Raw genomic sequence first — 72,089 nt, 5'->3', positions numbered from 1 at the left:
AGAAAAATCTGATAATCCTTTGTGTATTGCCTGATAAAATGATGCTTTTTTCTCAAAGCCATGTGATTAGAGAAACTCAGTAGTATATATTTCACATAGTGATTAGATGAACATGTTCAGAATTAAATTTACTTCCTCGAATGTTTAGGGGACTTCTCAGTGGAAGTCATGAGTTGACATGATTATACTAAGTAGAAGAAAATACTTAGGTCTGCCTCGGTCCCTCAGGAAATTAATACAAAATTTACCTCTTTGCTATCTGTTGGCTAATTTAATATACTCAGAATGGGAAATCAGAAAAACATGTAAATTTAAAATAAATTTTGTGTCTTATTTCATGATTACTCAGTGTATATTATAGGAGACCATCAGAATCATCATCTTCAGAAATATTCTTAGAAATTCAACTTCATTAGCTCTCATCAGATATATCAAATCAGGATGTCATAGGTGCACTAGGAATCCAATTTTCACACTGTCTCCAGGTTATTCTTTTTGTACTATGAAGTTGAAGAACCCAGGTAAGTACACTGATAAAGACATTGTTCATCGATTGAAGTGACCCTATTAGTAGGTCATAGTTTTGGTGTTTGTAGGAAAAATTTGTGCTATAGGTGAAGAATATCATTATAAATTATTTTTATTCTCTGGACAGTGCTTTGACATTATGCATGATGTATTAAGGCAACTAAAGAATTAAAGTCAAATTCAAGTTCCATATTTTTTACTCTTTTCTATGATTTTTTTGTCTTGCAGATACATGGCTGCTTCTCAAATGCAAAATAAATTTAATTTTGTAGGTATATTTTGAAGGGAGAAAAGATGTATAGGGTTCAGAAACCCTGGAAGTTAGCCTTATTTTTAAGAATAAGTCTTGCTTCATCAATTTTGGATATTAAAGTGATTTTCTTCCTTCCATTCTCTATTCTTTCTCATTCTTTCTCACTTGAGTTTCTTCCCTCCACATTTTTTCTTCATTGATTCATTTAAGCAATGGTCCTAGACACAATTCTAGTAGATCTAAGATATTCACAGTGTAAAAGAATTAATGTTCCAGAGACCCTCCAAAAAATCAACAAGAAGAAACACAAACTGCCTGGTAATAATAATTGATATATGCTCATATTCATATTTAAAATTTACAATTAAACTTAACACACCCATATTTTAGTTTGGGGCACCAAGATGCAAACATTATTGCACTCATGATTATCTCCTTCAACATGATAGAAAATGTGGGGATTAGATTACAAGTAGGAACTTAGAATTGTGGACTCTAAACAAGGAGTAGATCTGTGTTATTATGGTTTCATCCTCTAGGAACAGTGGGTCATTATGGAAAATTGATGGATCAGAGGATGCCTTGATATTTCAAATTAAGAGCACAGATACTTTGTCTACACTAACCAAGCAACATACTGTTTGAAAATGTCAAGGTCATTCATTTTCAAAGGAAAAATCAACAAAGAGCTACTGCTATATCACTGGTGTGACATTAAATTAATGACATTAGAAAGCAACCTGTGAGTGAGTATTTGTAATGATATTATTGCTGGAATGTCCTTATCCGTCTTCTTCCTCTCTTCTAGTTTTTCTTCCTCCATTACCTCCTGCTCATCCTCCTTCATTTGTCCTTCATTGAAACCACGGTCTTCAGTATATGACAAAATCTGTGACTTTATTAACTAAAAGGATACGTTTATTATATTCCTGTGCAAATTACTTAAAAGAAACAATATTGCAAAGGACAATGAAGAACAACATGTAACTGACTCAGTTCAGTTCAGTTCAGTCGCTCAGTCGTGTCGGACTCTTTGTGATCCCATGAATTGTAGCACGCCAGGCCTCCTGTCCATCACGAACTCCTGGAGTTTACTCAAACTCATGTCCATCGAGTCTGTGATGCCATCCAGCCATCTCATCCTCTGTTGTCCCCTTCTCCTCCTGCCCCCAATACCTCCCAGCATCAGAGTCTTTTCCAATGAGTCAACTCTTCACATGAGGTGACCAATGTATTGGAGTTTCAGCTTTAGCATCAGTCCTTCCAATGAACACCCAGGACTGGTCTCCTTTAGAATGGACTGGTTGGATATCCTTGCAGTCCAAGGGACTCTCAAGAGTCTTCTCCAACACCACAGTTCAAAAGCATCAATTCTTCGGCTCAGCTTTCTTCATAGTCCAACTCTCACATCCATACATGACCACAGGAAAAACCATAGCCTTGACTAGACAGACCTTTGTTGGCAAAGTAATGTCTCTGCTTTTGAATATGCTATCCAGGTTGGTCATAACTTTATTTCCAAGGAGCAAGTGTCTTTTAATTTTATGGCTGCAATCACCATCTGCAGTGATTTTTGAGCCCCCCAAAATAAAGTCTGACATTGTTTCCCCATCTTTTTCCCATTAAGTAATGGGACCAGATGCCATGATCTTAGTTTTCTAAATGTTGAGCTTTAAGCCAGGTTTTCACTCTCCTCTTTCACTTTCATCAAGAGGCTTTTGAGTTCCTCTTCACTTTTTGCCATAAGAGTGGTGTCATCTGCATATCTGAGGTTACTGATATTTCTCCTGACAATCTTGATTCCAGCTTGTACTTCTTTCAGCCCAGCATTTCTCAGGATGTACTCTGCATAGAAGTTAAATAAGCAGGGTGACAATATACAGCCTTGACGTACTCCTTTTCCTATTTGGAACCAGTCTGTTGTTCCATGTCCAGTTCTAACTGTTGCTTCCTGACCTGCATACAGGTTTCTCAAGGGGCAAGTCAGGTGGTCTGGTATTCCTATCTCTTTCAGAATTTCCCACGGTTTACTGTGATCCACACAGTGAAAGGCTTTTGCACAGTCAATAAAGCAGAAATTGATGTCTTTCTGGAACTCTCTTGCTTTTTCCATGATCCAGCGGATGTTGGCAATTTGATCTCTGGTTCCTCTGCCTTTTCTAAAACTGGCTTGAACATCAGGAAGTTCACGGTTCACATATTGCTGAAGCCTGGCTTGGAGAATTTTGAGCATTACTTTACTAGCGTGTGAGATGAGTGCGATTGTCTGGTAGTTTGAGCATTCTTTGGCATTGCCTTTCTTTGGGATTGGAATGACCTTTTCCAGTCCTGTGGCCACTGCCTGGTTTTTCAAATTTGCTGACATATTGAGTGCAGCACTTTCACAGCATCATCTTTCAGGATTTGGAATAGTTCAACTGGAATTCCATCACCTCCACCAACTTTGTTCATAGTGATGCTTCCTAAGGCCCACCTGACTTCACATTCCAGGATGTCTGGCTCTAGGTGAGTGATCACACCATCGTGATTATCTGGGTCATGAAGATCTTTTTTGTACAGTTCTTCTGTGTATTCTTGCCACCTCTTCCTAACATCTTCTGCTTCTGTTAGGTCCCTACCATTTCTGTCCTTTATTGAGGCCATCTTTGCATGAAATATTCCCTTAGTATCTCTAATTTTCTTGAAGAGATCTCTAATCTTTCCCACTCTATTGTTTTCCTCTATTTCTTTGCATTGATCACTGAGGAAAGCTTTCTTATCTCTCCTTGCTATTCTTTGGAAGTCTGCATTCAAATGGGTATATCTTTCCTTTCCCCTTTGCTTTTCTCTTATCTATTCTTAAAAACTCTTAGAAATGTAAATATTTCAAAAATGAAGGTAATAATAAGTACATAGTGTGAGTTTTAATAACGTAGAATTATGCCTCACCACAAACCACTGGAGGAGGAAAACTGAAGGCTAATATTATAAGATTCCCTACTAGTTTGACTGTTGAAAAGAAAATAAATGTGGTTGAAACATGAGAGAAGAGAGCTCTGAGATATTATAGATATATAAATTGTTGCAACCTCTAAGGAAGATATTATGAAGTTACCTAAAAAATTAAAAAAGAAAGCTACCATCCAGTTAAATTATCCCATTTCTGAATAATTATCAAAAGGAATTTAAATCAAAGTGTCCAGGTTAGATGTGCGTTCTCATGTTCTTCACATCATTGTTTACAATAGCCAAGACTTAGAAACAGTTTGAATGTGGATTGACACGTAAATAGAGTAAATGTGTTATGCACACAAAATATATATTATTATTTTTAGAGCTAAAAAAGAGACAATTTGCACTTGAGACATTATGGATAGACCTAAAGGATATTTTGCTAACTGAAATAAGCCAGACACAGAAAGACTGATATTGCACAATCTCATTTATTCATAAAATTTAAAATTATCAAGCACATAGAAGCATGAGGAGAAGTGTTTGTGATTGCCAGGGACAGCAGGTAAAAATTTTGGTCATGGTCTATATGTAAGTTCTGAAGACCTACTATACAATTAGTGCTTATAGAAAGCATTATTGTATCCTCGAAATTCATATATAGGCATCCCAGCTGACTCGGTGGTAAAGAATCCTCTTGCCAGTGCAGGAGATACAGGAGACGCAGGAGACCCGGGTTTGATTCTGGGGTGGGGAAGAAATCCTGAAAGAGGGCATGGCAACTCAATCCAATATTCTTGCCTGGAAAATCCCATGGACAGAGGAGCCTGGAGGGTTACAGTCCATGGGGTTGCAAAGAGTAGAACACAACTGAGCAACTGAGCAAGCATACAGATTTATATTATATATGTAATTTAAATATGTATTAATTTTAGAAGTAGGACCTACCAGATAAACATTGGTCATACATAGAAAGTGAAGGTCAGTGGAAAGAAAAAACTCAAGGATTATTCTTATGTTTTGAATCTGAGGAACTACACGGTGAAATAAACTGAAATGGGGGAGGGGCACAACAAAAAGTTCCATATTGGAGTTGTTCATTTTCAGGCATCTTTCATACAGTGGAGTGTGTTAAGTGGAGAGTGAAAAGGCAGTTAAGGAGAGAGCACGCACACAAATAACTCAGCATCTGCTTCCTTCCCTCACTCTCTGATTCTTTCATCAGCATCTGAGCCTGAGGACTCTCCTTTGTGTTCTGCGACTGTCCTTGATTCAACACTTGGCCTCTCTGCTGTGTGCAAACCTCTGGAGATTGAAGATTGTCCCTTAGTTTGGCTGATCTCAGGAAGTGAAACCCTGTTTCCATGAATTTTGGTGAATAAAATTTTCTATTTCCTAAAATTATGACAGCTTAATTTGTAGAGTTTTAGCTGTCAACAATTACAAGCAATACATAGTTGACATTTTCTTTCAAGCTACATGCTAAAATGAGTATTTCAGAAATAGATGCATAGATAGAACTCAAATTTATGGTGAAAAAAGGGAGAAGGAATGGGGGTGGAAAACAGGAGTTAGGGATTAACATAGATACCCTGCTATATGTAATAGATAACTAACAAGGACTTATTCTATAGCAAGGGAACTCTAGTCAATATTTTATAACAAGTTCTTAGGAAAAGGAAACTAAAAAAGAATGAATAAAGAACAAATATATGATTATACATATACTCATTCTACATATATATAATATATACATCGCTGAATTACTGTGCTATACACCTGAAACTAACTGACACTGTAAATCAACTATACTTCAATAAAGGAAGGAATCAGTTTCTTCTATAAGTACAATTAAAATTAAAGGTGAGATATTGATTATGATTTTGATGATTTCGTGCCAACTGCATGGATTGAAATGTTTTTAGTACTGACTATTTCAAAATTAAAATGACACTGCCTAGATGATTTTCAGCTTTTAGAATTGCTGCCCCGATTTGTCATCCTTGATTTCTTTCATAATAAATGTCCCAGAAGATTATAAGATGGCATTGTGTGTCTTCCTTTAGAAATGTTGACCTATCAAAAAACTTTATGAATCTAGGCATCATAGATATAGAAAAATTGTACTGAGAATCCAAATAGATATGGATGCTATCTGTTCAATTTTGTCCTACCACGAAAGATGTGCTGTTGCCTTCACCTCCAATAATACAGAATATCATTTATTTCAAAATATGGGTCACTGCAGAATAATATGATAAAAGGAGGGCCTATTAGAATAGGATAGGCACTTAACCATATATGAATGTTGTATTTATGAGAACAGGGAAACGCAGAAGTACAAGCTGGGTTTGTGACAATAGATATAGAGACTGAAGATATATTTACTAACCAAGTAATGCCAAGGGTGGACAATGGATGCCAAACTTAAAAAAACCTAAAAGACAATTATACTCTACATCCATCAGAACTCTGCCAAATTTACTGTGTGGACATAAATCATTGTTAATTTTAGCAACCAATTTTCTTACTTTGGTATTGCAGCCCAAAGAAATGAACACGATGGGATATCCAGTATGTGCTTAAGGATTAATTTATTATGTATGGCAAGTTTTAAAAAAATTTTTAAAATACTTTAACATGGAGAATAAGGGAGAACACAATCAATTAGTTCAGAGAATATGACTACTACTGTTTAGAAATAATAACACTTGATCTCAGGAGTGCATTGTGCATGTAACACTACTTGACTGAATCTTTTTTTTTTTTTTCTTTCTTTCTTTGAAAGCCAGAATATGGACACTGCAGGAGGGCAGGAAGAACCTTCCTGAGTACAAAGCATATACATTTTTTCTCCAAGCCTGTAGATAAAGAGAAAGCATTCTTTCTATTTACTTTGAACTACAGATGAAATCATGGCTAATAACATCATGCTTACTTGTTTTCAAGTTGTATGCATATATATTCCTTTGTGTCTGACTAAGTTTCACAAAAGCCTATTTGTTATCACTGCTTTATTGTCTCCATATGTTAGTCTGTCTTCTCTCCTTCCCTGGTGCCCTGATCTCTGCTTGCCCCGAGGACTGGAGAAGCATTAAAAAGTGGAACATGCTCCCTTAACAGCTTATTCTGAGATTTGGTTGACCATAGTAGACACTTTTTCTGTCAGAATCTGCTAGACACAAGAAACAACTTTACACATGCACATCACCAGATGGTCAATACCTAAATCAGATTGATTATATTCTTTGCCACTAAAAATGGAAAAGCTGTATACAGTCAGCAAAAATAAGACCACGAGCTGACTGTGGCTCAGATCATCAGTTCTGTATGGCAAAATTCAGGCTCAAATTTAAGAAAGTAGGGAAAACCACGAGATCATTCAGGTATGACCTAAATCAAATCCTTTGTGATTGTACAGTGGAGGTGATGAATAGATTCGAGGGACTGGATCTGGTAGTCAGAGTACCTGAAGAACTGTGGATGGAGATTTAGTAATGTTGTACAGCATGTCATGATCAAAACCATCTGCAAGAAAATGAAATTAAAGAATGCAAAGTGTTTGTCTGAGGAGGCCTTACAAATAGCTAAGTAAAGAAGAGAAGCAGAAGGCAAAGGAGAAAAGGAAATATATACCCAACTGAATGCAGAATTCAAGAGAATAGCAAGAAGAGATAAGAAAGTCTTAAGTGAACAATGCAAAGAAATAGAGGAAAGCAATAGAATGATAAAGACAAGCCATTCAAAGAAAATTGGAGATACCAAGGGAATATTTCAGGCAAAGATAGGCACAATAAAGGACAAAAACTGTAAGGACCTAACAGAAACAGAAGAGATTAAGAAGCAGTGGCAAGAATACACAGAGAAACTACACAAAAAGGTGTTAATGACCTGGATAACCACAATGGTGTGATCACTCACCTAGAAGAGTCAGACACCTTGGAGTGTATAGTCAAATGGGTCTTAGGAAGCATCACTACAGACAAAGCTAGTGGAGGTTATGGAATTCCAGTTGAGCTGTTTCAAATCCTAAGATAATGCTGTGAAAGTGCTGCACTCAATATGCCAGCAAATTTGGAAAACTCAGCAGAGGCCACAGGACTGGAAAAGGTCAGTTTTCATTCCAATCCCAAAGAAACACGATGTGAAAGAACGTTCAAACTACCGCACAATTGCACTCATTTCACATGCTAGCAAGGTAATACTCAAAATTCTCCAAGCTAGACTTCAACATTACATGAACTGAGAACTTCTAGATGTACAACCTGGTAGAAAAGACAGAGAAACCAAAGATCAAATTGCCGACATTCGTTGGCTCATAGAAAAAGCAAGGGAATTCCAGAAAAAACATCTACTTCTGCTTCATTCACTGTGCTAAAACTTTTGACTGTGTGGATCACAACAAAATGTGGAAAATTCTTAAAGAGGTGGGAATACCAGACTATCTGACCTGCATCCTGAGAAACCTGTATGCAAGACAAGAAGCAACAGTTAGAACTGGAAATGGAACAAGGGATTGGTTCAAAATTGGGAAAGAAGTATGTCAAGGTTGTATATTGTAATCCTGCTTATTTAACTTCTATGTCGAATACATCATGTGAAATGCTGGGCTGGATGACTCACAAGCTGGAATCAAGATTGCTGGGAGAAATATAAACAACCACAGATATGCAGATCATGTGACTTTAATGGCAGAAAATGAAGAGGAACTAAGAACCTCTTGATGAAGGTGAATGTGAAGAGTGAAAAAGTTGGCTTAAAACTCAACATTCAAAAAACAAAGATCATGGCATCTGGTCCCCTCACTTCACAGCAAATAGATGGAGAGAAAGAGGAAACAGTCAGATTTCATTTTGGGGGCTCCAAATCACTGCGGATGGTGACTGCAGCCACAAAATTGAAAAAAGACACTTGCTCTTTGAAAGAAAAGCTATAACAAAGCTAGACAGTGTATTAAAAATCAGAGACATCACTTTGCTGACAAAGTTTCATATAATCAAAGCTTATAAAAAAGCTTCTGTTTTTTTTTCAGACGCCATGTACGTATGTGAGAGTTGCACCATAAAGAAGGCTGAGTGCTGAAGAATTGATGCTTTCAAATTGTGGTGCTGGAAAAGACTCTTGAGTCCCTTGGACTTCAAGAATATCAAACCAGTCAATCCTAAAGGAAATCAACACTGAATACTCATTGGAAGGACTGATGCTAAATCTCCAATACTTTGGTCACATAATTTGAAGAGCTGAATCACTGGAAAAGACCCTGATGCTGGGAAAGATTGAAAGCAAAAGAAGAAGGCGGTGGCAGAGAGTGATATGGTTGGATGGCATCAATGACTCAATGGACATTAGTTTGAGCAAACTCAAGGAGATAGTGAAGGACAGGGAAGTCTCAGTTCAGTTCAGTTCAGTTGCTCAGTCCTGTCTGACTCTTTGCGACCCCATGGACCACAGCACGCCAGGTCACCCTATCCGTCATCAACTCCCGGAGTTTACTGAAACTCATGTCCATTGAGTCAGTGATGACATCCAACTATCTCATCCTCTGTCATCCCCTTCTCCTCCTGCCCTCAATCTTTCCCGGCATCAGGGTCTTTTCCAATGAGTCAGCTCTTCGCATCAGGTGGCCAAAGTATTGGAGTTTCAGCTTCAACATCCATCCTTCCAATGAACACTCAGGACTGATCTCCTTTAGGATGGACTGGCTGGATCTCCTTGCAGTCCAAGGGACTCTCAAGAGTCTTCTCCAACACCACAGTTCAAAAGCATCAATTCTTCAGCACTCAGCTGTATTTATAGTACAACTTTCACATCTATACATGCCTACTGGAAAAATCATAGCCTTGATTAGATGGACCTTTGTTGGCAAAGTAATGTCTCTGCTTTTGAATATGCTATCTAGTTTGGTCATAACTTTCCTTCCAAGGAGCAAGCGTCTTTTAATTTCATGGCTGCAGTCACCATCTGCAGTGATTTTGCAGTCCAGAAAAATAAAGTCAGCCACTGTTTCCACTGTTTCCCCATCTATCTGCCATGAAGTGATGGGAGCGGATGCCATGATCTTAATTTCCTGAATGTTGAGCTTTAAGCCAACTTTTTCACTCTCCTCTTTCACTTTCATCAAGAGGCTCATTAGTTCTTCTTCACTTTCTGCCCTAAGGGTGGTGTCCTCTGCATCTCTGAGGTTATTGATATTTCTTCCAGCAATCTTTATTCCAGCTTGTGCTTCATCCAGCCCAGTGTTTTTCATGATGTACTCTGCATATAAGTTAAATAAGTAGGGTGACAATATCCAACCTTGACGTACTCCTTTCCCGATTTGGAACCGGTCTGTTGTCTCATGTCCAGTTCTAACTATTGGTTCCTGACCTGCATACAGATTTCTCAAGAGGCAGGTCAGGTGGTCTGGTATTCCCATCTCTTGAAGAATTTTCCACAGTTTATTGTGATCCACACCGTCAAAGGCTTTGGCATAGTCATGCTGCCATTCAAGGGCTTGCAAAGAGTAGGACAGGACCTTGTGACTGAACAACAATTACCAGACATTTCTTTCTGATAGATCAACTTCCTTAAACATCTCTACTTGTCTTTGCTTATTTTGGTTTACCTGGTCAAAAGAAGAGTTTTCTGCTTGCTTTTGAAATCCTTGCAGATTTCTGTGATTTGAGCATTCCCTATATTGAAATGCTTTATTCTGATTAAAGTCTCTCCTAATCTAAGTTTGGGCTTCCCTGGTAGTTCATGTGGTAAAGAATCTGTCTGCAATTCAGGAGACCCTGGTTTGATTTCTGGATTGGGACAATCCACTGGAGAAGTGATAGTCTACCCACTCCAGTATTCTTAGAGAAGGGAACAGCTACTGGCCTGGAGAATCCATGGACAGAGGAGCCTGGTGGGCTGTAGTTCATGGGGTCACACAGAGTTGGACACAACTGAGCAACTAATACTTTCACTTTATCCAAGTTTGGATTTGTCTTTATTTGACATGATAAATGATTTTTGACCAAAAAACCATGCCTATTTAACTTCCTCTCTGTATAAAATATTTAGTAAAATAATTCTAAAATAGTTATATAATGAGACTTTTGCTGCTGTCAATACCACTCTTTCCTAGTTCAAGCTCTTATTTCTCACAGTTATTTTAATAGTGTTCTATTAAATAGTGTTTATTAATAGTGTTTAATAGTTTAATAGTGTTATTTTAATAGTGTTTAATAGTTTAAATAGACTTTATTTTCTGTCTATACTCCCTCTCAGTTGACCTGGCCAAACTCTACCTTTTACAATATGCCTATATAAGCCATCCAATTTATCACTCCTTTATCACATGATAGTTTAATTGATGATTAACTGTTTTTACAGCCATATTTAAAGCCATACACTTAGTTGTTTGGGCTTCCCTGTGGCTCAGATGATAAAGAATCTGCCTGCAATGTGAGACCCAGGTTTGATTCCGAGTCAGAAAGATTCCCTGGAGAAGGAAATTTTATGGACAGAGAAACCTGATGGGCTACAGCCCATGGGTCACAAAGAGCTGCTCACAACTCAGCAACTAACGCCTTCACTTTCACTTTTCATTAAGCTGTGTAGTGCAGAGACTCTGGCTTAATATTTTTTTATATCCCCATTAGCTATCTAACGGCATGCATATGTTTGGTCAAGAAATATCTGTTGAATGAATGAATATAAGTTTCAGTTGGATCCTTCTTACCTAAAATAGTAACACTGTTCAACTGTTCTCTTCTAAAATTTAAGAGAACTATATTCTCATGGCTTCAGTCTCTGTAATTAGAGAAACCAATATGGTTGAAGCTGATATTATTTTTCCTGGTACTTCACAGATTTAAAAAATATTGAAAATCATTTGGAGAATGATTTTTATCATCTTTTTCTCCCCCTGCACTTCTCACATGAGAATCAAAGGTTCAGGGTTGTGGTTTAGCTCACGTGGACTTTCAGTGTGAATACTATTCTCTTTCAGACTGAACGCAGCCAACGTATCTCCTTTAGCATCTCCTACATAAACAGTGCCAAACAAAATCGTAAACCATTATTCCCTGGAAGAAACAACAACAATCAAGAAACAGATGTTAATGTTATATGTCTTTTCCAAAAGTCATAGGTCCTAGCACATTTAATCAAAGCCTGACAACTTTGCTCCATTTCTTTTTCCTCCTTCCGTGATTTGTTCATTCATTCCATCTATCACTAAACCTGATTGCCTTTTCTTAGGGCCTCTTTTTCAAATTTCTTTTAAGCTTTTCTCTTCCTGACAGATTTCCGTCCCCCTGACTCTCCACTTAAAAACAGGCTCCATATTTCAGCCATGTTTACCTCTGTCAAGTAATATTTGTAGTATATCTTCCCTTGATGAAAAACCTTCAGTGATTACCTCATACCTCAGAAATTAAGTTCAAATTCTCTGTCCTGTTAAAGGCACCAGGAAATTCAATTTGAATAAATATTCTCCATGCATATAAAATAATTGAAAATATTTTGCAATTCCAGTTTGCTTATTAGAATAAACCAAGTGTAGAAATGAAATGAACTGATTAAAATATTTCTGTAGAAAATCATCTACCTTATTTCAACAAATGCATACTTAGGATGGGTCAAGCCTATACAAAAAATGAAACCATCTTTCAAAATTTTATCATTGTCTAATATTGAGGATAACTGGCATAATAAAATTGGAGTTATTTATTTCAAATGTGTGATCTCTAAATAAATAAACTATACTTATACTATTGATTTTAAGATATTTTTTTTGACTTAGAATATTCAAAAGTTTGCAAAAATTTGATAATTTTTTGAATATTATTGATAAAGTAACTCTTATTTTTACAGTCAAATGACCATGGAGTTCACTACTCTATTTTTCATGTAAAAACTGGATGGATTTTTTGAAATTTAATTTATTAATGCTTACTTTGTATATTTAGGGTCTCATGTTCCTCAGTGGAAGACATGTGTTACCAAGATTTTACTAAACAGAAAAAAAATATGTATCACTAACTCTTTAGGCAGATTTGTTTAAAGATATAGCTCTTTGCTATGGGTTGGATAATCAAATATACTCAAAACTGGATTTCATAAAAACTTCTGTAATGTTTAAATTATACCGAGATGGTGCGGTGGTAAAGAATCTGCATGCTAATACAGGAGATAAAAGAGATGGGGGTTTGACCCCTGGGTTGTGAAGATCCCTTGGAGTGGATCTTTTCCCTAGGAAATGGCAACCTAGTCCAGTATTCTTGCCTGGAAAATTCCATGGACCGAGGAGCCTGGTGGGTTACAGTTCATGATATTGCAAAGAGTCTGACATGACAGAGCAATTGAGCACAGTCCTTTTTAACTCAAAGTGTGATATATAGGATCATCAGGATGAGCATCACCTAAGAGCTTACCAGAAATACAAATTCACAGGCTCTGTTTCCAAACATGCTGAATCAGAATCTTGGACAAATAGACGGAGTCTCACTTTAACAGTATTTCCAGGAGGTTCTTTGTGTACCATAAAGTCTAGGAAGCTACATAGTAGATTCAGAAATCTAGGTCTTTAGGTTTGACACATAAATAGGACTTAAGATTTTATTTTGTTTCAGGTGTTTTAAGGAAATATTTACAGGTGAGTCTTCTGTCCCTATCTTTGAACAGCCCCATTGGATGTTCCTGATGTTCTTGGGTAGTCTACAAAACAATATAAATGCTGCAATAGGCAAATAATAATGTAATTCAAATTAATTTATATCTTATTCTTTTTATTGATTTCAAGCATTAGAGATTTATAATTTTTCCACAAGTGTAAAGCAAAAGCAATCTTTATATATTCTCAAAAGAAAAGTACAGTGTTCACAAACTGTAAGAAGTCTTACTTTAAAAAAATCCTTGCTTTATTCCTTTTGAAAATATTGCCTGATTTTCTTGCTTCATTCTTTTTTTCTTTCCTTCTCCGTCCCTTACTCACTTAATTCCTTCCCTCCTCCATTGCCTCATTTATTGCTCACTGATTCATTGAATTTCCATTCATAGGCACTATTTTAACAGAACTATGGTCTTCATAATCTAGTGAGAAAAATGTTAATTAATGTTCCAAAGGCCCTACAGAACAGCAACAGCAATAAACACAAACCATTACAGTCAAAAAAGAGGCAGATGCTAATATATGCATTTAAACCTACAATTAAACTTAACTCACCTGAATTTCAGATTGGGATGCCAAAATGTAGCTATTATTCCACCCATAATTTTCTGCTTCAACACAATAGGAAGTTGAGGATTATGTATGACAGTAGGAAATAAAAATAGAAGACTAAACAAAGAGTAGCCCTCTTATGTGATGATAGTCACTCAGTCGTGTCTGACTCTTTGCCACTCCATGAACTGTAGCCCTACAGACGTCTCTGTTAATGGGATTTTTCAGGCAAGAATACTGGAGTGGGTTCCCTTTCCCTTCTCCAGGGGATCTTCCTGACCCAGGGATCGAAACTGGGTCTCCTGCATTGCAGGCAGATTCTTTACCATCTGAGCCACCAGGGAAGTGCTTAATCCTCCAGGAACTATAGGTAATTTTGGAAGACTGATGGACTGGATCATGTTCTGATATTTTACTATTAAGATAAATACGTATTATGTGCTCTATAACCAACCACCACACTGCTTGAAAATGGCAGGGTATTTCATTTGAAAGGGAACAAGTCTATAAAAGATGGCTGCTGTATCACAGGTGTGACATTAAACTGGTATCATAAGAAGGCCACTTGTGAATGGATATTTTATGGTGATATTATCATTAGATTTTCTTCTCCTTCTTTTGTTTTTCTTCTTCTTCATGTTTGAAATTGGATTTTCCAGCCACATCCATTCAGAAAAAGGCAGTAACAAATTGTATCTAAAATTTATAATTGTGTAAATGCTCATATATTCTGCTTTTCAGAGAAGGTATTTACAGATTAATTACTTATAGCTAATGTTTATAGCATATATATGTAAATACTCATTTACATATGTATGTTATATATATATATATATATATATATATATATCACATCTGACTATACTGTTAGTGTATGCTATCACCCAAATGGGGCTTTCTTGGTGACTCAAATGGTAAAGAATCTGCCTGCAATGCAGGAGACCTGGATTTGATCCCTGGGTTGGGAAGATTCCCTGGAGAAGGGAATGGCAACCCACTTCAGTACTCTTGCCTAGTGAATTCCAAGGACAGAGGAGCCTCATAGGCTACAGTCCAGCGGGTTGTAAAGAGTCTGACATGACCGAGCAACTAACACTTTTACCATATTTGTACCTGAGTAGAGTATCTAATATTTCTATTAAACTAGTAACTAAGCAATTAAAAATTATCTCACTTTTGCAATATATTACAAAAAAAGATTTACCATTACATATCTAATGAAAAATAGTTGCTATTTTTAACATATGTTGATGGGACATTATTATTTATTCTAATTTTTCCTAGTTTACTAAGCATCAGAAAATTCTACAATGTTTACAATGAGAATAACTGGATCTAATTGAAATCTTGACTCATTTAAAGAATTCTGCTAAAGACAATCTCTTTAACAAGTGGTGCTGGGAAATCTGGTCAACCACTTGTAAAAGAATGAAACTAGACCACTTTCTAACACCATACACAAAAATAAACTCAAAATGGATTAAAGATCTAAACGTAAGACCAGAAACTATAAAACTCCTAGAGGAGAACATAGGCAAAACACTCTCTGACATACATCACAGCAGGATCCTCTATGACCCACCTCCCAGAATATTGGAAATAAAAGCAAAAATAAACAAATGGGACCTAATTAACCTTAAAAGCTTCTGCACATCAAAGGAAACTATTAGCAAGGTGAAAAGACAGCCTTCAGAATGGGAGAAAATAATAGCAAATGAAGCAACTGACAAACAACTAATCTCAAAAATATACAAGCAACTCCTACAGCTCAACTCCAGAAAAATAAATGACCCAATCAAAATGGGCCAAAGAACTAAATAGACATTTCTCCAAAGAAGACATACAGATGGCTAACAAACACATGAAAAGATGCTCAACATCACTCATTATCAGAGAAATGCAAATCAAAACCACTATGAGGTACCATTTCACACCAGTAAGAATGGCTGCGATCCAAAAGTCTACAAATAATAAATGCTGGAGAGGGTGTGGAGAAAAGGGAACCCTCTTACACTGTTGGTGGGAATGCAAACTAGTACAGCCACTATGGAGAACAGTGTGGAGATTCCTTAAAAAACTGGAAATAGAACTGCCTTATGATCCAGCAATCCCACTGCTGGGCATACACACTGAGAAAACCAGAAGGGAAAGAGACACGTGTACCCCAATGTTCATCGTAGCACTGTTTATAATAGCCAGGACATGGAAGCAACCTAGATGTCCATCAGCAGATGAATGGATAAGAAAGCAGTGGTACATATACACAATGGAGTATTACTCAGCCATTAAAAAGAATACATTTGAATCAGTTCTAATGAGGTGGATGAAACTGGAGCCTATTATACAGAGTGAAGTAAACCAGAAAGAAAAACATCAATACAGTATACTAACGCATATATATGGAATTTAGAAAGATGGTAACAATAACCCGGTGAACGAGACAGCAAAAGAGACCCTGATGTATAGAACAGTCTTATGGACTCTGTGGGAGAGGGAGAGGGTGGGACGATTTGGGAGAATGACATTGAAACATGTAAAATATCATGTAAGAAACGAGTTGCCAGTCCAGGTTCAATGCACGATACTGGATGCTTGGGGCTAGTGCACTGGGACGACCCAGAGGGATGGTATGGGGAGGTAGGAGGGAGGAGGGTTCAGGATGGGGAACACATGTATACCTGTGGCGGATTCATTTTGATATTTGGCAAAACTAATACAATTATGTAAAGTAAAAAAAAAAAAAAAGAATTCTGCTAGCAAAATAGTTTTCAACAAACTACAAGTGACTTCAAACATAATTTTAAAAAGATATCACTCAAAAAAGAACAATGCTATTCTTTCCCTCCAGATTGCTTCTTCATAGCCTTATATGAAGAAGGAAATGGCAACCCACTCCAGTATTCTTGCCTGGAGAATCCCAGGGACGGGGGAGCCTGTTGGGCTGCCGTCTATGGGGTCGCACAGAGTCGGACACGACTGAAGTGACTTAGCAGCAGCAGCCTTATAAAGATTATAGGTTTCTGCTTGACAATGTCCTACTGAAATTTCTAATTATCCTACAAGAAACATGATGAAGATATGTTTCTAAGCAGAGAACAAAATGGCAAATCTGGAAATCTGAAGTTATAAAAGGAAAACTGTCATCAGTAAAGGCAAAACTACAGTGAAGTGAGGAAATCAACTGGTTAGAGATCTAGCTGGAAGTTTAAAAGACAAAGGGAGTCAAATCATCTATATCCACAGTAGTAGATAAGTAGATTTGGAATTGGAATGAAAACTGCCCTTTTCCAGTCCTGTGGCCACTGCTGAGCTTTCCAGATTTGCTGACATATTGATTGCAGCACTTTAGCAGAATCATTTTTTAGGATATGAAATAGCTCAGCAGGAATGTCATCATCACCACTAGCTTTGTTCATAGTAATCCTTTCTAAGGCCCACTTGACTTCAGATTCCAGGATATATGGCTCTAGATGAGCAATCATACCATCGTTGTTATCCAGATTAAGACCCATTTTAATAGTTCTGTGCATTCTTGCCATCTCTTCTTAGTTTCTTCTGCTTCTGTTAGGTCTTTACTCTTTCTGTCCTTTATCGTGTCCTTCCTTGTGTGAAATGTTCCCTTGTATCTCCAATTTCTTGAGAGATCTCTAGTCTTTCCGATTCTATTGTTCTCCCTATTTCCTTGCATTGCTCATTTAAAAAGGCCTTCTCACCTCTCCTTGCTATTCTCTGGAACTCTGCATTCAGTTGGGTGTATCTTTCTCTCTTTTTCCTTGTCTTTTGCTTCTCTTCTTTTCTCAGCTAGCTGTAAAGTCTCAGACAACTCCTTTTCCTTCTTGAATTTCTTTTTCTTTGGGATGCTTTTGGTCATTGCCTCCTGTATGATGTTATTAACTTCTATCCATAGTTTTTCTCACACTCTGTATACTAGATCTAATCCCTTGAATCTATTCATCATCTGTACTGTATAATTATAGGGCATTTGATTTAGGTCATACCTAAATGGCTTGGTGATTTTCCCTACTTTCTTCAATTTAAGACTGAATTTTGCAATACAGAGCTCATGATCTGAGCCACAGTCAACTCCAAGCTTTGCTTTTGCTAACTGTAGAAAGCTTCTCCATCTTTGACTGCAAAGAACATGATCAATATGATTTCAGTTATTGACCATCTGGTGATGTCCATGTTTGGAGTTGTCTCTTGGGTTGTTGGAAAAGGATGTTTGTTATGACCAGATGCTCTTTTGGCAAAACTCTGTTAACCTTTGCTCTGCCTCTTTTTGTACTTCAAGGCCAAATTTGCCTGTAAGTTCGGATATCTGTTGACTTCCTACTTTTGCATTTTAAACCGCAATGATGAAAAAAACATCATTTTGGTGTTTGTTCTAGAAGGTGTTGTAGGTCTTCATAGAACCAGTCAGCTTCAGCTTCTTTGGAATCTGTGGTTGGATTACTGTGGCATGGGGTTGGATTACTGTGATGTTGAATGGTTTGCCTTGCGTTCTGCCATCTTTGAGACTGCACACAAGTACTGCATTTTGGACTATCTGTTGACTATTTGAGCTACTCTGTTTCTTCTAAGGGATTCTTGCCCACAGTAGTAGATATATGGTTATCTGAATTAAATTCGCCCATTGTCTATTTTAGTTCACTCATTCCTAAGATGTTGATGTCCACTCTTGCCATCTTCTGCTTAACCATCTCTAATTTACCTTGATTCATTGACCTAACATTCCAGGTTCCTATGCAATATTGTTCTTAAAAAATAAAACTTTACTTTCACTACCAAACACTTCACAGCTGAGTGTCCTTTCTGCTTTGGCCCAGCTGCTTCATTCTTTCTGGAGCTATTAGTAATTGCCCTCTGCTTTTCTCAAGTAGCATATTGGACACCTTACATTCTGGGGGGCTCATCTTTCAGCTTCATACCTTTTTGCCTTTTCATACTGTTCATGGGGTTCTCGTGGCAAAGAATACTGGAATTGTTTGCCATTCCCTCTTCTAGTAGGCCACCTTTTGTCAGAACTCTCCACTATGACCCATCTGTCTTGGGTTGTCCTGCATAGCATGGCTCATAACTTCATTGAGTTAAACTAGCCCTTTTGCACAATAAGGCTGTGACCCATAAAGGGGATCTAGTAGGAAGTTTAAATGACAAATGGAGTCAAATTATCAAAATCCACAATAAGTTAAGGGATACAGAAAACAGAACAAGAGAAAAAATGTAAAATACAGTGTCAAAGACAAGAATGTGGAACAAGGTTGAAAACACAATGTGGTTAAAAATGCATTTGAACATAAGAGATCATCAACTTAAAAATCATGCATATATATACATATATATATATATGCAAGTTGCTATATATAAGTATCATGATAACAACAAGCCAAAAATCTATAATATACATACCATAAAAGGAAAAAGAATACAATAATAACACTGAAAATAGACATTACATCATAAGGGAAGAAAGCAAAAGAAGATAAAAGGAATTTTAAAATGCTACAATTATAACTCAAAAATGTTTATCAAATGGAAATAAGTACATAACTATTAATACTTCAAATACAAATAGAATAAATGCTCCCATCGAAAGACATGGAGTTGGTGAATCAATACAAAAACAAGATACACATAGAGCTACCTGCATGAGTTCCACTTCAGACTTGAATACACATTCAGACCAAAAGGAGGTGATGTAAAAGGTATCCCATGTAAATGAAATGATCAGAAACCTGGGGTCATAATATTTATATCAGACAAAATAGACTTTATAAGAAATACTCTTAACAAGAGACAAAGGAGGCCATTGAACAATGATAAAGGGATCAATCCAATAAGAATATGCTATTATGTTGTATTTTTTTTATGGCAACAGCTATTAATTAGACATATCAAGTCAGTGTTTTTGTAATGTATAGAAATATATATCACTATTCTGTGCAACTGAAACTAAACAGTGATATAGTTAAACATCAGTAGGAAAAAAAAAAAAAGGTAGACCCTGAAGGGAAATGCATCTGAAAATGTTTATTTTTGGGTGTTGGGACATATATGTGATGGGTCATTTTACTTTACAATTTTATGTACTTCAAGTTGTCTGCAATGAGTTAATATTGATAGTAAAATTAGGGAAAATACAATACGTATAATAAAAAATAGAACTAAAAATGGAAACACCAAAAATAGCAGGCATGAACAAAAGAAGAAAAGTATAACACACAATGAAGAGAAAAATCAAGACATATAAATAGACTCAGAAGTGAGGCAAAGGATTGAATTAGAAAACAAATTTGTTAAAATATTTACCCTAATTGTATTCCATATGATAAGTAGAAGAGGCATGAGTATGCTTGAAAAATACAAGGTCCAAAATGAAAAGTACACTGAATGCAATTACTGAATGCATGATTAGGAAAGAAGATGAGGGAATAGACAGACTTATGGAAACAGGGACAACAAAGATGAAAAAAAGGACAGTGCAAAAAAGCAGTGCATCAAGGAGGAGGGGACAGCAAATAAACAGTTTTAATTGTGGTGAAAGAGTGAAAATTGCCTAAATATTAGGAAAACTATAAACCATAGATCAATAAGCTCAACAAATGATGATAAGAGCATGAAAAAAAATTGGTTCATTATAACCAAATTGTTTGCAATCAGCCTTAAAGAAAACATTAAAAAGAAACCATGGAAAAGACATTATGTACAGAGCAGCAAAGATATGAATGACAACTGACTTGATTTTGCCAAATATACTAACTAGAAGGGATTGGCAACACTTTCTTTTACTCAAAAGAAAGTATCTGTCAAAAAATTCTATAACCAATGAATATATATTAGTACCTTTAAAATGAAGATAAAATAACTTTTTTCAGATTCACAAAACTGAATGACTTAATGACTAACTGACCTGCCTTACTGGAAATTCAACGAAGTCCTTTGGGCAGAAGTAAACTGGTATTAGGCAGAAATCTGTATCTATTCAAGGGAAGCACATTGAAGATGGTAAATAGAGAGGTAAAAATGAAACGTCTCAACCACTCATGTTTTAAAACTCTCCAAAAGTAAAATATTTTTAAAACAAACCTAATATTAATACAATGTATGTTGGGGATTTCAATGTGCACCCAATTAAAATACAAGATAAGAACAACACTAAGGGAAGGGGGGCCAAAATTTCCTGTTGTAAGATTCCCTATCATGGTGGTTATTGCTTAAAAAAAAAAAAACAGAAGAAAGCAAGTGCTCTTGAGGCTGTGGAGAAAAGGAAGCCCTGGTGCACTCTGGAAATGTAATTTGTGTAACCCCTGGGGAAAATACAGGGGTATCTCAAAAAATTAAAATTAGAGCTACTGTCTAATTCCCTCATCCTATATCTGGGTTTTTATCTGGAGGACAGGAATAAGGATCTCAAAGTGACACCTGCACCCTCATATTCTCTGGCATGTTTATATTAGCCAAGATGTGGAAACAATTAAAATCTGATTTCACAGAAGAATGGATAGAAAATATGAGGTGTATAGACACAGTGGAATACATTACTCAGCTTTAAAAAGAAAGAAATCTGTCATTTGGAACAACGTGGATGGACCTGAAATTTTTATGCAAAGAGAAATAAGCCAGACACAGAAAGGCAAACATTTTATGGTACCCCTCATGTGTAGAATCTAAACTCGTCAAACTCACAGAAATATAGAATAAAGCTATGGTGCCCTGGACTCCGGAGGAGGGGAGTATAACAACGTAATGGTCAGAAGATATAAAGTTTCAGTCACACAAGATAAGTAAGTCCTGAATACCTACTGAATAATGTAATACCTAGAAGACAATGCTGTATTTTATCTTTAAGATTTGCTAAGAGGGATCTATTGTGTGTTCTTATACCCACAACGACATAAAATAATAATAAAGGATGTGGGTGGAAATATTTCCTGATGATGGATATGTTTATGGAGTTGATGGAGGTGATGCCTTCATGGATATATACTTATCCCCAAACTCTTACTCAATTAAGTGATTTTTGTACTTTTCTATCACAGTGCTTGGACAAAATACAACAGGATACCTAGTATATGCTTGATAGATCAATTTATTAAGCATGCATGGTAAGTGACAGAGAAAAGAAAGTAGAAACCAATTACATAGTTCAGAGACTATCATTATTATGTTTTAAAATATTGATATTTGATTCCAAGTATGTGTTGTGCAACTACTTGACTGATTTTTTTTTCTTTGTTTTATTCATTTGAAAGATGGTTTTCAACACAACAGAAAGAGTAGGAAAAATCATTGTGAAAAATCTGTGGATAAAGAGAAAACACTATATTAAATTTGAACTACAGATAAAGTCATTAATAATACCATTATGCTTTTTTATTTTTGAGTTATATTAATGTATACTCATTTGTACCTGACCAAGTGTTCAGAATTGCCCATTTGTTATCCCCTCCCTTCCTGCCTTCCAAGGTGCCCTGATGTCTGCTTGCCCCCAACTGTGGAAAGGCACTAAATGGTAGAATGTGTCCTCTTATCAAATTATCACGAGTATCGGCTGACCAGAGTGGACACTTTTTCCGTCAGACCTGGCTGATCACTTCCTTCCGGCTACCCAATTTCCCCTAAAAGTTTCTGCCAACCTTTACATTTCTCACTTTACCCTAGAAAGAAAAGTCTTTTTCTGTTTGTTTTCTATCACCAACCTAATTCAACCCCTCGCCCTTCTGCTTAAACATGGCTTATACACCTCATCCAAAGATATCTTTCCCAAATGATATTTTTAATGCATCCTTCCTTTTTCAAATGTCTTTAGCTATCATCTATACCTAGGAAGTCAAGTAAATGTTTTTGTCCTGTCATTAACGGCAAGAAGGAATTCAATTTGAGTGAAAGTCAGTGGCATAGCAGCCAATGAAATGAAGCTAAGCCATAAAAAGGAATAAGTTACATCATTTTCAGAGATACGGATGGACATATAGACTGTTGTACAGAGTAAAGTAAGTCAAAAAGAGAAAAACAAATATCATTTATGAATGCATATATGTGGAATCTGGAAAAATGATACAGATTATTTTATTTGCAAAGCATAAATAGAGACACAGACATAAAGCACATATGCATGGATAACAAGGGAGAAAGTGGGGGAAGGATGAATTGGAAGATTGGAGTTGATGGGTATACTACTATGTGTAGAGCTTCCCCGATGGCTAAGTAAGTAAAGAATCTGCCTGCAACGCAGGAGACACAGGAGACATGGGTCCAATCCCTGGGTCAAGAAGATCCCCTGGAGAAGGAAATGGCAACTACTCCAGTATTCTTGACTGAAAAATCCCACGGACAGAGAAACTTCCGGCTACCGTCCAATGAGTCACAAAGAGTTGGACATGATCGAATGATCAAGCACAATTAGTATACTATGTGTAAAATAAATAACCAATAAGAATCTACTGTATAACACAGGGAAGTCTACTCCGTGCTCTGTGATGTTCTAACTGGGAGAGAAGTCCAAAAAAGAGTATATGTGGATTATTCACTTTGTTGTAAAGCAGAAACTGACACAGCAGTGTAAAAAAGCTATACTGCCCCACCCCCTAGAAAAAAGAATTATTGTAATACCTATTTTGTCCATGGGAAAATTAAAGTTTAGAAAAGATTAGGAAAAGTTCAAGGTTGTGAAACCGTCAGGAATAGCCTACAACCACAAGGCGTTCTGGTCACCATAGCCCACCTCTTTACCATCCTAGATAGATGTTTACTTTTTGAAATATTTAGATAAATACATACAATTTAGGACCTACACTAGGCTGCATTTCTCAAATGTGCTTCTTTTGGTTTGATGTCTTATGTTTTTCTTTGTTTTTAACTGTCATCATTGATACTTTTGGAGAAAATTAAATGTTATTAGACCTGGCTTACCTCTCTAATCATGTCCTGTAGTTACTAAGCAGCATTTTAAGGAAATGGATACACAGGAGGATAATTTAGTGGATATCATTGATATGGCTGGTATTGTTGAAAATATCCTCTCTGTATACAAACAAAAGGAAGGAGGAAATTATAGAGAATGAGACAATGACAGTGCAAATAATTTACAATAATTTCCATGAAAAATAGGTTATTAATGTTGGTAAGACCTTATATATTACCTATACGATTGTTTTTTCAAACTTTTAGATAGGTTTCACTTCTTTAAAAAAAGAATAATGGTTTTAAAGTACTAAAAGAACAACAATTCGTTTATATTTTTACTATTTATCAGCAATTTTGTTGTCTTATACATGGAGCCATTGAGTATAGCCAACCACTCACAAATGGTTCAATACTATTTACATTACAACCTTCAAATTCCTTCTTTGTTCATTCTTAAATCCAGGGAGGAGGAATTTACTAACTCAGTTTAGGTGGCCTTGCTACATCTCATTCTTTACTTGTAAATGAGATACTGTCTCTTGAAACTTCTACATTCCTACTATTCACTTTTGTTGATGTATTCCATCTCTCCTTCTGCATCTTTTTTTTTTTTTTGAAGCTATTTGAATTTATCTGAAATGGCAACCCACTCCAGTATCCTTGCCTGGAGAATCCCAGGGGCAGGGGAGCCTGGTGCGCTGCTGTCTATGGGGTCGCACAGAGTTGGACATGACTGAAGCAACTTAGCAGTAGCAGTAGCAGTACTTACTGTATTAGTAAGAATTCTGGAGACCTATCAACCTGATTAGACATGTCAAAATAATATGAGACACCAGTGATACATATCATTAAGAAAAATGTTAAATAAATGAAATTGTCTCTCTTCTTTAACTTGGTCAATTAACATACATTACCTCCCAAAAGAAATCAGAAAATGGAAACTGACCACATAATATATGTTCTTTAGCAGCCTCTATGGTCCTTTAGGTGTATATTGTACTTAGTATAATTAGAATTTCAGTATTCTTCAGAGGAAGGCAATTATTTACCAAACAGAAATAACTTTTCTTAGAAAATAACTGGCTTTATCAGGGTGGCATTATAGGTTTCTATGTAAACAGTAACAGCACACAAGTCTTTGGGGTCTTTACCTAGTGTATCATAAAAAGATAATTCAATGGACACATAAGCTAATCATTGTGTAGATATATTTCAAAGATAAATATGTATTCTCTTATAGAATAAATATTCTGAGTAAAAAATATTCTTATACTATACCACATTATCAGAGGAATACATACATGATGTTTTTTCCGTTTCCTGTGACGTTTCTGTTAAGGTAAAGAACAGATTAACATTGTAATACATGTTTCATTTTCAAATATTCCAGTGAAGGAAAGTGTCTTACCTCTTCAGATGAATCAGCTCTCTGGGAAAAAAGAAAAGAAGAAAATAGTTAACATTTTAATTTCTCTGTTATAAATTGAGTGTAAACATATATTTAGCTGCCACAATTCTGATTAAACAAGAGGTAAAGTTTTGGATAATTGATACACTAAAAATTTTTTTTTTTTTAGTTGAACAACATCTTTAATATGAGAAGAAATATGAAGAGAAAACTTTTACTATTATTAATTTGCTACATTCAAATAGAGATTCACTCTGGAACAATTTCTTTTTTGCTGAAAGTGAGACAAATGTATCACTGTGAATTGGAGAATAAAATTGAAAATTAAGGTTTAGATTTCCTCAAATCAAATGTTTTTTATGTGGATATGTTCAAGTAGCTCAAAAGTTATTTACATTCATATATTAGTTATGATGATAGGGTCTGATATAAAGTTTATTTTCTATTTCCTTCTTACTTTAAAAAAATTGTCTACTTCTATTATTTTATAAAAAAAATAATCTGTTACTGTGATATAAATAACCAATTTGTTTTTGAAAGATCCATGACAACTTGTTGGATTAATAGAAGTCATCTTATTTCTTGAAGAGTATCTCAGTAACTAGACATAAAGAATATCAAAGTGAAAGTTACCACTGCTTTCACAGAAGGAGAAACAAATTTAGAGGAAGATGAGAGCAATTCAGAGAGGTGAGTTTTGCCTAGTGACCCAAAGCAGTTAATGACACTACAGGGAAGCCCTGACATTTCATAGATTTAGAGTTTTTAGTATTTAAATGTCTTTATTAGCACCTCAGACTCACATTTTTATGAGGTTATTTAAAAAAGTTAATTTTCACACTAAGATTATTACACTTTTATGTCTCTGTGTGTTTAGTGTTTGTGTATGGATGTGACACTATATGTGTGTATATTAAAGATATATTCTAAGTTCTTCATGAATTTATGTAGTACAATTTAAGGAAAATATTCATTTAAAATATTCATTAAAATTTCTAAAGCATTGTTCAGGTAAATGCACGTGCATGCATACTAAATCACTTCAGTCATTTCTGACTCTTTGTGACCCTATGGACTGTAGCCTGCCAGGCTCCTCCATCCATGGCATTCTCTAGGCAAGAATACGGAAGTGTGTTGCCATGCCCTCTTCCAGGGGATCTTCCTGACTCAGGGATTGAACCCACGTCTCTGATGTCTCCTGAACTGGCACATATAGACCAAAACACATGAAACAAGACACTGGCTAATTTTGAAAACATATTCTTCAAAATTCCCAGTATACTTACAATCATGGCTAGGATGAGAGCCATAATGAAGACAAAGATAAAGATCTTCATATTTGGTGGAGTCCTGTGAAAGCATATGTGAAAAATCAGTAGCACATTCACTCTTTCATTTACACACCAAACATTTCATTTACACATCAAATTATGTTCCAAAGCCTAGTGAAACAGACTAGAAATGCAAGGACAATTGAAACACATAAACACATTTCTTGACATCATGGAGCTTAGAAACCAATAGGGATCTTGATAAATAAAGGTAAGCATTTTGATTTGGAAATACTAAAGTGCTATGAGGGCTTCCTTGATGGCTCAGATGATAGACCGTCTGCCTACAATGCGGAAGACCTGGGTTCGATCCCTGGGTCAGGAAGATCCTCTGGAGAAGGAAATGGCAACCCACTCCAGTACTTTTGCCTAGAAAATCCCATGGATGGAGGAGCCTGGTAGGCTACAGTCCATGGGGGTCACAGAGAGTTAGACATGACTGAGTGACTTCACTTAAAAGCTATAAACACACAGAAAATGAACATCTTAAACAGACCAAGAGAATGGAGATATTTAAGAAAGTAAAAACATAAGTTGTGTTACATAATATAGAGCAAGTGGGTAAGTAGAGTGTGGGTGGTCTGCAGAGAAACAAAAATGAGAGAGGATGAAAGTGAATAGTTCAGTCTGCAAGAAGGACAAAAAAATGTGTTAGGCTGACCATTTAGATTGCTGTTTTATATATATATATAGTTATAAGAGAGGTTTAGGAGGTAGAATGACAAGCAACAATCTACCTCCTAAACCTCTCTTAAACACTGCCTTAATTATGATCCCAAATATCATTTACTGAAATTGTTTTTATTTGCAAAATTATCAATAAATAGCATACAGTTTATAAATGGTTTCCAATTCATTTTAGCAATCAAAAAATTGCAAATGACATTATACTATATTACACATGAATATGTTAACTTTTTCCCAAAAATGAGACTCACCAGTCATGAAAGATGAAATTCTGATGCTTCAGGAGATGTTCTTTGCTAGAAAACTGCTGTGTTTAAATACCTTGAAATCCTTCATTTGTTTTTGTAATTACATCAGTTATGAGATCTTATTATAGAACTGAAAATACTTCCTAAAGTCTGTCCCCATAGACACTAAAAATAAACTTAACAGGGTGATTTACAAAAGAAATTTGTGAAGCGAATGGCCAGGAAACCAGTGGACCCATTAAATGTTAATCCCCGTTAGTCTAGACAAGTGTGAATAAGACAAAGGCAAAGTGTGTTAGCATAAGTCAAGTGTAGAAATAAATAGAATGGCAAAAATGTTTCTGTAGAACACCATCTATCCTATTTCAACAGATATGTGCCCAAGTTGAAATAAGTATATACCAAAAATAAAATCATCTAATTAAAACTTGATGTGCTCTCTAATAAATGGTGATAACTGACATAATGAAATGGAGTTATTTCAAGTGTGTTTCCTACAAATTACTAAATTGTACTTTTTTTCTACTGACTTAGAATATTTTAAGTCTTCAAGTCAACTACTTTTAAAAATTGGTAATCCTATGGGGTATTATTTGATAAAATAATTATTAATTTTATTTATTTATTTTTTATTTTATTTTTTTAAACTTTACAATATTGTATTGGTTCTGCCATATAAAGTCAAATGACCATGAAGCTCAGTACTTTCTATCTCTCATAGTAAGTAGATGCATATATCTTGAATGAATTTACTTCCTTTGAGTCTTAGGAGCTCATTTATCCTTAGTGGAAAATTAGCATATTAATTAATATCCTTGTTTTTTTTTTAGTTGCTCAGCCATGTCCAACTCTTTGGGACCCCATGGACTGTAGCCTGCCCGGTTCCTCTGTTTATGGAATTCTCCAGGCAAGAATACTGAAGTGGGTTGCCATTCCCTTCTCCAGGGGATCTACATGACTTGGGGATTGAACCTGGGTCTCCAGCATTGCAGGCAAATTGTTTACCATGTGAGCCACCATACATTCAAAATGTGGTATGTGGGATGATCAGAATCAGCATTACCTGAGAGTTTGTCGGAAATGCAAATTTATTAGTTTTCTTTACAGAAGTATTGAAACAGAATCTTGGAGATGTTTTGGAAATACCATTTTAACAGTATCTCCAGGTGATTGTGTATCTTAAAGTTTGAGAAACCACATAATAGACTAATGTATATTTGTCTCTTGACCGGACCCTTTAAGGTTTAGCTTTATATCAGGAATTGAGGTTTATAACAGGAATTAAGGTTTAGCTCTATATCACAGGAAATATTTATTACGTGAGTTTTCTATGCTATATTTGACCATCCCCACTAGACATTAATGTTATATACTAGGTAACATATAAGGTGGGCCTCCCAATGCAGGAGACCTGGCTTTGCTCCCTCAGCCAGGAAGATCCCCTGGAGGAGGACATGGCAACCCACTCTAGTAGTCATGCCTAGAGAATCCCATAGTTAGAGGAGCCTGGCAGAGGGCAGTCTTGCACAGAGTCAGACATGACTGAAGTGATTCAGCAGCAGCAATAACAGCATATAAAATGATACAAATCCTTTTTTAAGGTAAATAAAGCATTAAAATCCAATTCAATTTAAGCAATTCTTTCTCTATTTCATTGTTGTCTATTCTTCAGGTATATATGAGGTCTCTTCTCAAATGCAAAAAACAAATCCAGTCTCTAGTATACTCTCAATAGAAAAAAAGATATATAGGTTAGGAATCACTGATAAGTCTGATCTTTAAAATAAGTCCTCCTTTATTCATTTTGGAATTGTCAAGGGATTTTCTTTTTATCTTCCTTTTTTCGTTCTCTCTCCTTTCCTTACTGCTTACTCCCCAACTTCTCCATTTATGTCTTTTTGATTCTTTTAAGTTATGTTCTTAGGCACTATTCTAGTTGAATTATGACACTCATGGCCTAGAGAACAAAAAGTGAACTAATATTCTAAAGGCCCTACCAAACAACAACAGTAACAAACACAAACTTCAGTTTATAAAAATTGATAGATTGCAAAACACATTTAAAGTTTACAATTAAATTTGACTCACCCATATTTTAGTTTGTGACACCAAAATGGAGGCTTTATTCCACTCAGCATTTTCTGCTTTGATGTGGTAGGAAGTGTGGGCATTGTGTATGACAGTAGGAACTCAGAATATTGGACCTTAAAAAACTGGAAATAGAACTGCCTTATGATCCAGCAACCCCACTGCTGGGCATACACACTGAGGAAACCAGAAGGGAAAGAGACACGTGTACCCCAATGTTCATCGCAGCACTGTTTATAATAGCCAAGACATGGAAGCAACCTAGATGTCCATCAGCAGATGAATGGATAAGAAAGCTGTGGTACATATACACAATGGAGTATTACTCAGCCATTAAAAAGAATACATTTGAATCAGTTCTAATTAGGTGGATGAAACTGGAGCCTATTATACAGAGTGAAGTAAGCCAGAAGGAAAAACATAAATACAGTATACTAACGCATATATATGGAATTTAGAAAGATGGTAACAATAACCCGGTGTACGAGACAGCAAAAGAGACACTGATGTATAGAACAGTCTTATGGACTCTGTGGGAGAGGGAGAGGGTGGGAAGATTTGGGAGAATGGCAATGAAACATGTAAAATATCATGTAGGAAACGAGTTGCCAGTCCAGGTTCGATGCATGATGCTGGATGCTGGGGGCTGGTGCACTGGGACGGCCCAGAGGGATGGTATGGGGAGGGAGGAGGGAGGAGGGTTCGGGATGGGGAGCACATGTATACCTGTGGCGGATTCATTTTGATGTTTGGCAAAACTAATACAATTATGTAAAGTTTAAAAATAAAATAAAATTAGAGAAAAAAAAAAAAAAAAAGAAATACTCTAAAAAAAAAAATAATAAATAAACACGGGAGTAGCCCTCATGTGTGACTTATGGCTTCAACCTCCAGGAACGGTAGGTCGTTTTAGAAGACTGAGGAACCAGAATATGTCCTGATACTTTATAAGTGAGAGAGACAGACATATATTCTCTATAACCAACCACCATATTGTTTGAAAATGCCAAGATCTTTTATTTACAAGAAAAAAACTGAGTAAGAGATGCTACTGTATCACAGGTGTGACATTAAATTAGGGGAATAAGAACATGACCTGTGAATGGGTATTTATGGTGATATTTATGCTGGAATTCCCTCTCCTCTTACTTCTCCTTTTGTTCTTATTCTTTCCCCTCTTCCTCCTCCTTCATTCTCCTCCTTTTTCTATATTTCTCCTACACTAAAGCATGGCCTACAATTTGTTACAAATTTTTTAAAAACAGTTTAGCTAAAAAATAAACTAAAAAAATTTTTTTGTGTGTATATTCCTATGTGGATTGTTGAAATGAAAAGTACTGCAGCTGACAAATACAGAACAACATATGATGACCTACTAGATAACACAAACCTTCTGGGTATTGGAAATATACAAAAAGATAATCTCCTATTCTTGCCTTTAAGCAGGTTACCTTATGTTTTTGACTGAGTGTTTGTGTTGCTCTAAATTCATATATTGAAACCTTACCCTGCAATCTGTTCTATTTGGAGTTGAGCATTATGAGAGGTACTGAGATTTGCATACTAATTTGCTTTAGCTGTGTCCAACCCTTTGCGTCCCTATAGACTGTAGCATGCCAGGCTCCTCTGTCCATGGGATTCTCTAGGCAAGAATACTGGAATGGGTTGCCATTCCCTTCTCCAAGGGATCTTCCCAACCCAGGGATCGAACCAGCGTCTTTATGTCCCCTGCTTTGGCAGGCAGGTCCCTGACCACTAGCGCTACCACTGAGGTTTAGGTGAGGTCATAGTGTGGAAAACCTATGATGGATTAATGCTCATATTAGAAGAAATAGAGACTCCAGGGATTTTCCTCTCCACCATGTGCAGATACAGGAGGAAGACATCTGTCTGCAAGCCAGTAAGAAGGCCTGTACAACAGAAGCCAACTATGCTGCCCCCTGGTTTTGGACTTCCCAGCCTCTAGAACACAATAAATAAATACCTGTTGGGTATCACATTCTATAGTTCAATTATCCCTCTATAATGCCAGGTGATTAGTTCTAGGGTAACATGGCCAGGAAAAACCTACAGAAAAAGTAAGTAGAGACAAAAGTGTAGAGTGGGGAATGGTCCATGCATTTATGTGGGGAAAGAATCCCAGACTGAGGAACAACCAATGGGCAGCTCTCAGGTGTCAGCTCACCTATTCCGCTCAATGAATAGCGAGAGGCCAGCAGACAGAGCAGGAGTCAGAAGGAGAATATATAGAACAAAGAAACACCTAATGATGTAAGGCATTTAGGTCATTTTAATGAGTTTTGGATTTTAACCTAAGAGCAATTGGAAATCAGTGGAAGGCATATGTAGAAGTGCTGTTGCTTTGAATGTTAAATAACAGTCTAAGAAAGTGGGGATAGACATGTAAGGTGACTGCTGAACTTTATTTTATAGTGAGAACAATTGTCATGTTGAGTATTATTTTTCTCAGCTACATTCACAGAGGCAGAAGGTAGAATTTGGATTAATCTGTGATATGATTTAGGTAAGACAGTATAGTAAAATCAGAGACAAGTAGGGGATTTGGGTATATGTATAAAAAGTGAACTAGTGATTTCCTTGAAATTTAAGGTGGAAAAGAGACATTTGAATTTAAAGGCATTCAAGAACTGACTGGGTCCTAGATTCTGATAAAATCAAATAATGTTTTGCTTCAGATATAAAAGAGGGTTATTAAGTAGATAAGAAATGGTGTGGGAGAGTAGGAAGGATGAAATTATGGAGTGGGGAAATTACTTTCATGACAAAGTGTAGTCATATGTCCTTTCACATTTATGATCTGATTACAAGCAGGAACCACAACATCTACATCTTTTTTCATTGTGTGACCTTTCAAGTCTTCTAGCGCAGTCATTCTAAATATGAGATGATTTTGCAACCCCCTGCCTCAGGAGAAATTGGGAAATTTCTTGAGACATTTTTGATTCTAAAAGCTGTGCAGTTGGTGCTACTACCATCTTCATGGTAGAGGCCAGGGATGCTGCTAAACATCCTACAACACATTAGGAAAACTCCCACAACAAAGAATTCTTCCGTTCAAAATATCAATAATATGAAGGTTGAAAAATACTGGTCTAGCATGTAGTATGTGCTCAATAGCAAGGAGAGATAAGAAAGCCTTCCTCAGTGATTAATGCAAAGAAATAGAGGAAAACAATAGAATGGGAAAGACTAGAGAGATCTTCAAGCAAATTAGAGATATCAAGGGAACATTTCATGCAAAGATGGGCACAATAAAGGACAGAAATTATATGGACCTAACAAAGCAGAGGAGAAGGCAATGGCACCCCACTCCAGTACTCTTGCCTGGAAAATCCCATGGATGGAGGAGCCTGTTAGGCTGCAGTCCATGGGGTCGCGAAGAGTTGGACACGACTGAGCGACTTTACTTTCACTTTTTCACTTTCATGCATTGGAGAAGGAAATGGCATCCCACTCCAGTGTTCTTGCCTGGAGAATCCCAGGAGCAGGAGAACCTGGTGGGCTGACGTCTATGGGGTCACACAGAGTCGAACATGACTGAAGTGACTTAGCAGTAGCAGTAACAAAGCAGAAGATATTAAGAAGAGGTGGCAAGAATACACAGAACGATATAAAAAAGATCTTCATGACCCAGATAACCACGATGATGTGATCACTCACCTAGAGCCAGACAGCCTGGAATGCAAAGTCAAGTGGGCCTTAGAAAGCATCACTACTAACAAAGTTAGTGGAGGTGATGGAATTCCAGTTGAGCTATTTCAAATCTTAAAAGATGATGCTGTGAAAGTACTGCACTCAATATGCCAGCAAATTTGGAAACCTCAGCAGTGGCCACAGGACTGGAAAAGGTCAGTTTTCATGCCAAAGAAAGGCAATGCCAAAGAATGTTCAAACACCCACACGATTGCACTCATCTCACATGCTAGTAAAATAGCACTCAAAATTCTCCAAGCCATGCTTCAACAGTACATGAACCATGAACTTCCAGATGTTCAAGCTGGATTTAGAAAAGGCAGAGGAACCAGAGATTAAATTGCCAACATCCATTGGATCATCAAAAAAGCAAGAGAGTTCCAGAAAAACATCTACTTCTGCTTTATTGACTACACCAAAGCCTTTGATTGTGTGGATCACAGAAAACTGTGGAAAAATCTTCAAGTGATGGGAGTACCAGACCACCTTACCTGCCTCCTGAGAAATCTGTATGCAGGTCCAGTTAGAACTGGACATGGAACAACAGACTGGTTCCAAATTGGGAAAGGAGTACATCAAGGAATATTCATTGGAAGGATTGATGCTGAAGCTGAAACTCCTATACTTTAGCCACCTAATGCAAAGATCTGACTCATTGGAAAAGACCCCAATGCTGGGAAAGATTGAAGGCAGGAGGAGAAGGGGATGACAGAGGATGAGATGGTTGGATGGCATCACCGCTCAATGGACATGAGTTTGAGTAAGCTCCAGGGGTTGGTGGTGGACAGGAAAGCCTGGAGTGCTGCAGTCCACGGGATCGCAAAGATTCGAACACGACTGAGTGACTGAACTGATATTGATGTGCTCTGGAACCTGTGTGAAGTTCTATGGTCATATGTAAAGGAAGAATAATCAGGATTAGCTGTGTGTCCTATGAATCAGGGTGCTGGGTGTTATGCGTTCATAGTATCTGCTGGTTCACAGAACATTTTTCTTATTCTCTGGTTCTTGATTTATTTTATAAATTAATCTTAATAGTTATACTTCACATAGATAGGAAATTATTATATTTGGATAATCTCATGGAAAGGATTAAATACTCCATCTATATGAGTAATGCTGAACTATCTACTCCTACCTAATAATTTGTCAGAATTCACTAATTCTGTGTTATATTGTTTCTAAATCTGAATCATTATATGAATCCTCAGTATTTTATTTTCCTGCCTCTATATTTTGGAATTTATTAAACAGTGCTTCAAATAATTTTTAGGAAACAAGTTTTTCATAACAGCTTTATCTCTAAATAGCTTTAGTATCTTGAAAAAGTAATACAAATTCTCAAATCCTCAGTTTCCTCTTCTCTAAATATATTTAAAATATTCTATGGATGATATCTCTTAATATTTATTTTTTTGGCCATCCAGCACAGCTTATGGGATCTTAGTTCCCCAGTGAGGGATTATACCCATGGCCACTGCAGTGAAAGTACAAAATCCTAAACTGAACTCACCAGAGATTTCCCTATATCTCCTCTAGTTCTTTTTTCTGAATATTTTTGGTCCCTTTATTGTACTCTTCATCCAACTTTTCTATTGCTTTCTTTCTTAAGGATATCATTTGCATGGTTTCAGCTAGAATATATCCGAATCTCAGGACTGCATATTTCAGATTCATCGGCCAATATGGAAAAAAACTTTGGCTGAACAGATCATGCTTATAAAAATTAGTACTAGAACATCTTGCTTTGACTATATCTTGCTCCTCACCCAGGGTTATCTAATAAAATTTCCCCATATGAAATTCTTTTGCCTTATAAAAATGACAACTCTTAGGTAACATTGCAAAAATTTGAGTTGCCCATATGGCCCTTTGCTTCTTACTGGTCATTGTGTTCTGAGGCTTACCTGGACAGCGGTACCTGATGTCATCTTCAATTGCTGGCTTTTTAATTTTCCCTTGGACAAGCTTCTTTCTTTAGTATATTGTTAAGGATTTCTTTGATCAAGATTTTACCTACTTTTCTGGTCCAATCGAATCCATCTCTATCAATTAATGTAATTCAAAATTGGTGAGAGACAGTCATTAGGAAATTCTCTGTTTATTGCACAATATGTAAAGCATCTTCCTGAGAAAAGGGAAATGTTGAATGGGAAGGACATGCTTTCTTTTGTATTCCTTTTCTCAGAAATCACACTTTTTTGCCTGTGGCCTTGGCAACCAAAAGCTAACACATAAAGAAAGGCATATGAAGTAGCCAAGGCCTTTTCTAGTTATATCTATGACACTGAGTTCATTTCATCATTTATTTTCCTGACTTCCTCCTGGGTCCATATGAGCAGTCTTAGAATGAATATTAGCTGAATAATCCAAACGCATAGTAGATGTTGATTTGGGTTTTCTAAGCAATACAAGACTTGTATGACAGTGAGATGTATTACCATCCAACACACATCTCAGCATGATATAAATGTAAGGTATATTGTGAATAAAAATTATCAATTATGTCAAAGTGCTTACTTTAGAAGATCATCTATCTGCCCCAAAGCTGTGAATATATATATTGAACATAATTAATAGACGAAACAAACCTTGTAAAAATGAGTAGTGTAAAATACAACTACATTTATGAACATCTATCACTAAAGAGGCAAAGAAAGTTGAGGACTGCTTTTGTAAATGGGCTCTTATTAATGAAAAGTACTTTTGAGGTCTGGCTTAGACTCTATTGTAGTACTTATGGTAAGACCCTCCTCTTGTCTGGGCTTTCATTTTCTTTCTTCCTTCCCTCATTTGCCCTTCCATGAATACTAGCTGATAAACATTGACTCACTATAAAAGATATGAGGCCAAACTTGAGCTGTCCCATTTTAATAAATCTGTATAAATAATATTTGTTCTACAGAAGTATTCTCTAAATAAATGTTACTTTCTCTCTTAAAATCCCTCAACAAATCCCCACTATCTAGAGAATAAGATTGACATTCCCTGGAGTCACAGCATGCTTTGTCTGCCATTATCTGACCCCTTTCTCTTTCTCTCTTCTCACCTCCATCTACTCCTTTTTCCTTGCAATACATGACCCAGATTCACTGTTTGATTTGGCTTGCATGTGTGTGTGCTGAGTTGTGTCTCACTCTTGTCAACCCCATGAATGACAGTCCACCAGGCTCCACTATTTCCAGTTAAGAATACTGGAGTGGATTGTGTTTCCTACTTCATTTGATTAATTTAGTGACTTTTTAAATTTTTTTCCATATTCAGGAGGCTATTCTTTCCTTTTAGTCTATACTGTCTTCGCTCTTCAGGTCTAAGCTATCATCATGTGCTTGTTAGCTTGTTTCTTTCTCCATTATAGCATAAACACTAACAACTATTCAGGTTAGCATGAGATTGTGTTCTTTGTGTGGCCTGTGTATTTCTGGTGTGTATTAGAATTTACCCCAAGATCTCAAAGACCCACCGAATACTAAAGAGACCTCATTGTAGTTACAATAATTTGGGGACTGGGCCAAAACTTCCGTGTGTCCCAGCCAAGGTCTGTAGCTACTGGACAATTTAATTTCCTTTATCAGATTGTGAATTATTCCCTTTAAAATGCTCCCCAGAATTTTTGGGGACAGAAAAATAGGAAGAATTCATTTTCTAATCATGCAGATTTCTAGGAATTCAAATCCACTATTGGTTTTATTTCAAACCACAAAATTAGCATGCCATTAAATACTATATATAAACAACCACAAAATCAGATCATTATCCATTCAGCTCCTCCTTCACTTCTTGTCCTCTACTTTGGAAAAAAGGTAAGAATCTCAGATATAATTTCATTGTATCTGCTACTCATCTTTATTTCAGACTAGGTTAAAATGTAGAAAGAACATAATTGCTTAAAATAGATCTTAAAAATAAGGATGTTTAAGATAAAGTTTACAGTATTTTCAGCAAATTTGTTAAAAAATAGAAGCAACTATAAAGATTTGTAACAGTGGTTGCTATTTTCTTTACCACGAGACTAGTTAACAGGCTGTATTAAAAGATCTTTTCTTGAATTAAATATTTTCAATTTGATTAAACATACCTCAGCCATAAAGGCAAGCACATTTAATTTATACTATGGGAATTTGAATAATTGTTACTGAAGAAGCTCTACCAACAAAAAGTTTATAGAGCTAGCATATTTAGTCAAGAGATAAAGAGGGTTGTTAGGATACATGTGCTATTTGAAAGGTATTTATAAAAAGAAGAGTATATTTATTGAAATTGCTCAGAACATCCAAATTTCAAGTTTATCATTTATCTTACAATATTTCAAAAATATTAAAATAGATACATGAAATACAGAAGTAAATTAAAGAGAAAGTATTTTATTTTGTAAAAAAAATTCTAGGTTGGACAGGGAGTACCAGGAAACAAAAAACAATGAAAAATGTGATCTGACAGAAATTATAGCTCAAAGTATAGTAGTCAGTAATGAAATGGCTTAAAAATGGGCATATAAAATGCTAATTATAAAATAAACAAAATGTAATAATACCCTCCCTACATGTAATGAACTCTGAGTATTATACTCTTTTTTGAAGTCTTGACAATGAAAATTTATTTAGACTTTTATAGACATCTTGGATAAAGTAAAACAAATTAAGAATTAGCATCCATGAGAAAAATATAGAAAAAATTTCTTAATTTAGTTTGCAAATCTGGGATTGAAGATGTGTGTCAAGAGATGTTGATGGCAAGAACATTTTTTTTTTCAAGAACTTATAAAAATGCAACAAAACAAACCATTTAATACATTTTGGTCAAAAATAATATGTATTTTATTTTATGCTACAAGGAGAAGTAGTCTAAAGTGAGGACTGGGCAAGAGAATCTGACACCCTGGTAAATCACCAAGAGATAAGTACACAGTTCTCTGTAGAGAAAATAAGCATAGTGTATGATCTCTAAAATTATGTGGGACAAAGGAGAGATAACATTAGGCATGTGGGGATGAAGACTGAGTACAGAAGAAACAATCTAGTCAGTCCAAGAAAACATCTGGATCAATGGAACAAATAGAAGAAATGCTAAAATGAAACAGAAGTCTTACTGGAAATAAAAGATATGAGTAAGACAAACATTCATGAAAATCACTTAGTTTAGTAGAGAAAAGATAAAAATAAAGTATTACCTTCTTCTTCATATACATTGTTTGATCAGATGCCCCTCAATAAAACTGAGTCTCCAACAGAACTGAAACTTTAATATTTTGTTCACTGCTCTAATCCCAGAATCTAAGCAATATCTGGCAATAAAAATTAATAAATAAATATTTTTAATAAGTAAATCAATCACTTAATTTTTCTGTAAATATCTGTAACTTCTCTTCTGTCTTTCCAAAAAACACTCATAAGTACTGTGAATAAGATGAAAAGAGTGAAATAAGATATAGGCTGTTAGCTGAAAACATCTGGATGGCTGGCAGTGAAACATTAACTTGAAATGTAAGATTAATGAGTAATAGTAAATTTTAACCTTGGCCGTATGATAAAATGTCTATTAATATTTTTCTAAAATACAGGGCTTTTTGTTTTTGCCATGAGGTTTGCAGGATCTTGGTTCCCTGATGAGGGATCAAACCTGGGCTCCCCTGGAAGCACGGAGTCTTAGATATTTGTATTATACACTATCTTTGGTTTCTTTTAAAGGGAAGTAATTCTACTTAAATAAGAAAATAGATTGACAAGTAATACACTATTTCCTCATCTTCCCATTCCCAGGAATTGAGAGCCATGAAGGTCCTCATCCTTGCTTGCCTGGTGGCTCTGGCCCTTGCAAGAGAGGTAAATACAGAAAAAATGTTGAAATAAATAAGACTAGTACTATCTGCCTATGTGTAGAAAATCGCATTACCAACATTGTAAATGTATAAATAATGCACAATCTCAGATTTTTTTTTAATGCTAAGAAAGTCATTTACGTTCATCCACTATCTCAGTAGTATCCTATGGGACCACAAGTCTGAGTCTAGTGCTTTCTATAGTATTGTACCATCTGTACCATCAATCCCTAAAGAAAAAAGAAAATAAACCAATAAGCAACAGACTAACAAGAAGGAACACAGATAAGAACAAAAAGTGAGTAATATTGCATAAATACAATTGCATGCATATACAATCTAGATAAATATATCTTATTCCAGTGATGAAATATTTGTATCCCTTACTGTAGAGTGCTAGGTTTAGCTGTGTCTATTCAACACAGGATGATACTCCAGAGGATGGTATATCAGACAACAATAATAAATATGTTCATAATTATAATAAAAAGTGTTCAGTAAAAATTAAAATAACTCCTTTTCTGTTACCCATAAAAACTCTTCATTAAAGTAAAACAAAAATATACTAATGAAAGTTACTAAATTTAAAAGACTCTCAAAAGACATATAACATTTTTATTTTTCAGATTTGTGAAATAGATAGCTCTGAATAAAGCAAGTAAAAATTAGGTAGGAAAAATATTTAATAATGAGTTGACTGTGGGAACTAAAGTGTTTTTTTTTCTCTTTAGCTGGAAGAACTCAATGTACCTGGTGAGGTAAGATATTTTTATACAAAGAAAAAAATTAATTTAACTGTAAAATAGTAACAGTCTCTGATGATCTGGCAGAAGACTCAGCTAATTGTCAATTTTTATTTTTCCTTTATAGATTGTGGAAAGCCTTTCAAGCAGTGAGGTAAGATAGTGTTCATTCAGAGGCAATTTCCCAAATTTAGAGCAATAAAATTCTGTATTATCTTTTTGTGTTACATTAATGGCAACCCACTCCAGTATTCTTGCCTGGAAAATCCCATAGAGGAGGAGCCTGGTAGGCTGCAGTCCACGGGGTCGCTAAGAGTCGGACAGGACTGAGCGACTTCCCTTTCACTTTTCACTTTCATGCCTTGGAGAAGGAAATGGCAACCCACTCCAGTTTTCTTGCCGGGAGAATCCCAGGGACGGGGGAGCCTGGTGGGCTGCCGTCTATGGGGTCGCTCAGAGTTGTATGGGGTCGAACAGAGTTGGACACGACTGAAGCGACTTAGCAGTAGCAGCAGCAGGACAGTTAAGGTTTCTCTAATAGCTCAGTTGGTAAAGAATCTGCCTGCAATGCAGGAGACCCTGGTTCGATTCCAGAAGATCTGCAAGAGAAGGGATAGGCTACCCACTCCAGTGTTCTTTAAGCCAATGTGGCTATGTACTGACGGGTAACTATTGTCAATTTCCACTCTATATATTTAAAGGAATAAATGTGTAGAAGGTTTAATATTCTAGTAATTTCTAAATGGGTTTGTTATTTGAAATTGTGTCGTTGTGCCCTGCTGTTTTTCCTTAATGAACTGTACAGTCCTCTTTTCTGTCTTGAACTCTCTATGTTAACCTCCTTCCATGCTTTGGCATTTATTGAGCACTTTCTGTTTCAGACTTTGACTAGGAACTGCAGTACAAACTGGAAAGAGGGATGCCCTTTGTAAAGTGTGGGCAGACATGCAAATGGACATATTTTATTATTATACAAGCAATCCAGTACACAAGAGGCAGTGAGAATGAGTGTAGTCCTAAATCTGCCTGGTGGAATGAGGTAGATAATAACCCTATGCCACTCTTTTTGGCTCTGTCATCAGCTGTTGGTTAAATAGTGCATCAATATACTTTGTCTCTTCACAAAGGTCAAAAGATGCTGCTGCTGCTGCTAAGTCGCTTCAGTCCTGTCCGACTCTGTGCGACCTCATAGATGGCAGCCCGCCAGGCTCCCCCATCCCTGGGATTCTCCAGGCAAGAATACTGGAGTGGGTTGCCATTTCCTATTCCAATGCATAAAAGTGAAAAGTGAAAGTGAAGTCGCTCAGTCGTGTCCGACTCCTAGTGACCCCGTGGACTGCAGCCTACCAGGCTCCTCCATCCATGGGATTTTCCAGGCAAGAGTACTGGAGTGGGTTGCCATTGCCATCTCCAAAGATCCTTATAGGAGGGTATGTATTTCTTATAATTCATTAGAAGCCTAAACATAACCAGGGAACTAAGAATGATTAACAAGTTCATGCGTGGTTATTATTATATATTTTCAATGACTATTATTCTTTTAGAACCATATGAAAATATTAGAGATCATTTGTTGTCCTAAGGAGAGAACAGGATGATTGAGAGACATGTATGCATGCAAAGTTGCTTCAGCCCTTTCCAACTCTGTATGACCCTATGGACTGTAACCTGCCAGGTTCCTCTGTCTATGGGATTCTCCAGGCAAGAATACAGGAGTGGGTTGTCATCTCCTCCAGGGCCTAGGAATTGACCTGCATCTCTTACGTCTCCTGTATTGGCAGGCAGGTTCTTTACCACTAGCGCCACCTGGGAAGCCCGATTAGCATCTGTTAAATGCCTCTTTGAGTACTATGCTCTCTAATCCTCTTTTTCTTGATTGCACCATCTTTCTTTTTATACAACAGCCTTATTCAGAAGAGTGGAACATAAACTTTCAGCCATAAAATAACGATATTATCAAATGAGCTGTCCATATTAATCTATTAAATTTCTTCATTTTCTGATTTATGTTGACAAATAAGAATTTTTCTTAAAGCTAGACCTGATTTTATTTTTATTTTTCCAAAGGAATCTATTACACGCATCAATAAGGTAAAACCCTCATATTTAAATGTACATTTTTTTAAATTTCATGTTTGATTTTTATAAACAGCATTTCTTTATGTATTTTTTTTTAACCAGAAAATTGAGAAGTTTCAGAGTGAGGAACAGCAGCAAACAGAGGTAATTTGTTCACTATGAGTATATTTTGAGAAGTATTATGAAACATAACACATAAAAAGATTTATAATAATTATGTTCAGTCTAAGAATGGTAATATAAATGTCAGTGCAAGAAATAAAAACTTTGACAAAATGAAAATATTTTAAAAATATAAACACATTTTAAAACACATAATCAAATTTCACAGTATAGAATAAATAGCTAAGAATAATTATTGATGTATTCATTTTACTAATGGTATACCTGGTTTTAATAACTGCATATTAGTAGGAACATTTCCAGACTAGGGACTGTGATCCCCTTATTCTAATGATGGATATGCTGATGAAAGACAGTAGGGTGACAGTGTGGCACTAATCCTCATCTGATCATTTATCAGCTGTATAACCTTGGCTCCACGTTTCTCTGTACATCATTTTCTTCACCTGTAAATTGAGAATATTCATAATTACCCAGAGTTGATGAACTGACACACAATGAATATTCAGTGGTTTTATATTATATTTGATAGCTTTTATACTCACATTTATGGATGTGTGGAGTTCTAAAAAGTATTTCCATTGCCCAGACGAGAGAAGTGAGGTACAGGACAATTGAGTATGCAAATGTGTGACCATACCACATAGTTATTAAATAGCAGAACTTGCTTAAAAACAAGGATTTGTGGACAACGTAAAATTCTTTCATGATATTACTCTTGTGGTAACATATTTATCTAATTATGATATTTAAGCTTTCGTGTTTTATAATTGAAGTTTGATTGTTTGGCACTTAGGCCAAATTCTAAATCAAAATGAATTTACAACTTGATGCCTTTGAAGACTCAAGATTACCACCTTCTACCAAGAGAAGTAGTGCTAGAAGTTGGCCATTGTTAAGGAACTCCTTGAATTAAAAAAACACATATTAAGACTTAGTTTTCATTAAAACAAACAAAAATAAACCTCAGAGTAACTTTTAAAGTCTTTTTAAAATAGATCTTTCTTTGTTATATGAAACCAGTTTGGACTATTATCCAAAGTATGTAGCTACCACTCTGCAGGCAACTCAGGAAGAGGTGGAATAAGTGTTGAAATCTCCAAACCCTGATTTCACTTGACTCTCTGATTTCACCTGTGAAGGAAGTGGGTTAATGAGAAATCCTTCAGTGAGCATTTTACTCATTAGTCTTCATATGACCCCAAACAATTTCTTAACCAAACCAAATGGAAGATTTTCTTTCTCTCTCTTCACTGAATTATGTTTTAAAAAGAGGAGGATAATTCATCATGAATAACAATTATAACTGGATTATGGACTCAAAGATTTGTTTTCCTTCTTTCCAGGATGAACTCCAGGATAAAATCCACCCCTTTGCCCAGACACAGTCTCTAGTCTATCCCTTCCCTGGGCCCATCCCTAACAGCCTCCCACAAAACATCCCTCCTCTTACTCAAACCCCTGTGGTGGTGCCGCCTTTCCTTCAGCCTGAAGTAATGGGAGTCTCCAAAGTGAAGGAGGCTATGGCTCCTAAGCACAAAGAAATGCCCTTCCCTAAATATCCAGTTGAGCCCTTTACCGAAAGCCAGAGCCTGACTCTCACTGATGTTGAAAATCTGCACCTTCCTCTGCCTCTGCTCCAGTCTTGGATGCACCAGCCTCACCAGCCTCTTCCTCCAACTGTCATGTTTCCTCCTCAGTCCGTGCTGTCCCTTTCTCAGTCCAAAGTCCTGCCTGTTCCCCAGAAAGCAGTGCCCTATCCCCAGAGAGATATGCCCATTCAGGCCTTTCTGCTGTACCAGGAGCCTGTACTCGGTCCTGTCCGGGGACCCTTCCCTATTATTGTAAGTCTAAATTTACTAACTGTGCTGTTTAACTTCTGATGTTTGTATGATATTCGAGTAATTAAGAGTCCTATAAAAAATGAATAATGAATGGTTCCAAAATAAGCATAGCTGAGATTAATGATTGTCAGCATTAGTTATAAATAGAATAAGCTGGAGAACCTTCACCTCCCCTCCACCACCAGATCTCAATGTCTAGGCTTACCCGTGGAGATTCTGATGTACTTGTTCTTTCTATGTAGAAGAAACTTATTGGGAAGAAATAATATAATGGACTATGATTTAATTGGTCTGTTGAGACCAATTAAATTAGATGAAGGCGATTAAGGTACAATAAAGCCAGAATTGAATTTGATAATCTCATTTGGCTAAGAATAACAAACCTAAGAAGGTTTGCTATTTTCTACAATTTTGAAGTTCTCCTTATGCACAATTATTTCACCACATGACTCATTTCACATCTTGTTTTTGATATATGAGCATATGAGGGAAAAATACTGAGATGCTTATTTCAATCCTCAGGGAAAATTTTCTTGCCAAAAGGCAAGAATTGTATAAATCATTCACTTATTTTATTTTATTATTTTTTTTATTTTTAAGGTCTAAGAGGATTTCAAAGTGAATGCCCCCTCCTCACTTTTGGTAAGCTTTAGGATATTGGAGGCAGACTGATCATTTTTATAGTTAATATCTTTTACATTTCATTTTCCTGGATAAGCCCCAATAGTAGCAATTTCCATCAGTGTACCAGCTTAAAGATTAATTATAAATTTATTTTCAATGATTGACTGTTATTTACTGGCCTGAAATTATGTATCTGTTATATTTCAAATAATGCAAAACTGTATATATATGGTGTTTACAGATTTGATTGGTTTTCTTTCAATAGCCTATATCCTTATTATTGATTGTCATCATTTATAGAAAAAACTGAAAATAATTTCTTATACTTTTATGTAAACCTGTTAGAGCTTATTTTAAAGGTCAACTGCATTCACATTTCTAATCTAGTCATTATGAGCTTCAATAGTTTTATCTCACTTAAAATATATATATTGTCTTTTAATTCATGAGTCAAAATACAATCTCACAGTCCAGATATGGGACTTAAAAGGGGGATAGAATATAGTTTTGATATTCTTAACAATACACATCCTTTTGTGATCATGATTCAGCAGACATTTTAATAAAATGATTCCAAGTAAGCCGATGTTTGGTCCTAGAGGAATTTTTATAACCTTTAAGAGAAGGCATAGCATGGTGTTTTTGTAATAAGATTTCTTTTATGAAAAAGTCACACCAAAATTGCAAATGGGGTGAGATGAAGAGTTATAACATATAACTAAATCTATGTTTGTTCTCTATTCCACAGAATTGACTGCGACTGGAAATATGGCAACTTTTCAATCCTTGCATCATGTTACTAAGATAATTTTTAAATGAGTATACATGGAACAAAAAATGAAACTTTATTCCTTTATTTATTTTATGCTTTTTCATCTTAATTTGAATTTGAGTCATAAACTATATATTTCAAAATTTTAATTCAACATTAGCATAAAAGTTCAATTTTAACTTGGAAATATCATGAACATATCAAAATATGTATAAAAATAATTTATGGAATTGTGATTATTATTTCTTTAAGAATCTATTTCCTAACCAGTCATTTCAATAAATTAATCCTTAGGCATATTTAAGTTTTCTTGTCTTTATTATATTTTTTTTAATGAAATTGGTCTCTTTATTGTTAACTTAAATTTATCTTTGATGTTAAAAAGAGCTGTGGAAAATTAAAATTGAATAGAATTCTTTGAATTTAATACCAAAGGATATCAAAAAGTAGAGGGAAAAGATAGGGTGAGCCTATGCGGCATATGTCCTTAGAAAGTCTTGGTTTATACCTGTTACCTAAATTAAACAATTATACAAGTATAATTCCTTTCACTATAGAAAGTACCCAACATCAGATGTTAAATTTTATAGTCATCCTAGACAAAAAAAAAAACAACCCTCAAATGTGGTATCTGAATCACAGCTCTACAGTGTGGTAGCTAAGTGGTGCTGTGTAAGTTAGTCTCTAAGAGATTCCATTTCTACATTTATAAACAGTCAATTTAAGGTGTTTTATTGAAGTTTTAATGTGAAAAGTGCGCTATATGGTACATGATAGGTGTTCCTGGTTGAATCTCATTTCTGACTTCACTGACACCAGCGCAGCAAGGGCTAGTGTTACAATCAGAAGGAGCTGAGTTGTGTGATTTTAGCCATTAATGCCCAAGAGACTAGAACTTATGCAAAGCTCTGATATCCATTGTCTCTGTCTGTGGAGTAATTATTTCATTGCCATGAATTATCTGTCTTTCAAATCCTACATTTTTATACATGATTCAGTTCCCTTCAGTTCACACAATGACTTGTCTAATTTCATCTTTCCTGCATCCTCCATGTTTTCCTCACTTCAGGGTTAAGTGAAGCCGTACTTAGGCACAATATTTCTTATCTTTAAAGAAAAATTCCATCTTTGAGAGTTGTTGTTGTTCAGTCACTATGTCCAACTCTTTGTGACCCCATGGACTGCAGCATGCCAGGCTTCCCTGTCCTTTGCTCTCTCCTGGAGTTTGCTCAAACTCATGTAGATTGAGTTGGTGATGGTATCCAACTATCTCATCATCTGTTGTGCCCTTCTGCTCCTGCCCTCAATCTTTACCAGCATCAGAGTCTTTCTCAGATTCTTTAGGTTATTATATAACAACTATCAGAAAAGGAGTATCCAAATGGCGGTGTCCATTATTTCATGTTATTCTCTCTTTAACCTGCTCCAATCCCAATTTTATCCCTATGGGAACTGCTTTCTTGAAGATCACCAACAACTTTTATTTTACTAATCTGTTTGTTTTACCCAAACTCTAGGTGAGTGCTATAAGGTAGAGTTGACTATTTCTTCATTTTGATATATTACACTTCATTTCATTTGATATCCTAAACCTGATAAGGCTTGGTTTTTCTCTTAACTCACTAGGCACTTCTTTGAAGTCTCTCTTCTGGCGTTTTCTCCTTTTCCAAAACTCTAAGGGTTGGAGTACGCTAGATTTTAGCCTTAATTTGGTTGATGTTGTTCAGTTCCATTCTCAGCCTCAGAGCTTCCACTTGTATGTCTCCAAACTTACTTGTTTCCTGAACTCTAAACTCACGCACTCAACTGCATTCTTGACCTCCACACTGAGTATCTAATTAATGTCCCAAACCTGGCATGACCAAGTATAAATTTTTGTTTGAATCCAGTCCCCAAGTTGCTCAAAATTTATTAAGCATATTTCAGTAACAAAGGCAGCTGATACTGTAGGCAATAGACCTGAATGGGGACTGCACAAAAGAAGTTATCTTAATTGTCAATAAAAATATGAAAAGTACTCTACATCTTCAATCTTCAGAAAAATGCAAATTAAAGGTGCCTAATAATATCATGACACAACCATCAGAATGACTGAAATGAAAATAATTGTGATACAGTTCAGTTCAGTTCAGTTGCTCAGTCGTGTCTGACTCTTTGCGACCCCATGAACTGCAGCATGCCAGGACTTCCTGTCCATCACCAACTCCTGGATTTTACCCAGACTCATGTCCATTGAGTTGGTGATGCCATCCAACCATCTCATCCTCTTTCATCCCCTTCTCCTCCTGCCCTCAATCTTTCCCAGCATCAGGGTCTTTTCCAATGAGTCAGCTCTTCATATCAGGTGGCCAATGTACCGGAGTTTCAGCTTCAACATCAGTCCTTCCAATGAACAACCAGGACTGGTCTCCTTTAGGATGGACTGGTTGGACCTCCTTGCAGTCCAAGGGACTCTCAAGAGTCTTCTCCAACACCACAGTTCAAAAGCATCAATTCTTCAGCGTTCAGCTTTCTTCACAGTCCAACTCTCACATCCACACATGACATGAAAAACCATAGCCTTGACTAGATGGACCTTTGTTGACAAAGCAATGTCTCTGCTTTTTAATATGTTTTCTAGGTTGATCATAACTTTCCTTCCAAGGAGTAAGCGTCTTTTAATTTCATGGCTGCAATCAGCATCTGCAGTGATTTTGGAGCCCCCAAAAATAAAGTCTGACACCATTTCCACTGTTTCCCCATCTATTTGCCATGGAGTGATAGGACCAGATGCCATGATCTTATTTTTCTGAATGTTGAGCTTTAAGCCAACTTTTTCACTCTCCTCTCACTTTCATCAAGAGGCTCATTAGTTCTTCACTTTCTGCCATAAGGGTGGTGTCATCTGTATATCTGAAGTTATTGATATTTCTGCCAGCAATCTTGATTCCAGCCTGCAGTTCTTCCAGCCTAGAGTTTCTCATGATGTACTCCTCATATAAGTTAAATAAGCAGGGTGACAATATACAGCCTTGATGTACTCCTTTTCCTATTTGGAACCAGTCTATTGTTCCATGTCCAGTTCTAACTGTTGCTTCTTGACCTGCATACAGTTTTCTCAAGAAGCAAGTCAGGTGGTCTGGTATTCTCATCTGTTTCAGAATTTTCCACAGCTTATTGTGATCCACACAGTCAAAGGCTTTGGCATAGTCAATAAAGCAGAAATAGATGTTTTTCTGGAACTTTCTTGCTTTTTCAATGATCCAGCGAATGTTGGCAATTTGATATATGGTTCCTCTGCCTTTTCTAAAACCAGCTTTAACATCTGGAAGTTCACCATTCATGTAATACAAAATGTAATACAAAATGCCTGCAAACACAAGGGAATGAAAAGTAATGCTAAAAAAGTGTTAATATTTACAGAAATTTTTATAGTAGTAAAGAATTCACCTATAATACAGGAGACCCGGGTTAGATCCCTGGGTTGGAAGACCTCCTGGAGAAGGGAATGGCTACCCAATCCAATATTCTTGTCTGGAGAAAGCAAGAATGGACAGAGAAGCCCAGAGGGCTATGGTCCATTGGGTCGTAAAGAGTCGGAAGTGACCTTGCACACAGCAAGCACACACACACACACACACACACACGCTCTAAAACATTTATCCAAGCTTCTCAGTCACATTATTGTTGATGCTCCAAATTAAAATCAACAGAAGTGTGAATAAATAGTATTTTGTATAAATAAATTGTGGTATACAATGTGATGAGATATAATCAACATGAATGAGTTACTGTCACAGAAAACAACATGGATGAATTTTTTATAAATAATATTGAGTGATAGTCAATGGACACAAAATATAATGCAATGTACTGCCCCCCATAATTGGAATCATTTAGAATCGATAAGTAGTTAATATTTGTTGAGGTAAACTAGACTACTGGTTATCTGAGAGAAGGAAGAACTTGACAAGGAATGTGAGAAAGTTCTCTCAGATACTAGTGCTATTATTCCCCTTAGCCTGGAATATGAATATTTTGTGGTAGTTTATTTTAATGTGGTGATGTTTAGTTGCTAAATCATGTCTAACTCTTGTGACCCCAGTTACAATAGCCCGCCAGTCTTCATTCATGGGATTTTTCCAGGCAAGAATTCTGGAGTGGGTTGCCATTTCCCTCTCTAGGGGATCTTCCCTACTTCCCAACCTAGGGATAGAGCCAGTGTCTCTTAATGTCTTCTGCACTGGCAGGGGGGTTCTTTACCACTAGTGCCTCCTGGGGAGCACTCAGTATGTGGCGTGGTGGCAGTGGTTTAGTCACTAATCCATGTTCGACTCTTGCGACCCCATGGCTGTAGCCTGCCAGGCTCCTCTGTCCATGGGATTTTACAGCAAGAATACTGGAGTGGGTTACCATTTCCATCTCCAGGGGATCTCCCCTACCCAGGCCTCCTGCATTGCAGGTAGATTCTTTACCAACTGAGCTATGGGGGAAGCATAATATGTGGCCTACTTTCTTCCTCTTTTCTATGGTTGGGCCTTCACCAACACAGAATCACTTCTTTGCTTTTGAGCTTGAATGTAATTACATACGAGAGTATAAAACATGGTTTCCTAAGAAGCTATGGAATAATTGTTTTTTGCTACTGTAAAATGTGGAGCCCCCACTGAGGTAGAATCTTTTAAATGAGAAGCAGGAGATGAGAGAGAACTTGCAGATAATTTCTCCCTTCTTTTATTCTCTGTATATTACTCAGAGGTGGACATTGCACAGTAATCACCTTCCATTTTTGATAGCTAAAAGAATTCAGAGGATCCAAACAGGTTTTACTAAGAGGACAGCTTTATTACAAGCAGAAGACAAAGTACAATAACAGGAGAAGGGTTTGCATAGAAAGAGGTACTGAGATCTCAGAGACAAATTTTATTTATTCTTCTACTGCTTGGTTGTTGTTGTTTAGTCACTCAGTTGAGTCCAATTCTTTGCGACCCCATGGACTGCAGCATGCCAGGCAGCCCTGTCTTTCACCATCTCCTGGGACTTGATCAGACTCATGTCCATTCAGTCAGTGATGCCATCCAGCCATCTCATCCTCTGTTGTCCCCTTCTCCTCCTGCCCTCAATCCCTCCCAGCATCAGAGTCTTTTCAAATGAGTCAACTCTTCCCATCAGGTGGCCAAAGTACTGGAGTTTCAGCTTTAGCATCAGTCCTTCCAAAGAAATCCCAGGGCTGATCTCCTTCAGAATGGACTGGTTGGATCTCCTTGCAGTCCAAGGGACTGTCAAGAGTCTTCTCCAACACCACAGTTCAAAAGCATCAATTCTTCAGCACTCAGTGTTCTTTGTGGTCCAACTCTCACATTCATATATGATTACTGGAAAAACTATAGCTTTGTCTATACAGACTTTTGTTGGCAAAGTAATGTCTCTGCTTTCTAATATGCTAAGTTGGTCATAGCTTTTCTTCCAAGGAACAAATATCTTTAATTACATGGCTGTAGTCACCATCTGCAGTGATTTTGGAGCCCAAGAAAATAGAGTCTGTCACTGTTTGCATTGTTTCTCCATCTGTATGCCATAAAGTGATGGGACCAGAAGCCATGACCTTAGTTTTTGAATGTTGAGTTTTCAGCCAGGTTTTCACTCTCCTCTTTAACTTTGATCAAGAGGCTCTTTAGTTCTTCTTCCCTTTCTGCCATAAGGGTAGTGTCATCTGCATATCTGAGGTTATTGATATTTCTCCCAACAATCTTATCCAGCTTGTGCTTCATCCATTCTGGCATTTTGCGTGATGGGCTCTGCATGTAAGTTAAATAAGCAGGGTGATGATATACAGCCTTGACATACTCTTTCCCAATTTGGAACCAGTCTGATGTTCCATGTCTGGTTCTAACTGTTGCTTTTTAACCTGCATGAAGACTTCTCAGGAGGGAGGTTAGCTGGTCTGGTATTCCCATATCTTGAAGAATTTTCCATAGTTTGTAGTGATCCACACAGTCAAAGGCTTTAGCGTAGTCAATGAAGCTGAAGGAGATGTTTTTCTGGAATTCTCTTGCTTCTTTTGTGATCCAGTGGAGGTTGACAATTTGATCTCTGGTTCCTATACCTTTTCTCTTTCCACTGTTTCCCCATCTATTTCCCATGAAGTGATGGGACCAGATGCCATGATCTTTGTTTTCTGAATGTTGAGCTTTAAGCCAACTTTTTCACTCTCCACTTTCACCTTCATCAAGAGGCTTTTTAGTTCCTCTTCACTTTCTGCCATAAGGGTGGTGTCATCTGCATATCTGGGGTTATTGATATTTCTCCTGGCAATCTTGATTCCAGCTTGTGTTTCTTCCAGTCCAGCATTTCTCATGATGTACTCTGCATATAAGTTAAATAAACAGGGTGACAATATACAGCCTTGACGAACTCCTTTTCCTATTTGGAACCAGTCTGTTGTTCCATGTCATTCTAACTGTTGCTTCCTGACCTGCAGCCATGAAATTAAAAGACGCTTACTCCTTGGAAGGAAAGTTATGACCAACCTAGATAGCATATTCAAAAGCAGAGACATTACTTTGCCAACAGAGGTTCGTCTAGTCAAGGCTATGGTTTTTCCTGTGGTCATGTATGGATGTGAGAGTTGGACTATGAAGAAGGCTGAGCACCAAAGAATTGATGCTTTTGAACTGTGGTGTTGGAGAAGATTCTTGAGAGTCCCTTGGACTGCAAGGAGATCCAACCAGTCCATTCTGAAGGAGGTCAGCCCTGGGATTTCTTTGGAAGGACTGATGCTAAAGCTGAAACTCCAATACTTTGGCCACCTCATGCAAAGAGTTGACTCATTGGAAAAGACTCTGATGGTGGGAGGGATTGGGGTCAAGAGGAGAAGGGGACGACAGAGGATGAGATGGCTGAATGGCATCACTGACTCGATGGACATGAGTCTGAGTGAACTCCGGGAGTTGGTGATGGACAGGGAGGCCTGGTGTGCTGTGATTCATGGGGTCGCAAAGAGTGTGACATGACTGAGTGACTGATCTGATCTGATCTGATGCCTTTTCTAAATCCAGCTTGACTATCTGGGAGTTCTCAGTTCATGTAGTGTTGAAGTCTAGCTTGGAGAATTTTGAGCATTACTTTTCTAGCATATGAAATGAGTGTAATTGTGTGGTAGTTTGAAAATTCTTTGGCATTGCCCTTCTTTGGAATTGGGATGAAGATTGACCTTTTGCAGGCCTATTGCCACTGCTGAGTTTTCTAAATTTGCTGGCATATTGAGTGCAGCACTTTGAGTGCAGCATCATCTTTCACTACTGCTTGGTAGAGAACAAGTGAACAAGTTCAGTCGCTCAATGGAGTCTGAAACTTTGCAACCCCATGGACTTCAGCACTCCAGGCTTCCTTGTACATCACCAACTCCCGGAGCCTACTCAAAGTCATGCCTATCGCATCAGTGATGCCATCCAGCCATTTCATCCTCTGTTGTCCCCTTCTCCTCCGGCCTTCAATCTTTCCCAGTATCAGGGTCTTTTCCAATGAGTCAATTCTTCACATCAGGAGGCCAAATAATGGAATTTCAGCTTCAGCATCAGTCCTTCCAATGTATATTCAGGACTGATTTCCTTTAGGACTGGCAGGTTGAATCTCCTTGGAGTCGAAGGGACTCTGAAGAGTCTTTTCTAATACCACAGTTCAAAAGCATCAATTCTTCAGCACCCAACTTTCTTTATAGTCCATCTCTCACATCAATACATGACTACTTGAAAAACTATAGCTTTGACTAGATGGACCTTTGTTGTAAAGTAATGTCTCTGCTTTTTAATATGCTGTCTAGGTTGGTCATAGCTTTTCTTCCAAGGAGCAAGCATCTTTTAATTTCATGGCTACAGTCACCATCTGCAGTGATTTTGGAGCCCCCCAAAATAAAATCTATCACAGTTTGCATTGTTTCCCCATTTATTTTTCAATAAATAAGTGATGGAACTGGATGCCATGATCTTCGTTTTTTGAATGTTGAGTTTTAAGCCAGCTTTTTCACTTTTCTCTTTCACTTTCATCATGAGGCTCTTTAGATCTTCAGTTTCTGCCATAAGGTTGGTGGTGTCATCTGCATAGCTGAGGTTATTGATATTGCTTCTGGCAATCTTGATTCCAGTTTGTGTTTCATCTAGCCTGGCATTTCATGTGATGTATTCTGTATATAAGTTAAACAAGCAGGGTGACAATATACAGCTTTGACATACTCCTTTCTCGATTTGCAACCAGTCTGTTTTCCATGTCCAGTTCTAACTGTTACTTCTTGACGTGCATACAGATTTCTCAAGAGGCAGGCCTGGTGGTCTGGTATTCCCATCTCTTTCAGAATTTTCCACAGTTTGCTGTGATCTACACAGGCTAAGTCTTTGATGTAGTCAATAAAACACAAATAGATGTTTTTCTGGAACTCTCTTGCTTTTTCAATGATCCAGCAGATGTTGGCAATTTGATCTCTGGTTCCTCTGCCTTTTCTAAATCCAGCTTGAACATCTGGAAGTTCATGGTCCATGTACTGTTGAAGCCTAGCTGGAAGAATTTTGAGCATTACTTTGTACTCATCAGTGTGTGGGATGCGTGGAATTGTGCAGTAGTTTGAGCATTCTTTGGCATTGCCTTTCTTTGGTATGGGGATGAAAAGTGACGTTTTCCAGTCCTGTGGCCACTGCTGGGTTGGTTTTCCAGATTTGCTGGCATATTGAGTGCAGCACTTTCACAGCATCATCTTTCAGGATTTGGAATAGCTCAACTGAAATCTCATCACCTCCACTAGCTTTGTTTGTAGTGATGCTTCCTAAGGCCCACTTGACTTCACATTCCAGGATGTTTGGCTCTAGGTGAGTGATCACACCATCGTGATTATCTGGGTCATGAAGATCTTTTTTGTACAGTTCTTCTGTGTATTCTTGCCACCTCTTCTTAATATCTTCTGCTTCTGTTAGGTCCATAGCATTTCTATCCTTTATTGTGCTCATCTTTGCATGAAATGTTCCCTTGGTATCTCTAATTTTCTTGAAGAGCTTGCTATTCTTTCCCATTCTATTGTTTTCCTCTATTTCTTTGCATTGATAACTGAAGAAGGCTTTCTTATCTCTCTTTGCTTTTCTTTGGAACTCTGCAGTCAAAAAGACATGTCTTAAACCATAATAGAGGGAATGCAAAGCACCTCAATATCAGGAAGTTCAAAAATATTTGTTGTGAGGATCTCCTCTATTACACTAATCATGCAGGCATATCTAGTTACATGACTAGTTTTCACCATTGAAAGCCAAACCACAATTTATTCCCTCATTCCTAGATTCCACTGAAATGTTGTTCAAACCATTAGCAATTATTACTAAACAAGGCTAATGGACTGATCTATCCCTGCCAGTAGCAATTCACAGGCATATGGTTATATACTATAATGTACTTTTAATTATTAAATGTCATAGTGTTGACCAAGTGTCAGTAATTCTGAAGACATGCATACAGTAAGCCCAGAGTAGCTGAGATTGACCCACAGCATGCATAGCCTTTCTGGAAAAATCTTCTACGCTGATGAAGCATATCTGCAATTATCCTTCAATTTGTGGTGAAGTTGTTCTTGCATTGCCTTCATCTTTCCTTACCTCCATTTACATAAAGTGAAAGTGAAAATGAAGTTGCTCAGTCATGTCCACTTTTTGCAAACCCATGGACGGTAGCCTACCAGGCTCTGCCGTCCATGGGATTTTCCAGGCAAGAATACTGAAGTGGGCTGCCATTTCCTTCTCCAGGGGATCTTCCCAACCCAGGGATCAAACCCGGGTCTCCTGCATTGCAGACAGACGCTTTACCGTCTGAACCACCCAGGAAGGCCATTTACATAGAGTGCATGTAAATGCATAATCCATAATTGCTTCCAAACAAATTTCAGTAAACCAGCAATCTAAGTAGAAGTTGAAGCTATAGACATTTGTGTGTGTGTGTGTGTTTCAGTCACCAAGTTATGTCTGACTCTTAGTGACCTCATGGACTGCAGCACACCAGACCTCCCTGTCCCTCACCATCTCCTGAAATTTGCCCAGTTTCATGTTCATTGAATTGGTGATGCCTTCCAATCACCTCATCCTCTGTTGCCCTCTATTCTTTCTGCCTTCAAGCTTTCCCAACATCAGGGTCTTTCCAGTTGTTTACAACTGTCAGTTGTTTATTTACATCAGGTGGCCAAGTATATAAACATTTATAGATATTTATTATATACAGAGGTGGCATCCTGGTGGCTCAGTGGTAAAGAATCTGCCTGCAATGCAGGAAATCTGGGTTTGATCCCTGGGTCAGGAAGATCCCCTGGGGGAGGGCATGGCAATCCACTCCAGTATTCTTACCTAGAGAAGCCCATGGATAGAGATGTCTGGCAGGCTACATTCCATAAGGTGGTAAGGAGTCAGATACCACTAAGGCAAATTAGCATGCATTATAAAAACACAAAATGGATGTACTCTAAAATATTGTAACAAAGTTGATAATTGAATTTAATAAGTATTTTAACATGACAAGAATATATTTTCTTTTTAATTATTACTAATTGGATGTGACAGTTGGACTGTGAAGAAAGCTGAGCACTGACAAATTGATGCTTTTGAACTGTGATGTTGGAGAAGACTTTTGAGAGTTCCTTGGACTGCAAGGAGATCCAACCAGTCCATCCTAAAGGAGATCAGTCCTGGGTGTTTATTGGAAGGACTGATGCTGAAGATGAAACTCCAATACTTTGGCCACCTCATGTGAAGAGTTAACTCATTGGGAAAGAGTCTGATGCTGGGAGGGATTGGGGGCAGGAGGAGAAGGGGATAACAGAGGATGAGATGGCTGGATGGCATCACTGACTCAATGGACATGAGTTTGAGTGAACTCCGGGAGTTGGTGATGGACAGGGAGGCCTGGTGTGCTGTGATTCATGGGGTCGCAAAGAGTCGGACACGACTCAGCAACTGAACTGAACTGAACTGAATTGGACTGAAGATACACCTGAGTCTTTCAGAGTCTATGAAAACCAATCTAACTATATTATGAAAAATATTGAATCTTCTGTATCAGTGACTATAGTGGGTGGAAATCTTTCCCCTCAAAAGGTATGTTCAAATGCTAAGCCCTGATACCTGTGAATGTGAGCTTATTAGGAAAGAGAGTGTTTGGATGTAATCAATTTAAGATAAAATCATACTGGATTAGTTGTAGTTGTTGTTTAGTTGCTAAGTGGTGTCCAACTCTTTTGCAACCCCATGCACTGTACTGCCAGCCTCCCCTGTCCATGGGATTTCCCAGGCAAGAATATTGGAGAGGATGGCTATTTCCTTCTCCAGGGAATCTTCTCGACTTAGGGATCAAACCTGTATCTGCTGCATTGGTAGGCAGATTCTTTATCACAGAGCCACCAGGGGAGACCCATACTGGATTAGAGTGGACTTAAATCCAATGACTGTGGTTCTTATAAAAAAAAAGGGACATTTTGACAGAGATACACAGAGAAGAGAGAGCCATGTGAAGATAAGCATAAATTGGAGTGATGCAATTGTAAGATACAAGCACAAATTATGGAAGGTTAGGGATTCTTGGCAACCAACAGAAGCTCCAAAGAGGCAAGAAAGGCTCTCTAGAGCCTTCAGAGGGAGCATGGTTCTATCAGTACATTGATTTCAGTCTTCTAGGCTCCAGATTTTGAGAAAATAAATTTCTGTTGTTTTAAGCTACTCAGTTTGTGTGTTTTATTTACAGCAACCTTAGGAAACAAGGAGTGAGATATAAAATTTTTGGTTACATTTTGTTCAACAAGCAGTTGAAAATCTTTGATCAAATTATTTAACAAATGGAGAACCAGAAAAAGTTCTGCCTTACTGAAATTATAAGAGCAAAGCTTGCAAATAGGAAGATATTGACATTTATTTCTCAAAGAAGACATTTTTTAAAAACAATGAAATATCAAACAAAATACATAATTTATTTTTGAGCTTCTACAATTGCAATTTGGTATATCTGAAAATGTAGCCAGAATATTTTAATGGCTTTTGGATGAAGAAATAACTATGTTCCAAGCCAAGGATTATACGACAATCCCTTATTTCCAATGGGAGAGGTTTTGAACCAGCTAGAGCCAACTAACTTTCCTCTACTGATGCATGAACACTCCAAAACTGCAATATAGTCACTTCCTCTAGGATTAGAATCTTGATGATAATAAACCCCTGGGGTATGAGTCACCCACTACTGCAAAGTAAGTTAGTCTATGGAAGAATGATAGCAGAGGTTGAACAAAAGTGTTAATGACCACATTCAAGTTCCTAAATACAACTGTTCCATTCAGTTAAGTTCAGTCACTCAGTTGTGTCTGACTCTTCACGACCCCATGGACTGCAGCACGCCATGCTTCATTGTCCTTCACCAGTTCCTGGAACTTGCTCAAACTGAAGTCCATCGAGTTGGTGATGCCATCCAACCATCTCATCCTCTGTCATCCCTGCCTTCAATCTTTCCCAGCATCAGAGTCTTTTTCAACGAGTCAGTTCGTCACATCAGGGGGCCAAAGTATTGGATTTTCAGCTTCAGCATCAGTTCTTCCAAAGAACATTCAAGACTGATTTCCTTTAGGATGGACTGGTTGTATTTCCTTGCAGACCAAGGGACTCTCAAAAGTCTCTTCCAACATCACAGTTCAAAAGCATCAATTCTTCGGCACTTGGCTTTCTTTATAGTTCAACTTTCACATACATACATGACTACTGGAAAAACCATAACTTTGACTAGACAGAACCTAATCAGCAAAGTAATGACCTGCTTTTTAATATGCTGTCTAGGTTGGTAATAGCTTTTCTTCCAAGGAGCAAGCATCTTTTAATCCTGGCTATAGTCACCATCTGCAGTGATTTTGGAGCCAAGACAATAAAGTCTCTCACTGTTTGCATTGTTTCCCCATTTATTTGCCATGAAATGATGGGACAGGATGCCATGATCTTAGTTTTGAATGTTGGGTTTTAAGCTAGCTTTTTCACTCTCCTCTTTCACTTTCATTGAGAGGCTCTTTAGTTCTTCTTAGTTTTCTGCCATAAGTGTGGTGTCATCTTCTTATCTCAGTTTATTGATATTTCTCCCAGAAATCTTGATTCCAGCTTGTGTTTCATCCAGCATGGAATTTTGTATGATGTACTCTGGATATAAGTTAAATAAGCAGGGTGACAATATACAGCCTTGACATACTCCTTTCCCTATTTGGAACTCGTCTGTTGTTCCATGTCTGGTTCTAACTATTGCTTCTGAGCAGCAAACAGATTTCTCAGGAAGCAGGTAAGGTGGTCTGGTATTCTTCTCTTGAAGAATTTTCCAGTTTGTTGTGATCCATAAAGTCAAAGGCAAAGGCAAAATCCAATTGTACACTTGCAATTTTTGGTTGCATAAATTAATAAATCTCTTCCTTGTTGGCTCTGATGGTAATGCAGGAAACCTGAGTTCGATCCCTGGATTGGGAAGATCCTCTGGAGAATGGCTATCCCCTCCAGTATTCCTACCTGGAGAATTCCATGAACAAAGAAGCCTGGTGGGCTATAGTACAAGAGGTCACAGAGAGTTGAACACAACTGAGCGACTCACACTTTCACTTTTCTTCTTGCATTAATTTGTGATAAGGTTTATTTGTATCATTTGGAACCATAGGATTCTTGACAGAATACAACCATGTTTCCATACCTCATCAGTTCAGTTCAGATCAGTTCAGCCACTCAGTCATGTTCGACTCTTTGCGACCCCATGAATTGTAGCACGCCAGGCCTCCCCATCCATCACCAACTCCTGGAGTTCACTTAAACTCATGTCCATCGAGTCGGTGATGCCATCCAGCCATCTCATCCTTTCATAGTTCTGTGTTAATGAAACTTTCATCACTCATGGCTATAAAGCTTATATTTTTGAAAAAAAAAATCCAAGGTCTAATTTTTGAATTATAAAATTAATGTTTAGTTCAGCACTTCAAAACAAAATACCACATTCCAAATGGCTTAAGCAACAGGAACTTATTTTTCACAGTTCTAAAGACTGGCAGTCCATGGTCAAGGTGCCAGCAGATCCTGCAAATAATGAAGGCTCACTTCCTGGCCTTTTTACTGTATCCTCACATGAGACAGAAATGATCATCTCTCTCATATCTTTTCTTTTAATGGAACTAATTCCACTCATAATTATTCCACTCTTTTGACCTAATTGCCTCCAAAGTTGCCACCTCCAAATGCCATCACACTGGGTATTAGAGCTTTAATATATGAATTTGGGGGGGGGGCACAAATATTTAATCTATAGTAATTAACATGACCTGATTCCCAAACTGGGTAGGTCTTGTGAGATTTGTGAAAGTAGAATCTCAACTACTGAAAGTGAAATACGTTGGAAGATATGGAAATTTTAGAGAACCTCCAGGTCCTAAATGCTTATGAAAGTCTCCCTGTAACTCTTTTTCATGGTAAAATTGTGATTTCTTTGTTTACGACAGCTAATTGTGACCTTAATTTCCAACCTCTCATTTTGCTTCATTATAACCAAGATTCAACCTTGATATAAACTGGAAGTAGAAATCAGAAAGCCTGGAAAGTTCTTAATTTAATGCACAGCCTAGTAAATAGACTAGTATCTTAAGGGATGGATTTGGCCAATAAAAAGAAGGGGGCTATGCAGTTTGTATTAAAAAAGAAAAAAAGCATGTTTTTTCCGTGTTAGACCATGTTAAAAAAATTAGGAGATCTTACACACCAACCCGAGTTTCTGATGGCACCCCACTCCATTACTCTTGCCTAGAAAATTCCATGGATGGAGGAGCCTGGTAGGCTGCAGTCCATGGGGTCGCGAAGAGTTGGACACGACTGAGCGACTTCCTTTTCACTTTTCACTTTCATGCATTGGAGAAGGAGATGGCAACCTACTCCAGTGTTCTTGCCTGGAGAATCCCAGGGATGGGGGAGCCTGGTGGGCTGCCATCTATGGGGTCACACAGAGTCGGACATGACTGAAGTGACTTAGCAACAACACACCAACCCGAGTTTCTAGTTTCTTCTAGAGTCGCAATATTTGGTCACACGTGACTTGTGCATTTCTTTCTAATTGCAACAATGGAATGGAAGGAGTAACAGAAGAGGAATGCATACATTTGTCAGTTCATTCTCAGAAAGATTTTCACAATCATTTCTTTTACTCACTTGTATTATTTGTGAAGTTCTAGAGGTCAGTTTGGTAACCACAATCAAAATGGAAACATTTAAGCATCTGTAAAAAGCTGTACTTAGTAACAGTGGTCTATCAATTCCCTGTGTCTATAGTAAAAGCGTCAATGCCTCTCCTTTAAACTTTTCCATGAAGGATAAACTCTTACAAAAATATTTACTGCCTAACTACAGTTGACTGAAAACTCTAGTTGGAGGTGCAAATTATTGAAATTGCATTTCCTACCTCGGAAAATGGAATGAGACTAGTGTCACCAAACTTAGTGATAACTGGTAAACTCCAAAGCAAGGTGATAATTAAAAATTTCAGAGATATAGTGAATGCAGCAATTATTTCATGAGAAATTGTCAAACCAGATGTGATCTCTGTGTGAGGCTAATTATTATATCCTTAGGAAAATTTAATGGTTGTATTATCATGCTGGTTTTGATGTAGCAATACAAAAATTTTCTGATGAACATAATTTTCTGAACAAAACTCTGGCTCAAGCTGCTATCAGAGCGAGTAATGATTCACCCCACCTGCTATTTACAAATAAGAATCAATTTATGGAGCTATATTCCTGGAATGAAAGGAACATCAAAATTCTATAGGAAAGATCATACTATAACATCATATTTCCAACTCTGGTACTTGCCTTCAGATTATGAATTTGAAGCATTTACCTGGATAAAAGGAACTATGTGATCTTATTCCAGACTCTGAGATCCATGCTTTGTCTTATCATTCATTAGTTGGATGGAGAAATGTCCTGATAATCTTTTGTTCATGTTGAGATTTCTTTGATTTGAGTAATAATTTGTGTTACTACCCGAGTTTGCCTCCTTTCAAGCCTAGTGATATTCTAAATCATTTATGATAAGTCATCAGTTCAGAGTGTAATGTTTGACTGGATACATTTAGACACTCCTCTAATCCCCATATTATCCCCCTGACTTATGGAATAAGGAGGTCAAAAAATGCTAAATAGAAGCCATTCTTTTGTCTCTTTCTATCATAAAATCATAAAAATTTGCATTTCTGGGGGAATTACAGCTGTTGAACACTAAAAGATGCAACGACTAAAAGATAGTGAATTACATCATTATTCCACTTCCTCATTTGGCCTTTAAAATAGCTTCTTGGAGGATAACAATAGATTATTTCAAACTTAATGAGGTTATGGCACCTATTACAGGTGGCATTTTTAATATGATACATGTCAGGCAAATTCCTGGTATTTACTTCACAGCTAGAAAATTCTTTTTTTTTTTTTTCCATTCTGACATAGCTAAAGAAAAAAATACTAGAAACAGTTTGTTCTCGTCTTAAAAACAGAACTTTCTCTCTCATGGGACAGCTTTTAAGGACAAGTTTGCTCTAGTCTTTTTTTTTTTTTTTAAACTTTACATAATTGTATTAGTTTTGCCAAATATCAAAATGAATCCACCACAGGTATACATGTGTTCCCCATCCTGAACCCTCCTCCCTCCTCCCTCCCCATACCATCCCTCTGGGTCGTCCCAGTGCACTAGCCCCAAGCATCCAGTATCGTGCATCGAACCTGGACTGGCATCTTGTTTCATACATGATATTTTACATGTTTCAATGCCATTCTCCCAAATCTTCCCACCATCTCGCTCTCCCATAGAGTCCATAAGACTGATCTATACATCAGTGTCTCTTTTGCTGTCTTGTACACAGGGTTATTGTTACCATCTTTCTAAATTCCATATATATGCGTTAGTATACTGTACTGGTGTTTTTCTTTCTGACTTACTTCACTCTGTATAATAGGCTCCAGTTTCATCCACCTCATTAGAACTGATTCAAATGTTTTCTTTTTAATGGCTGAGTAATACTCCATTGTGTATATGTACCACTGCTTTCTTATCCATTCATCTGCTGATGGACATCTAGGTTGCTTCCATGTCCTGGCTATTATAAACAGTGCTGTGATGAACATTGGGGTACACGTGTCTCTTTCGCTTCTGGTTTCCTCAGTGTGTATGCCCAGCAGTGGGATTGCTGGATCATAAGGCAGTTCTATTTCCAGTTTTTTAAGGAATCTCCACACTGTTCTCCATAGTGGCTGTACTAGTTTGCATTCCCACCAACAGTGTAAGAGGGTTCCCTTTTCTCCACATCCTCTCCAGCATTTATTATTTGTAGACTTTTGGATCACAGCCATTCTGACTGGTGTGAAATGGTACCTCATAGTGGTTTTGATTTGCATTTCTCTGATAATGAGTGATGTTGAGCATCTTTTCATGTGTTTGTTAGCCATCTGTATGTCTTCTTTGGAGAAATGTCTATTTAGTTCTTTGGCCCATTTTTTGATTGGGTCATTTATTTTTCTGGAGTTGAGCTGTAGGAGTTGCTTGTATATTTTTGAGATTAGTTGTTTGTCAGTTGCTTCATTTGCTATTATTTTCTCCCATTCTGAAGGCTGTCTTTTCACCTTGCTAATAGTTTCCTTTGATGTGCAGAAGCTTTTAAGGTTAATTAGGTCCCATTTGTTTATTTTTGCTTTTATTTCCAATATTCTGGGAGGTGGGTCATAGAGGATCCTGCTGTGATGTATGTCAGAGAGTGTTTTGCCTATGTTCTCCCCTAGGAGTTTTATAGTTTCTGGTCTTACGTTTAGATCTTTAATCCATTTTGAGTTTATTTTTGTGTATGGTGTTAGAAAGTGTTCTAGTTTCATTCTTTTACAAGTGGTTGACCAGATTTCCCAGCACCACTTGTTAAAGAGATTGTCTTTAATCCATTGTATATTCTTGCCTCCTTTGTCAAAGATAAGGTGTCCATAGGTGCGTGGGTTTATCTCTGGGCTTTCTATTTTGTTCCATTGATCTATATTTCTGTCTTTGTGCCAGTACCATACTGTCTTGATGACTGTGGCTTTGTAGTAGAGCCTGAAGTCAGGTAGGTTGATTCCTCCAGTTCCATTCTTCTTTCTCAAGATCGCTTTGGCTATTCGAGGTTTTTTGTATTTCCACACAAACTGTGAAATTATTTGTTCTAGCTCTATGAAGAATACTGTTGGTAGCTTGATAAGGATTGCATTGAATCTATAAATTGCTTTGGGTAGTATACTCATTTTCACTATATTGATTCTTCCAATCCATGAACATGGTATATTTCTCCATCTATTAGTGTCCTCTTTGATTTCTTTCACCAGTGTTTTATAGTTTTCTATGTATAGGTCTTTAGTTTCTTTAGGTAGATATATTCCTAAGTATTTTATTGTTTCTGTTGCAATGGTGAATGGAATTGTTTCCTTAATTTCTCTGTTTTCTCATTATTAGTGTATAGGAATGCAAGGGATTTCTGTGTGTTGATTTTATATCCTGCAACTTTACTATAGTCATTGATTAGTTCTAGTAATTTTCTAGTGGAGTTTTTAGGGTTTTCTATGTAGAGGATCATGGCATCTGCAAATAGTGAGGGTTTTACTTCTTCTTTTCCAATTTGGATTCCTTTTATTTCTTTTTCTGCTCTGATTGCTGTGGCCAAAACTTCCAAGACTATGTTGAATAGTAATGGTGAAAGTGGGCACCCTTGTCTTGTTCCTGACTTTAGAGGGAATGCTTTCAATTTTTCACCATTGAGGATAATGTTTGCTGTGGGTTTGTCATATATCGCTTTTATTATGTTGAGGTATATTCCTTCTATTCCTGCTTTCTGGAGAGTTTTTATCATAAATGGGTGTTGAATTTTGTCAAAGGCTTTCTCTGCATCTATTGAGATAATCATATGGTTTTTATTTTTCAATTTGTTAATGTGGTGTATTACATTGATTGATTTGTGGATATTGAAGAATCCTTGCATCCCTGGGATAAAGCCCACTTGGTCATGGTGTATGATCTTTTTAATGTGTTGTTGGATTCTGATTGCTAGAATTTTGTTAAGGATTTTTGCATCTATGTTCATCAGTGATATTGGCCTGTTTGTACTACAGTTTAATCTACAGAAAACGTGACTTTTATCATGCTACTGTTTACAAGACATTCATTAAATGGATGGCATTATCTATAGGATTCACAACACATGAAATTGTGTTTTCCTGATTCTTTGGGAACTGACATGATGACAGAAGCTGGGAAATACATTTTATGAAGATGTATGAATCTGCACCCTCCGTTAACTTCTGCCAGGTCCAGTATTCTGAGTATGTTGACAAACCTTCTCTAGATTGAATAACAAGTCGTTGTACCTTGTACTTAACATAGAGGAGGCAGAAGACCTAATACTAAGTGGATTTTTAAAAAAAATTTTTCAAGGCAAAAATTACATGTTTCAATGTTATGTATACATATTTACATAATCAGTAAACAGAACAACTGATATAGATGGTCTAAACTGTTGTACAAGAGACCTTATTACCTGTGTTTTGTGACCTGGGTCATACAAGGTTCTTAAAGAGTCATGACAGATTGGGTTGGTTGGGAATCCTAGAATAAAGCCGGGAAAATAAATTTCACCTGGGGCTTTAAAGATATCAGAGTAAGCAGCTGTTGTCATTTTGAGAAGTAATTACTCATTAGAGTTTTGGAGGACACTGAACAGCTCACTATGAATGCTCTGTTACTGTGTGTCCTGTGTTAACCTTTACAATCTTTACTTTGTAATCTACCTAGTTATAAACTCAAGTATAATCAAATGGATTGAGCTCCAACAAGTCCTGCCAAATTAAACAGTATAACCAGGTTGTTCAAATTGCCAGTGCACCCACAACTACTACACTGCTGTTCTCTCTGCAGCCACGTCCATGTTCACATGGAAAATATTCTATAAACAGTTGACTTCAAATGAAAGATCTTAGACTCAGTTTATAATCTACCAGGATCAGCTAGAAGTGAACATTTGAATTTTTTCATTAAAATGTGGTTGAAAATGTCATAAAAATTTAGTGAAAACAAAATGTTATATACACACAAACTCACAAGGTTGTGTAAATTCCTTCCAATGGAATAATGACAAAAAATAGGAATAGTGCCTTAAAATGTAATTTATTGAAAAGAAGAAAGACAAAATCTCAGTTAATGCACACAATTATTTGATATGATGGCACTTACAGGAGAAGTGATTCAAAGGCTTTTAAAACATTTTCCATACAGAAATTTAATGAAGACTTTAATTCCCTTTGACTCAGTGGCCTTTATACCAGCACGATACTACTGGAATTTAGGTAACAAGCTGTTAGGACAATTTCACTTAAGGATGTTACACTATCTAAAATACAGTAGAGAACTCAAGAAGAAAGAGTGCCTTCAATTTGAGATTGCCCTATTCTAAAACAGCAGTTGAAGCCTTTGGATAGAATGGTTTGACATGATAGATGAAAAGACATGTAGAGCATGGAATTTTCAGAACCATCTGTAAACCAAAAAAGAAATATGTGGTTAGTTATGCTGCATGTTTTGAAGGGAGAAGGTACTGTTATGATAAGATACACTTTAATAGTCATTTTCTCTTCATCTTAAGATGAAGTTCACAAAGTTATATGTGTCTCCTGTTACTAACACATACCCACTGCTCCTGATTTTTAAGTTTTACAGGCAATTTATGACTAGGTTGCACTTTCTTTTGCAGTAACAGAAAATATGGCAAAATAATTCAAAGTAAAAACTTCCAAGTACGTCAGACTTTTATTTTCCATCTTTTGATCTGTTATAAGGGAAGTTTCCACCACTAGAAGGGAACATACACATACACACACAACTACAAGCTCCTATATAGTAAATTGAAGTACTCAAAACACATCTATGGACATTTAAATCTGTTTTCTTCTTAATAGACAAACACTTGATTTAACTATGTGATGTATTAAGTATTTCTATTTCAGTGATCATAAAGAATAGGATTCCACTGTTGGGTTCACCAGAATTAGTAACACCCACACTCCTATACTTGTATAAAAATTTCAATATAATAAATTATATTAATTAAAATTAGCTAGTTTTATTGCTACTTAAATTTGATATTACTATAATACAAAAAATGTTGAAGCCAATTTAATTATTGATATTATCTAAGTGTAATGTGTTTAAATATAGCTAGACTAGAGGACCAGCAAAACAACTTTATAGTCTACACATTGTACTTTTGTACTGAGCTCTCATATGAAAAGAGGATCAATGATTAGACAAGCAGTTTCCAACTTACCAAAGACCATAACTGTGGAGTCCCTCAGAATTCACTTGACTCTTCTGAAGGAGCAAAAATTGGTAAAATGTGAGTAAGGTATTCAGTAATAAAATTTTGCTAAATCAAAAAATGAGCACTAATTTTCCCAGCAGTATGCTTAATAGATTATTATATTTAATCACCTTCAAGGTTATAAAAACAAGCATCATTATACTATTTCAAGTAAGCAAAAAAAAAAAAAAAAAAGATCAGGATTTCAAGTTGGGACTTTAGGAATGCCAAAATCTGCAGTTTATCCCCCACAATGCATTCTAATGTATATCATGGATATAATCAAAAGAAAGGCATTTAAAGATTAGCAAAAGTGCAAGGAGGATAAAGTTAAATTTTTACTTTGGAGAGAAAATTTTCCTATTTTCATCAGAATGATTATCACTTATCGAATAGATAGCACTGCTCCACATGTTCCTGAGTAATGGATTAACATTAGCCATATACCAGAAAGTTATCATCAATTTTCCATTTCAGAAAATTCTAGTATAGGACACTAAGCATTTATGTGTCATGCTTATTCTAAATCTATTTTTATATTATGTTTTCTTTTATTTCCTTTGATAAGGCAACAATATGCAGTCATTTAAATGAACTTACCACCACAGTGGCATAGTAGTCTTTCCACTGTTCTCAGAGCCAATGGGATTAGGGATGTCAGAGAATGATGGGGCATCAGTGTATTGTGTGCCTAGTGGAACGTAATACCAGGCACCAGATGGATAGGCATCCAGCTGGTAGAATTGTCTGAAAAGCTAGAGAGAAAGACCATTGAAAAAGCAACAGTGTATGAGAAATCAGTTTTGAATCTCTGAAAATGAATCATTGCATTCAATTCAGACATGGCTATTCGCATCACAAGAGATGTTTACTCTGTGAGGAAAACAGAGAAATCAAACTCTTCCCTATGGTAAGTCACAGTAAGGAAATTTTGGAAAGGGCTTTTCTTGGGGTACCTGAGGGGTAATGAATAAATCACTTCTTTAAGATCAATAGTCAGTATTGAACTCTAAGAACCTGCATTACTAACACAGGTCCAGCTATCAAAGTTCAGAGGAAAGTGGTAGTGTGAATTTAATTATTATATAATGTATAAACTCATGGGTTTTTGGACTAGAGAAGGTCATTTTTGCCTTTCTGTTCTATAGTTTAGTTTTCCATGAAGACAATGAGCTCAAAGAAAGGGAGAGTCCTCGTCCCAGAATAATACAGGGATTTCAGAAATGCCAAGAATAAAGAGAAAAGAATTCTCTAATTCCTAGCCCAGTGCCCCTTCATAACTATAAGGTTTTGGTGCAAAAACATTATTTCTTTTCTGAAATTTTGGAATAGGTACCTCTGTTAATCTATCATGGCCTTTTATTTGTTTCTGTGTATTAATGTAATTCTTTATATATTCAGGTAGAAAATACATGTTCTTTGATGGAATTAGAAAAACCAAAGAAAGCATTTCAAGTTTTGCTGTGGTTGCCTATCCTAATGATTATAATAAATATGATATCTGAGATTTTCTCTTATTAGTGTTAATATAAAAAATAAAATAAATTCACCTCAGGGTAGAAGTAGGCCAGTTCCTTAAAAGAGAGAGAGGGAAAAATAGTTTTGTGATTCCAACCCAGTTAAATGCCATAATAGACTAAAGTATTACTACCAAATGTTCACATTAAGATTAGAATGATTACCCTCTTTTTTTAAAATTACATGGAAAGGTGAGGATAGTGTACTCTTTAGAATTCAGTAAAGTACATAATTGTCTTTTCTTTTCTCTTACTTTGGCCCATGAGTGAAGAGAGAATTTTAGAAGAAATTGAGAGCGAAATATGATTCATATTAAGGAATAATTATCATAAAATTTATTGATGACTACTGTGTTTTGAATCTTGTTTAATCCCTTATAGATTCATATTTATAAAACCCCATGGTTTTCTTTGTATGGTTTATTTTTTAAATTAGCATACTATATGTAAGCTCAATCATCAATGGACCAAAGAAACTGAACTGAATGCAGTTACCACCTTTAAAAGTGAAGACACACAAAAAAACACTGCAAAACTCAAGATATGTGAGTTTTGGAAGACAATGAATTGATAGATTCATATTAATTTCACAAATGAAAGAGCAGGGCTTAGAGAGAAGAACACAGTTTGCTCAAGGTCATAAGATTAGATCTAAGACTGAAAACTCAAGAAGCCCAGACAGTACTGTAGATTAATAAAAAGTCAAATTTGAACAATATGAATAGTTGATTGAGGTTGTTCTAACTTAAAAGTTGACCTGAAGCTCTCTTCACTCAGGGATGGCCATAGAATTGTTCTTTCATTTCCTTTGGCAACTTAGATCTGATCTTTCATAGCAATGCTGGAACCAGCAATGTTAGAGTCCAACACCAGTCAACAACTAAGAAATACTAGCAGAGCACTACTTCTTGATGCAACTAGTAAAATAACTTCTAAAAAACAGTGGTTACCAATAGATAGTTTGGGGCAGTATTAAAATACACACAGACAGACACACACTTACCTGATTCACTCCTATCATAGGTTCTTTCTGGAAAGAAAAAAAAGAGTAGGGGTGATCTTTTAAGGCTGAATAAAACCAAAAAATGTAAGAAGCAAACTTTTTGAAATGCTTTTCATGTTAGAGATCTGGGAATTCACACTAATAATTTTGCCAATTGCATTATCTAGATACTATTTCTTCTAAGACATACGAAACATACACAATCCTCATAAGATTCACCAAATGACAGTAGTGATTGAAATTGGCATAGCTTTTGATAGGAATCAGAATTGTAATAGCAGCACATATTTCACAGTATCTGGTTGTCACCTTAAAAATGAAATCAGAAGCCCCAGGAACACTATTGAATCAATGAAATGCAGGGCAGAGGAAGAATCAGTTTCTATTATATATTACAGATAAATACACTGTACAGATGGAAGGGAAAACAGAACATCAGAAAGGTTTTTTGACAGAAACATTTAATATCTCTCCAGACAGTTTCTTCTAAAGGTTTAAATTAGTATTAATAAATCTCCAAATGGCTTGCTTGAAAGAGCATAATTATGAGTTTGAATTTCCTAAATATAAATTGAATTTAAGAATAAAATCATGGACATAAAGATATAAAATTTAGGAATACCTTAAAAGAGAAATTAACATAACCATGGAAATGAACACTTCATAGTGTTTAGAATTACAAAGGGTGCTGCTGTCAGGGGAGAACGGACAGAATAGAGCAGCTCCCATTCCAAAGAAGAATGACAAATAGTTCTCCTTTCTCAGATTGATTACTACAACTTGTTTCAGAAAGTTGGGAGTAAAAAATTACCACCTGAGAAGAAAGAAGTCTCTTCAAAATTGTGAAGCTATTTAAAAGCAAACATATTTAAACTTTGCAACATATTATCAGTATGTAATTCATTAAGCAAAATATTACCTGTTGGGCATGGATTCCCTCTTTCATACTGTGAAGTCGTTCCTAAATAGAAGGAAATATGTTCTAAGTTACTTAGATATCTTCTGATATAACACATTCATTTTACAATTACCAAGAATATGTCATCATCTGTGAAGATTAGTATAAACGGTATTCTCTGCCAAAATTTTTAAAATTAGCAAAATAGCTTTCATTTTCTAACTTTAGAAAAAAATATTCAACTCAATGTTATACTTACTATAATTTGGAAGGATAAAGAATCTATAAGTTTCATATTTGGGGGAAAATAATCCACCAATTCCCTAGGACTACATATTTTCTGTTCATGACTATTAATCACTTGTTTACATTTTATCTTTTATAAATTTTAAATAAAACATTATCAAATATGGGTAGTAGAAAAACTTCTCCCTTGGATTATATTTATTTCTATTAAAAAAGAAAGAGGAACACACACTATAAAAACAACACTTGAAGAAAATACTAAGATATTCTAGATTTAATAATCTTATATGGTCATGAATAGCTTCCTCAGAAAGAGAGATCACTTTATTTTAGTACATTGATTTCACTCATGTGTGAATCACAGACATTTGCTAGGCACTTTCATTCACTGGGGGTCTACGCTAAATGCTAGGGACCATCTATGAAATAAATAATAATGAATACTATGAGCAGTGAACACTATGAACAATGAACACTAAGAGCAGGACCATATCATTCTAACACTTATGGAGGTTACGGCCTAATCATATCATAACTAAGGTGCTAAAATATATTATTCATGTAATTTCTTAGATTAGTAATGCTAAGTTTGATTGGGGTACTGATATATCTAAATTTATTTGGCTTCTAAGTCCAAGGCAACAGAAGCAACTTGGAAACTGAAGCAAGAGTGACACTGAGGTCCAAATTAAATTCATTATTGACTTCCTCCTTCCTACAATTGTAACAGAATAAGAATGTGAAAATGTAATTTTGCTAAATTAAGACAAGTCCTTTTCCCTAAAGTCCTAATTAACCAAGCTTATTTGGCATAACTAAAAGAAAAATTTATGGCCTCCCAAGTGAAAAACTATGACACTCAAAAGGATTGATAATAGTGAAGCTGGATTGTGCTAATGGATACTTTTTTGATCTATCCGTACTATCAGCAGATAGTTTATGACTTCATAGTTCAAATGCACATCTTATAGTGCATTTAATATATTTTAATGTATTTTAAATTTAGTAAATATATCTCACCTCAGCACTATTGGGAACAATTTCCTTAAAAAATAAAAAAACATGTATTATTAGTTTTATGACATTAATTTACATTCAAAATAAAAATGCTAATTAACCAGACACATCATAGCTTATCTGTGATTAAACAAAACAAAACCTTCATAATATTGTCAAAGGTCTCATGAACATAGCAAATTTTATAGAGTCTAGGGATTAGGGGAAGGAGAGACTTTATGAACACTTTATTGGACTTGCCACAAGCTAGCCTCAGGGATAACTGAATTGGAGATTGTTCATTCAATATTCAAAACAATGTCAGGAAATGAAAGTAACTATAAAGGAAACGGGTCTAGAGACAATGAGATCAATCAACTTGCCGATTCTTTCTTAGAAAATTTTGACAAAAGCAATTTGAATGTATGGGATCCCTGATTCCTTCTACAGAGTCTACACTGTTTTCTTAAATGGAATGTTTATTTGGCAATGATCTGTGCTTTCACAAGGAGGCATATATACGGAATCACCACTCAGAACTGAATTTGGGAAAATAAATACAGAATAAATTCCAGAGTATAACGAATCATTTGGGAGGCTCTAACATGATTTGATGTAGAATTTAGTCAAAGTAAATTTCATTTAATTATTTTAATTCTGTAGACTTAATTTTGTATTATTATAATAAAATATTACCAGCTGGGGTACTTTGTATTTTTTCAGTCTGAGAAGCTG

At 36.5% G+C, this 72,089-nt stretch overlaps 2 protein-coding genes and 1 long non-coding RNA gene across 3 annotated transcripts in view; 1 reads left to right on the top strand and 2 right to left on the bottom strand.

Annotated features, from left to right (window-relative positions):
- Positions 1-21,975: 21,975 nt before the first annotated feature.
- LOC109560165 (uncharacterized) lies at positions 21,976-27,572 on the bottom strand. The gene is made up of 6 exons (XR_011567040.1): positions 27,488-27,572; positions 26,505-26,568; positions 25,219-25,239; positions 25,112-25,141; positions 23,817-23,927; positions 21,976-22,204 (listed from the first exon to the last, which is right to left on the bottom strand). It is a non-coding gene; the product is annotated as an uncharacterized lncRNA (long non-coding RNA).
- A 9,427-nt stretch (positions 27,573-36,999) lies between these two features.
- CSN2 (casein beta) lies at positions 37,000-45,588 on the top strand. The gene is made up of 9 exons (XM_019962870.2): positions 37,000-37,089; positions 39,046-39,108; positions 39,836-39,862; positions 39,975-40,001; positions 41,915-41,938; positions 42,029-42,070; positions 43,396-43,893; positions 44,494-44,535; positions 45,266-45,588. Exons 2-8 carry the CDS (start codon positions 39,058-39,060, stop codon positions 44,497-44,499), a joined length of 675 nt encoding a protein of 224 aa, XP_019818429.1. The 5' UTR covers positions 37,000-37,089; positions 39,046-39,057; the 3' UTR covers positions 44,500-44,535; positions 45,266-45,588.
- Positions 45,589-65,491: 19,903 nt separating this feature from the next.
- Positions 65,492-72,089, bottom strand: part of CSN1S1 (casein alpha s1) — a 17,260-nt gene continuing 10,662 nt past the window's right edge. The window contains exons 12-19 of the mRNA XM_019962869.2: positions 72,051-72,089; positions 71,379-71,402; positions 70,134-70,175; positions 69,215-69,241; positions 68,245-68,268; positions 67,295-67,449; positions 66,662-66,705; positions 65,492-65,872 (exon numbers count right to left, since the gene is read on the bottom strand). The exon at positions 72,051-72,089 is cut by the window's right edge and continues 3 nt beyond it. Coding sequence (XP_019818428.2) covers position 66,705; positions 67,295-67,449; positions 68,245-68,268; positions 69,215-69,241; positions 70,134-70,175; positions 71,379-71,402; positions 72,051-72,089 — 312 coding nt within the window. The 3' untranslated portion in view covers positions 65,492-65,872; positions 66,662-66,704. The remainder of the gene's footprint in view (positions 65,873-66,661; positions 66,706-67,294; positions 67,450-68,244; positions 68,269-69,214; positions 69,242-70,133; positions 70,176-71,378; positions 71,403-72,050) is intronic.

The sequence above is a fragment of the Bos indicus genome, chromosome 6, assembly GCF_029378745.1.
Source record: "Bos indicus isolate NIAB-ARS_2022 breed Sahiwal x Tharparkar chromosome 6, NIAB-ARS_B.indTharparkar_mat_pri_1.0, whole genome shotgun sequence".
In the NCBI taxonomy this organism is placed as follows: domain Eukaryota; kingdom Metazoa; phylum Chordata; class Mammalia; order Artiodactyla; family Bovidae; genus Bos; species Bos indicus.
This window is presented reverse-complemented; position numbering and strand designations above follow the sequence as displayed.

Excerpts from the sequence above, each read along its gene's own strand:
- CSN2 (XM_019962870.2), top strand. The coding sequence starts at position 39,058 with ATGAAGGTCCTCATCCTTGCTTGCCTGGTGGCTCTGGCCCTTGCAAGA. Across the intron at positions 39,863-39,974 it reads AACTCAATGTACCTGGTGAG|ATTGTGGAAAGCCTTTCAAG; the intron begins GTAAGATATTTT and ends TTTCCTTTATAG. Across the intron at positions 42,071-43,395 it reads AGGAACAGCAGCAAACAGAG|GATGAACTCCAGGATAAAAT; the intron begins GTAATTTGTTCA and ends CCTTCTTTCCAG.